At 42.8% G+C, this 72089-nt stretch overlaps 1 protein-coding gene across 1 annotated transcript; it reads right to left on the bottom strand.

Moving 5' to 3' along the window:
- Positions 1-26889: 26889 nt before the first annotated feature.
- On the bottom strand, positions 26890-71614 carry PA2G4 (proliferation-associated 2G4). Its single transcript, XM_073613975.1, has 13 exons — positions 71381-71614; positions 53379-53507; positions 53179-53284; positions 52575-52644; positions 49630-49722; positions 46072-46135; positions 44537-44615; positions 40287-40365; positions 39381-39514; positions 38907-39001; positions 38165-38292; positions 37537-37590; positions 26890-29542 (listed from the first exon to the last, which is right to left on the bottom strand). Exons 1-13 carry the CDS (start codon positions 71466-71468, stop codon positions 29489-29491), a joined length of 1173 nt encoding a protein of 390 aa, XP_073470076.1. The 5' UTR covers positions 71469-71614; the 3' UTR covers positions 26890-29488.
- Positions 71615-72089: the final 475 nt, after the last annotated feature.

Below are 72089 nucleotides of genomic sequence, written 5' to 3'. Positions count from 1 at the left end.
ATACAGTATTAAATTAAATTTAAAAAAAATAACAAAGTAATTAAAAAAAGTAAAGAATAATTAAAATAAAAAAATTATACTGTCTGTATCCTCATTAGATGGATTTAATCTCACTTCCTGACTCTGAGACTGGATTTGCACTTAAAAAAGGTACTGTTCCGACTTACAAACAAATTTGACTTAAGAACAAACCTACAGTCCCTATCTCGTTCGTAACCCGGGGACCCCCTGTACAGTCAATTAAGGTTGGTCTTCTTGCCAGGGAAGCAAAATCAAATATTGGTTTGGTTAGGCAGAATATTTTTTCACCAAGTGCCTCATACCAATATTTGCCCTATGGGGCATTCCAACAGTAGTTCTCAGGGAGACTGAACATGCAGCTTCTGATATTTGCAACAGGATATCAATGCAAAGACTCCGTCATACAAGATAGGTTTACAATGCCATGGAATTTTCTGTTCAATCATTGTTTATGGTCAAATGAAATATTTTATGGCAAGGTCAGTAACAGCACCCCAATCCAATGAGACTACTTTTAATAGCCTGGCTATGGAATAGTCTATACTAGAGGTGCAGGGATTCTAATCTGAGGTTGTTCAGACCTTAGTGACCAGAAGATCATCCATGAACGCTACATATGAAAGGATATGAAAGAAGTTTGTTTTGCTTGCTCAGCAAAAGCTTTCTCTCCTGTCTTCCCTGCTCTAGCCAATATCCTTGATGTGTTACAGTCAGTGCTAGATGTTGGTCTGGCATACAACTCCATTTAAGGTACAGATATACAAGAAAAAAAGAGAGGGGCAAGTGGGACTTTAAATGAAGCATGTCAATTGAAAGTATAATAATGAATACATGTGAGTAGGTAAAATGATTGGATTTAATTAATAGTCAAGTCCATGATTTTGATGCATACAGTACCAATAAAGTAATATAAATACAGACATAATCGCATGAATTGATATAAACGCATATTTAGCAGTAACAATCGAGGAAACTCAGTAGTGTAAACAAATCAATGGACATACATATATGCAATTCATAACAGAAGTACATGAATTAAAATCGCCAATCAAAATCACAAAATCGCATGAAATGAGAAAACTCAATAAAAAATTGATAAATGTCAGGGATATGATTTAGGCTTGATAGGGCATCCTTAGTTTGCGAACCCGACGCGTTTCTTGGCTTCTTGCCAGTCATCAGGGGTGGGATGCATAATTTAACTAAGGAAAACAAAAGAATATCATAAATATTGATACATGTGGAACCTCCGGCCAATAGAGAAAATCGTATCAGAAATGTCCAAATTGTCTACTTTGAATGGAAAAGCTACTTACAAAAATAGCCCAAAAGTCAAGAGGGGTCACCAGCAATGGGATCTGTTAGGGTGTGAGATATAACCGTCTCAACCGGGGTTGAGGCAGGGCACCGACCATCCTTCCAAAGTAATTGGAGGGTGGGCCAGGAGAGACCACAGCCGACTGATTCCTGAGCCCTCAGTATATTGGTCAATGAGTTGTAAATGGGAAAATCTGCAGAAAATTGAAAAAAATAGGGTGTGTCAAAGGAAGTAAAAACTGGAGTAGAAAGTGTTGGATGAATGAAATGACTGAAAGAAATATGTGCTTGGTGCATATAAAAAAGTAAATGTGTAAAAAATAGGATAATAAGGGGAAATGAAATGGATGCATGAAAGTGCACGTGAAAAAAGATAAGTAAAGAAACCCATAGGGAATGTGTGAAGATAGAGGATGTCCTGCACTGGGTAAATAGGTGAGAGGATGGGAATATGTGTACTGTAAGCAGAAAAGAAGATGTAAAAAATATATATTAATTACCCATGTGTTGAATAGTGGCTGCTTGACAGAGCGGTCCTTTCCCAGTGAAGCACAGTGAGGGAGTGAACCGTCAGTCTGTCGGTCCCAGCTGATATACTCTGGCCCTGGGCGGGTCCCTGCCAGCGTCATGCATGACGTCATTGGTAGCTGAGAGATGAGAGAGCAATCACAGCTGAGAGTAAGGCCCCATTCACACTAGCGCGTTTTTTGATGCATTTTGCAGAAATGCACGGGAATTTTTTAACATGGGTTCCTATGGAACATGTTCACATCAATGCTTTTTTGTATCTCCGCGTTTTTGGAAAGGGTCGGGGACTTTTTCTCATGCAAAATGCAGCGTTTTGCATGTAATGGTTTTCAATGGACAAGCATCAAAAACGCAAGTGCACCTTTTTTGCAGCGTTTTTGATGCGTTTTTGGTGCGTTTTTGGTGCGTTTTTGCCGTTTATTTTTTTTTTTTTTTTGTAATTTTTTTGTAAGACTGTAAAAAAAAAAGAAAAAAAAAACGCAAAACGCAAATCGCGGCAAAAACGCCGCTAAAACGCGGCAAAAACGCGGCTCAAAAACGCGGCAAGCATGAAAAAAAAACCTCCAAAAACGCTCAAAAGCAACATGCATAGGTGTGAATCGAGCCTTACTCAGTGGATGTCTACTCATCACAGCTGTAGGCGTCAGATGGAGAAAAAACCCCTCTCTTTTTTTCTTGTATATATGAACCCGGGATGGAAGCATGCCATTGATATTTAGTTCATGCGACTGGTCACTTTCTTTTGTTTATATATATATATATATTTGGGTGGAAGACACCCGCTCCCTCGGTGACCAAATCGCACTATCATTATTTTTGTTATCCTTAGTTTAAATATATTTTTTTGTATCTTTATCCCAAATCCGTTACTTATTTTCCAACAGAGTAACAGTCTGTGACTACATAACATATTTTTACATGTGTTCCCTGGAGTCTATTGAGAACTATTTTGTACCAACTCCAGGGTCTTTATTCCCTGGAATCCACTTATTGATTTAAATCCAGCACATGGGCTGGAGTGTTTTGATATTTTGCAGTCTCTTTGTCCGGGGTTGCGATGCGCTCAGCTCCCTCCCCACCTCCCCTCATGCATTTCGGGGCGGTTGGGGCCCGATCTCAACGCATCGGCGCCATGCACAAAATGGCCCCCCAAGTGGCATCAATTGACGCCGCAAGGTGTGAGCCGGGTTTTGTTTTTTCTCCATCTGACGCCTACAGCTGTGATGAGTAGACATCCACTGAGTTACTCTCAGCTGTGATTGCTCTCTCATCTCTCAGCTACCAATGACGTCATGCATGACGCTGGCAGGGACCCGCCCAGGGCCAGAGTATATCAGCTGGGACAGACAGACTGACGGTTCACTCCCTCACTGTGCTTCACTGGGAAAGGACCGCTCTGTTAAGCAGCCACTATTCAACACATGGGTAATTAATATATATTTTTTACATCTTCTTTTCTGCTTACAGTACACATATTCCCATCCTCTCACCTATTTACCCAGTGCAGGACATCCTCTATCTTCACACATTCCCTATGGGTTTCTTTACTTATCTTTTTTCACGTGCACTTTCATGCATCCATTTCATTTCCCCTTATTATCCTATTTTTTACACATTTACTTTTTTATATGCACCAAGCACATATTTCTTTCAGTCATTTCATTCATCCAACACTTTCTACTCCAGTTTTTACTTCCTTTGACACACCCTATTTTTTTCAATTTTCTGCAGATTTTCCCATTTACAACTCATTGACCAATATACTGAGGGCTCAGGAATCAGTCGGCTGTGGTCTCTCCTGGCCCACCCTCCAATTACTTTGGAAGGATGGTCGGTGCCCTGCCTCAACCCCGGTTGAGACGGTTATATCTCACACCCTAACAGATCCCATTGCTGGTGACCCCTCTTGACTTTTGGGCTATTTTTGTAAGTAGCTTTTCCATTCAAAGTAGACAATTTGGACATTTCTGATACGATTTTCTCTATTGGCCGGAGGTTCCACATGTATCAATATTTATGATATTCTTTTGTTTTCCTTAGTTAAATTATGCATCCCACCCCTGATGACTGGCAAGAAGCCAAGAAACGCGTCGGGTTCGCAAACTAAGGATGCCCTATCAAGCCTAAATCATATCCCTGACATTTATCAATTTTTTATTGAGTTTTCTCATTTCATGCGATTTTGTGATTTTGATTGGCGATTTTAATTCATGTACTTCTGTTATGAATTGCATATATGTATGTCCATTGATTTGTTTACACTACTGAGTTTCCTCGATTGTTACTGCTAAATATGCGTTTATATCAATTCATGCGATTATGTCTGTATTTATATTACTTTATTGGTACTGTATGCATCAAAATCATGGACTTGACTATTAATTAAATCCAATCATTTTACCTACTCACATGTATTCATTATTATACTTTCAATTGACATGCTTCATTTAAAGTCCCACTTGCCCCTCTCTTTTTTTCTTGTATATATGAACCCGGGATGGAAGCATGCCATTGATATTTAGTTCATGCGACTGGTCACTTTCTTTTGTTTATATATTAAGGTACAGATCTCTACTTTATCTTTTCACAGGCTGCAGATGGGTGCAAAAGCCAGTGACCAGATGCTTCTTCCAGATGACAATATATATATGAGGGAAATCCTTGTTCCCTCTGTGGGACTTGGGCTTGGTTCTGAGAGCACCCTTTACTCCAATCGGTTTCATTTCCATTGAAGTACCTAATGGTGAAACTAGTTCTCCTGACAGCAACTACTTCAGACAGAAGGATGTTGAAGATTGCAACACTTTCCTGCAAGGGCCCTTTGGTGTCTTTTTTCCTTTTTTTTTTTTTTTACCAGAGATGGGGGGTACCACGTCTATCTCCAAAGTTCAATTTTAAAGTGGTATCCAGTTTCCAGAAAAACTGGGAAGTAGTCCCTCTGAGTTTTCACACGAGAGCCACTGAGTGCACAGCAGGAAGATTTCAGTTTTCTTACACATGGTCGAGTTACTAACAGTATACTTGGTCAAAAGAGGAAAGTGTACAATCTTTTCATTTAGCCATCAGGCCCTCATGAGTCATCCACTCTTGGGTTACCAGGGTGAATAGATTGGCATGCAGGAAGTAGGCCTTTCTACTCTGAAACATTTGCAAGCCTATTTGACTAGAGGGTTGGGGTGTTGAATATAATCGCAGCATCGGTGCATCGCGATTCAGATGTTCCTGATGCTGCAGTGCTCTGCCTCTCCGGGAGAAACACAGAGGCAGAGCCGACATGGTGGAGAAAGCCCCCTCCGCCTTCACTGAAGAAGAAAGTCAGCTGATGAGCTGACAGCCAGTACAGTGCAGGGGGGAAGGGCTCGAGGAGACCCGACATGAGGAGAGGAATCACTGGAGGCACCGGAAGCAGGAAGACAGACTCGGCAGCATGGAGGATCCCACCATCCCACAATGCCTCTGATCCCACCACCTCTCTGCCTGATCTCACCATGCCTCTGATCCCACCACCTCTCTCCTGATCCCACCATCCCACCATGCCTCTGATCCCACCATTACTCTGCCTGATCCTACCATCCCACCATGCCTCTGATCCCACCACGCCTCTGATCCCACAATACCTCTGATCCCGCCAACTCTCTGCCTTATCCCACCATGCCTCTGATCCCACCACCTCTCTGCCTGATCCCACCATGCCTCTGATCCCACCACCTCTCTGCCTGATCCCACCATGCCTCTGATCCCATCACCTCTCTGCCTGATCCCACCATGCCTCTGATCCCATCACCTCTCTGCCTGATCCCACCATGCCTCTGATCCCACCACCTCTCTGCCTGATCCCACCATGCCTCTGATCCCACCACCTCTCTGCCTGATCCCACCATGCCTCTGATCCCACCACCTCTCTGCCTGATCCCACCATGCCTCTGCCTGATCCCACCATGCCTCTGATCCCACCACCTCTCTGCCTGAACCCACCATGCCTCTGATCCCACCACCTCTCTGCCTGAACCCACCATGCCTCTGATCCCACCACCACTCTGCCTGATCCCACCGTGCCTCTAATCCCACCACCCCTCTGCCTGATCCCACCATGCCTCTGCCACTGATCCCACCACCCCTCTGCCTGATCCCATCTATCCCTCTGCCACTGATCCCACCACCCCTCTTCCTGATCCCATCTATCCCTCTGCCACTGATTCCACCACCCCTTTGCCTGGTGCCATCTATCCCTCTGCCTGGTGCCATATATCCCTCTGCCTGATCCCATCCATCCATCCCTCTGCCTGATCCCATCCATCCATCCCTCTGCCTGATCCCATCCATCTATCCCTCTGCCTGATCCCATCTATCCCTCTGCCTGATCCCATCCATCCCTCTGCCTGATCCCATCCACCCCTCTGCATGATCCCATCTATCCCTCTGCCACTGATCCCACCACCCCTGTGCCTGGTTCCATCCATCCCTCTGCCTGATCCCACCACCCCTCTGCCTGGTTCCATCCATCCCTCTGCCTGATCCCATCCATCCCTCTGCCACTGATCCCACCACCCCATTGCCCGATCCCATCTATCCCTCTGCCACTGATCCCAGCCATCCCTCTGCCACTGATCCCAGCCATCCCTCTACCCTTGATCCCAGCCATCCCTCTGCCCCTGATCCCAGCCATCCCTCTGCCACTGGAGAAAAATTTAGTTTTTCTGACTGCTTGAAGTTTTGCATAAAAAGTTGTTAACCATGCGCACTTGCGCAGTAATCATGATGCATAGCGGAATCCAATCGAATTGTGGACAGGATAATCGTAATCAAATCAAATCGTGAGACCAGTGAAGATGCGCACCCCTACTAGAGGTGCGGGAGTCTTTGGGGCAGTTATGCCAGGATTGCTTGAAATAAATAATAATATGAAGGAAAGGCAAATTGGCCCCGTCCTGGATACTTACAAAGGGTCCAATGCCGTAAAATACTGCGACCATGCAGCCAAGGTTCCAAACATGGTCTTTCCCGGGAGCTGAGGTAATTAAAGCCGTGCGCGGCAGGACACATACAACCAATCCTCCCTGATGACACAAAAACGTGCTGCTGCTTTATGGGTGAAAAACCATGGTGAGCTTGTGATGGCTACCTAGGGTGATCTGAAAAATAGCATAAACTGTGTGTGAATAAGGAGATAAGTGTGAAAAAAATAAATGTATGAAAGTGATTCCTTGCTCTATCCAAAATGAAAAAAAAAATGTTTTGCCTATAGTTCTACTTTAATACTGACATGGAGGATTAAAATGATCAGCTTTTATTTATTCATTCAAAACCATTATCCCAAAAGGAAAACAACTTTTTGCTGTAACTGATTTTAAATTGTGAGCTGGAGTTTGGCTTCAGTTTGTTAGTGTATCTACAACCCCAATTCCAAATAAGTTAGTATGCTGGGTAACATCTACATAAAATCAGAATGCAAGGATTTTCAAATCTAATGAACCAATATTTTATTCACATCAGAAAATAGAAAACATATCAAATGTTTAAACTGAGAAAATGTACCATTTTAAGGAAACAATCAGGTAATTTTGAAATTGATGGTAGCAACACGTCTCAAAAAAGTTGGGACAGGGCAACAAAATGCTGGTAAAGTAAGTGGTACTGACATTTTGCAACTAATTAGGTTAATTAGGAATGGGTCATTAACCACTTAAGTACTGAGCCTCTTTTTTGCTAGAAAATGACTTAGAACCCCCAAACATTATACATTTTTTTTTTAACACCGTATTTGCGCAGCGGTCTTACAAGCGCACTTTTTTTGGAAAAAATACACTTTTTTGAATTAAAGAAATAAGACAACAGTAAAGTTAGCCCATTTTTTTTTTTAATATTGTGAAAGATAATGTTACGCCGTGTAAATTGATACCCAACATGTCACGCTTCAAAATTGCACCTGCTCGTGGAATGAGTGGCAACAAACTTTTACCCTTAAAAATCTCCATAGGCGACGTTTAAAAAATTCTACAGGTTGCATGTTTTTAGTTACAGAGGAGATCTAGGACTAGAATTATTGCTCTCACTCTACCGATCGCGGCGATACCTCACATGTGTGGTTTGAACACCGTTTTTATATGCGGACGCTACTCACGTATGCGTTCCCTTCTGCACGCGAGCTTGGCGGGACGGGGTGCGTTTAAATTTTTTTTTTTCTTATTTATTTTACCTTTTTATCTTTTATTTTTAACACTGTTTTTTTTTTTTTTTAAATTGTGTCACTTTTATTCCTATTACAAGGGATGTTTTCAAAGACCTCAGATCTCATAATTACACTAAAATGCAATAAAAAAAAATATTGTCATTTAAAAAAAGAATTTAAAAAAAAAATGGCCCTTTAAGAGCTATGGGCAGAAGTGACGTTTTGACGTCACTTCTGCCCTGCAATGTCATGGAGACGAGTGGGGGCCATCTTCCCCTCACTCGTCTCCATGCCCAGCTAGTGAAAGCATCCGATCGCCTCTGCCGCTGCCGACGGCTCTGGTAAGCGGCGGAGGGCACCGAAGCCCTCTCCCGCTGCCGATAAAAGTGATCTCGCGCCGAATCTGCCGCAGAGACCACTTTTATCTTGAAGCAGACTGCCGGCCGAACAAGAAGATACTGGGGTTATGGCAGTTAGCTGCTGCCATAACAACGTTATCCTCCTTCAAAGTCAGGATGTGCCTCCTCATGGCTTAGTATCTAGCCTGCTTAGTGCATCCATGTGAGAGCTAACAAACTCATTGACTATTTATACACAGACACTAACTGTGATTTAAAAAGCCACAAATGTGGGAAATTAAACTTTAACTGCTTGCTGACCAGCCGCCGCAGTTTTACTGTGGCAGAATGGCACGGCTGGGCAAAACGATGTTACCTTACGTCGCTTCACCTTTTGGCCACTAGGGGCACGCGCCGCTGGCAGCGTGTACCCGAGGCCGATGCGAGTGTCCGGCAGGCGCGATGACGGCCGGGCACCCGCGATCGCTCGTGACAGAGAGAGAACTGGGATCTATGTGTGTAAATACACAAATCCGGTTCTTTCAGGGGAGTAGAGACAGATCGTGTGTTCATACCAAGTATGAACACCGATCTCTCTCTCTCGTTCTAGACAGTCCCATCTCCCCTACAGTTGGAACACACCTAGGGAACACAGTTAACCCCTTGATCGCCCCCTAGTGTTAAACCCTTCCCTGCCAGTGACATTTATACAATAATCAGTGCAATGTGTTTTTTTGAAAAAAATGTGGGATATTTATTATAGCAAAAAGTAAAAGATATTGGGGTTGATTTACTAAAGGCAAATCCACTTTGCTCTGCAAGTGCACTTGGAAGTGCAGTCTCTGTAGATCTAAGGGGGACATGGAAGAAAAATAAAAAACAGCATTTTTGCTTGTACATGATTGTATGATAAAATCAGCAGAGCTTCCCCCTCATTTCAGATCTTCCCCTCAGATCTAAAGCGACCGCACTTCCAAGTGCATTTGTAGTGCAAAGTGGATTTGCCTTCAGTAAATCAACCCCATTGTGTTTTTTTCAAAATTGACGCTTTTCTTGTATCTCTGGAGGTGCGTGGTCCCTGGCACTAAGCTAGCTGCTGTACCCACCTGTGTAAGTGTAAGCTCTTATTGTTGATTTTGTGCCCCAGTGCTATGAAGGTTATTCTATTCTACCCTCATACATGACAAGGAACTGCCATCTTTCCCTTTGCTCTTTAGCTGGTTCGTGCTCAGAAATATTTACGCTTTTCTTTTGTTTATAGGGCAAAAAATAAAAACCACAGCAATGATCAAATACCACTAAAAGAAAGCTCTATTTGTGGGGAAAAAAAAAGGACGTCAAATTTGTTTGGGTACAACGTCGAACGACCGCGCAATTGTCAGTTAAAGCGACATAGTGCCGTATCGCAAAAAATGGACTGGTCACTGAGCAGCCAAATCTACCGGGGCTGAAGTGGTTAATAGCCTTTTTAACCTGTGTGTGCCACCTTCTGTGTCTGTGCCAAGGCCAAACATTCCAGGGTATGTAAACTTTTGATCAGGGCCATTTGGGTGATTTCTGTTATCATGATTTTAAAAGGAGCCAAAAAACTATGAGATAATAAATGGCTTCATGTGATCACTATCCTTGAATAAAAGACAGTTTTTGGCATGATTGGTCGTATTTTCAATATAAATGCCAAAATCTCACAATTTCTGCCAGGGTGTGTGTATGCATGTGTGTATATTATATGTGTGTGTGTGTGTGTGTGTGTGTGTGTGTCTTCTTTCTTCCATTGAAGCCAACAGGCAGCACAGTCTAACACCAAAGAGAAAATAGGTCAACCACACAGTGCCAGTTATACATCTGTCTCCAATCTCATGGGACTAGTCAGCAGAAGTTGAGGTAACAAAGCACAAGACAGTTTGATGTAGCACAAGCCTATGGAGCCACACGTAGATTACCCATCAATATGTATGAGAGCGGAACCTAATAAAAACGAAGCTATGGAAACTGTGACATGCAGTTTAGAATCAAATCATAGGGTGATCAAAAAGTAGGATTCTTATTATTAACAGTAGATTATATAGAGAAAGACATCTGACAAGGAAAAAAAGGGAAGGAAAGGTTGAGAGATGTGTGCGTATCTGGTATCAAGCAGGCTCTGGGCCACCAATGTGGGAGACCTGTTGATGAGGTTATCTGCAAGCAGTAAGTGTGATGAAGGAAAGAGAAGTCAGCAAACTGCCTCTGCTGTTGCCAGGGATGCATGAATTTTAAAGACTGACTGAACATGTAGATTTACATATATCACTGTAAGGATGACGTTTTTTCCCCCAAATTCATGTTTTTTATCGTGATCTGTTAAATTTAGTCAGCTTAGCTGTGAGCTGGCTAGTAGCATAGAGTGCATTTTGTTAGCTAAATGCGGTGTTGCGCTTTCTTCCAGCAGGGTGGCCATTTGTATTCAGCCCCCGAGTCAATCATTTGTAGAACCCCCTTTCGCTGTAATTAAAGCTGCAAGTCTTTTTGGGGATGTCTCTACCATCTTTGCACATGTAGAGAGTGAAATGTTTGCCCATTCTTCTTTGCAAAATAGCTCAAGCTTTGTCAGATTGGATGGAGAATGTCTGTGAACAGCAATTTTCAAGTCTTGCCACAGATTCTCAATTGGATTTAGGTCTGGAATTTGACTGGGCCATTCTAACACATGAATATGATTTGATCTAAACCATTCCATTGTAGCTCTGGCTGTATGTTTAGGGCCCTTGTCCTGCTGGAAGGTGACTCTAACAGGTTTTCTTCTAATGAAGGAATATTGGGAGTATGGGTTCCACTCCAAAACTCACCATAGAAAAGGGGCAAATGGACTATCGCAGTACATATAGAGGGAGTGTACATACTGTAAGTATTACAAAACATTGATAAAAATATACAAATTTTATTAGTACAAAATGACATGAACAACAGTTTCCACTAAAAAAGGGGCAGATGAGATGGTGTTGCAATATTTCTACTAGTTCTGCGGTTTTACCGCTTCATCAGGAAATACGTCTGCAAAAAAAAGTCATAAAATACAATGATATGGAGATAACGAATCAAACAAAATTTGTAAAAAGAAAAAGGGGAAAAAAATTGAACAGAGAATAGCTACGTGGAACATCTTACCCATGCCTAGGTTAGAGCACAGCGTAAAGTGACCCAGAGAACTCTCCATCTCCTTTTCTTCTAAGATTGCCCTGTATTTGGCTCCATCCATCTTCCCATCAACCCTGACCAGTTTCCCTGTCCCTGCTGAAGAAAAGCATCCCCACAACATGATGCTGCCATCACCATGTTTCACAGTGATGTGCAGTGTTAGTTTTCCGCCACACATAGCGTTTTGCTTTTAGGCCAAAAAGTTCAAATTTTGCCTCATCTGACCACAGCACCTTCTTCCACATTGTGCTGTGACCCCCCCACATGGCTTCTCGCAAACTGCAAACGGGACTTCTTATGGCTTTCTTTCAACAATGGCTTTCTTCTTGCCACTCTTCCATAAAGGCCAGATTTGTGGAGTGCACGACTAATAGTTGTCCTGTGGACAGATTCTCCCACCTGAGCTGTGGATCTCTGCAGCTCCTCCAGAGTTACCATGGGCCTCTTGGCTGCTTCGCTGATTAATGCTCTCCTTGCCCTGCCTGTCATGCCCCGTACACACGGTCGGACTTTGTTCGGACATTCCGACAACAAAATCCTAGGATTTTTTCCGACGGATGTTGGCTCAAACTTGTCTGGCATACACACGGTCACACAAAGTTGTCGGAATATCCGATCGTTTTGAACGCGGTGACGTAAAACACGTACGACGGGACTATAAACGGGGCAGTGGCCAATAGCTTTCATTTCTTTATTTATTCTGAGCATGCGTGGCACTTTGTCCGTCAGATTTGTGTACACACGATCGGAATTTCCGACAACGGATTTTGTTGACGGAAAATTTTATAGCCTGCTCTCAAACTTTGTGTGTCGGAAAATCCGATGGAAAATGTGTGATGGAGCCCACACACGGTCGGAATTTCCGACAACAAGGTCCTATCACACATTTTCCGTCGGAAAATCCGACCGTGTGTACGGGGCATTAGTTTAGGTGGATGGCCATGTTTTGGTAGGTTTGCAGTTGGGCCATACTCTTTCCATTTTCGCATGATAGATTGAACAGTGCTCCATGAGATGTTTAAAGCTTGGGATATTTTTTATGACCTAACCATGCTTTAAACTTCTCCACAACTTTATTCCTGACCTGTCTGGTGTGTTCTTTGGCCTTCATTATGCTGTTTGTTCACTATGGTTCTCTAACAAACCTCTGAGGGCTTCACAGAACAGCCGTATTTATACTGAGAATAAATTACACACAGGTGACTCCATTTACTAAGGCAATTGGTTCCACTAGATTTTAGTTAGGGGTATCAGAGTAAAGAGGGCTGAAAACAAATGCATGCCACACTTTTCAGATATTTATTTGTAAAAAATTTTGAAAAGCAATTATTTTCCTTCCACTTCACAATTATGTGCCACTTTGTGTTGGCCTATCACATAAAATCCCAATAAAATACATTTAAATTTTTGTTTGTAACATGACCAAATGTGGAAAATTTCAAGGGGTATGAATACAACAGTTCACACAGATGATTCCTTTTCAGGGCTTTTTGGTCCACTTTTATTAAAGAAAAACAAAGTTCCAGAAATGAAAACAAAAGTGGTTTCCCCCTCGCAGCGGGTTTTCACCATCAGCTTTAAAAAAAAGGATATTCAGCCTCCTGGCTTACACATGCAGCATTGCAAACAAAAATACCGAGCCACCTGGCTCTCTTCAGCAACAGACGCACCACTGCTCAGGCTCCCACTCGGAGCTCTCCTGACTACTGTCAGCAACCTCAGACTCAGGTCTTTGGCTTGCACGCCCTGGCTACTTCAGTGCACACCTGCACTCTCTGGGTTCTCCCTTGCAAGCCTGGACTCCTCGGGAGGGTGGAGCCCAGAACCATGGTCCTGACTCTACTATCAGGCCAACACACACCTGAACAATCAGTGTGTTGGTGAGTCTCAAATCCCGGACCCAGGACTGGGGATTTAATTTCACCTGGATCTCTAAGAAATCCCTACGCTCCAGGTCCCAATGCGGACTTTACTAAATAATGAGGAAACTGAAAAGCCAGTTTCCTCTCAAACAAGCAAAATACCCTGGAGCCCCTCAACCTGCCTGGTTGAGAATCCTGGACCCATACACTAGCAGGGTACCACACTACCACTATATATATATATATATATATATATATATATATATATATATATATATATATATACACACACATACTATATTGCCAAAAGTATTGGGACGCATGCATGAAATTTAATGGCACCCCAGTCTTAAGCCTCGTACACACAGTACGATTGTTGGCAGGGGATTGTCTGTTGACAGACTGTTGTCCTAAAATCTTACCGTTAGTACGCTCCTTTTGACAATTGTCCAACTTTCGGCCAACAAATGGATGACAGGCTAGTACATTTTCGGCGGACGGTTTGGCGTCAGATTTTCTTATGGTCAATACACAAATCCGTCACACAAAAGTCGAAAGTACAAACACGCATGCTCGGAATCAATGCTCACCAAACACAAAATTAGCAGAAGGGGCCCAAAGGGTGGCGCTCAAGAGCTGAAATTCCTCGTAGTGCGTCACTACGTACGTGTTTGTGGCACGACAATTTTTTAACGTTAGTATGCAAGACAAGATCCTGGAAAATGCCCTTTTGACAAAAATCAGACACTCAATTGGCCAACAATCGTACCGTGTGTACGAGGCTTTAGTCCATAGGGTTCAATATTGAGTTGGCCCACCCTTTGCAGCTATAACAGCTTCAACTCTTCTGGGAAGGCTGTCCACAAGGTTTAGGAGTGTGTCTATGGGAATGTTTGACCATTCTTCCAGAAGCGCATTTGTGAATTTAGGCACTGATGTTCGAAGAGAAAGCCTGCCTCGCAGTCTCCACTCGAATCCATCCCAAGGGTTTCTATTGGGTAGAGGTCAGGACTCTGTGCAGGCAAATCAAGTTCCTCCAACCCAAACTCACTCATCTACACTTAATTGCCAAAAGTATTGGGCCACCACTCCCAATCATTTGGTGGAGGGGAGATTATGGTGAGGGGTTTCCTAACCTCAACCCAATAGAACACATTTGGGATGAATTAGAGCAGAGTGCGAGGCAGTCCTTCTCGTCCACATTAGTACCTGACCTTACAAATGCGCTTCTGGAAGAATGGTTAAACATTCCCATACCAGCCCTTGAGGATGCTTAACACCTTACCAAACAGCAGTCTTGGCAGACTGCTGTGAATTCAGGGAGAGATAAATATCTGAGGCCAGTGCTGTGTCTTGGCCTAGGCCAGTGATGGCGAGCCATCTGGCACTCCAGATGTTTTGGAACTACATTTCCTGTGATGCTCAACTACACTGCAGAGTCCATGAGCATTATGGGAAATCTAGTTTCAAAATATCTGGGGTGCCAAGGTTCGCCATCACTGGCCTAGGCCAACAAGGCCCAGGCCTAGGGTGGCATTCTGCAGGGGGGGCCGCCCCCTCCCTGAACCGTCCTTCCGAGTCCTGACTCCCGCACAAATATAGCCCACGGCGATAGGGTGACCACGCATCCCCTAATGAAAGTGACACTGGGAGCAGTCCCGAATGCAGGGAATAGAGGCGGACTGAGTCGTGGTAGCGCTGGCTCCGGATCCGCCTCCACTCCTGGCCACTGGTTGCTAGAGCCGCCTGGCGTCTAGCAACCAGTGATGTCATGGCCACGACTCCCTCCCTGCCCAGCAATCAAAGCAGAGGAGGATTGCACTTCCTCCTCCAGCACGGAGGAGCTCAAAGCAGATGCGCCCCCCCTTTGTCATGGTCCTGGAGAGTCCGCCGCTGGTGCGGTGAGGTTCAGGGCAGCGGCATTTTCAAACAGCAAGAGGGAGGCCCTGGCAGCTGGGAAGAGGCTGACAGCTTGCCATAACCAGGAGCCCGGGAATGAGAGAGAGAAGACTACGCCTCACCGACACCCTGACCTGAGCAGCATCCCCGGCGCCTCCAAGAGTGGCAGAGCCTGCACACCTTCTCCAACTCCTCTCCCAGCTGTGACTGTCCTGGAACAGGAAGACAGGCTGACTGATGGACGTGAGGTAGGTGCATCACACACGCCTACCAATACAGACAGGGGCTGAGACAGTCACGGGGGGGGGGGGCAGTAGGGACTGCAGGCAGGGCTAGGGAGTTTCTCACACCCACCCCCTCACCCCCTCTCTCCCACCCACTCACCCCTCTTGCATGCAGGCAGAACCAAGTGGATACTGACTGACAGGTGACAGCAAGTGAGAGTTACTGATCCTACCCCCCCCCCCCCCCCCCAGCACTGATACTAAACCCCCACATGGAGGTCGTAAGTTGGAAACTAACACCGAAGTCTTTCCATTCCTGTCTTGCCTTGAATTCTAAACTGAGATACCATTAGAACCTCGCTGTTAGGGAATTATCTTAGTGTCCAATCAGTACAGCCCTGTGGGAGAGGGAGGCAGGTGGTTAGAAAATCATCAATGCATGCTAAGACCAAGGACTGTTTTTTAAATCTACAGGTATCATGAGCTCCCTCCATCCTCCTTCCTACAGGCAATGGTGAGTATTGCACAGCCACATCATTCATTCACATGGATCTGTGAATGAATTGACTACACTGCCACTGTGGCAGTCAGACTTGTAGTTCTCAATGGACTACAAATGTGGTAATAAGCACACTTGTAGTCCATTGAAATTTTTTTCAGCTCTCCAACTGCCCCTACAGAACTACAGCAGCGCGTTTGAGGAAAAGTTTGCAGGCTCTTGGGAAAAAAAAAAAAAATGTATATATACACACACACAGTGGATATATAGAGTCTACACATTCCTGTAAAATGACAGGTTTTTGAGAGAAAAATATCAGACCACGATAAATCACTTCTGAATCTTTTCCATCTTAATGTGACCTATGATATTAGAAAAAAAATTTAAAACTTACAATAACGTGGTTGCACAAATATGCACACCCTTAAATGAATACTTTGTTGAAGCACTTTTTGATTTTTTTTGGCAACATTCAGTCTTTTGATGTAGGAGTCTATCAGCATTACACATCTTGCCTTGGGAATCTTTCCCCACTCATCCTTGGAAAAGTGAGTGGGGAAAGATTGTCAGATTGTGACAGCCCTCTTCGAATCACCCCACAGTTTTTCAATTGATTCAGGTCTGGGCTCTGGGCCATTTGGAGGTACGTTTTGGGTCTTTGTCATGCTGAAAGGAGAAATTCCTCTTCAACTTTTTAACAGAGGCTAGAAGGTTTTGTGCCAAAATTGACTGATATATAGAACTGTTCATAATTTCCGCCACCTTGACTGAAACCCCAAGTCCAGCTGAAGAAAAATAGGCCCAAAGCATAATGCTGCCATCACCCACCATGCTTCACTGTGGGTACAGTGTTTGTTTTTGGTGAAACGCAGTGGTAATTTTGCGCCAAACATACGTTTTGGAATTATGACCAGATAGTTCAACTTTTGGTCTCATCAGACCATAACATGTTTTCCCACATGCTTTGACAGGTGTTTGCAAAATGTACCAGGCTTGGATGTTTTTTTTTAGGCTTTTGTCTAGCACCCTACCCCACATATGTCACATGTAGTACACAACCAGTACTTGCCAGAAATTCCTGCAGCTTCTGTAATATTGCTGTAGGCCTCTTGGCAGACTCCCGGACCAGTTTTCTTATCTTTTTTTTTTTTTTTTAAACAATTTTGGAGGAATGTTCAGTTCTTGCTAATTTTACTGTTGAGCCTTATTTTCTCCTCTTGTTAATGAGTCTTTCATGGTATATCTAATAAGGCTTTGAAAATTTTTTGTACCTTCTCCTGACTGATACCTTTAAACAATGAGATCCCTTTGATGCTTCCTAAAATCTTTGCTGACAACGGCTTTTGCTGGAAGAGGCAACTGAGTAAATGTCAGAAAAATCATACTAGAACAGCTGAACTTTATATGGGAAAACAAATGCCCCGTGAAGCCACACATCAATGCAGACCCGCTGATATTGAAGTGGATGGCAGTCTCAGCCTGGGCTCCCACCAGGCCATGCCCCCAATGCGTATTGCTCCACCCCTCAGAGCTCAATCATGGGAATGTAGACTCCAAGCAGAGGGTGGGGGGGTGTTAGATACATCATTGGCTACCAATCAATGAAAAATAAATGTCAGGTGTGCATGGGGCTGGCCACAAAAATCCACAGATCACAAAAAGAACCATAATAGCCAGATCACTGTCATAGGCCCCTTCATCACAGAGGTCTTTGATGAAACACGTAAGGTGGGGCCCTAAGATGATGTCGTCACACTATTTGGATCGGATTGGTTGGATTTGTGCCCAGAGTGGAGCCCACAGGAACACCATTAATCTCGTATAAATGCTCGCTAAGCCATTTTCATTCTACCAGTCTCATTATTGGTGGTACATGGGCACAGAGTGTTCAGAGAGAGACCTTAATCCCTTAATGTGCTATTTGCCCACCTGTAATCCAGTAGTCAATACCATCTGGTAAGCAGCTCAACACAGTGTTTGGTTGGTGGAGCCCTGCACCCCATCTGTTTTGTCGTTCAGCACCACAGATCCTGCACACAAGTGTCTCTCATCACCGATTATGATGGAACATACCTTATTTGTTTCTGGTGGACTTCTTGATAAGTTCTTTCCTTTTTTTTATTAAATCACTTATGATTGGCACATTTTTTTTGGCATTTAAATTCTCATAATCACTTTTATTCACTGAGATTTTAGCACTGCATTTTATTTGCGCAATTATTTTTCATTGATTGGCAGCTGATGATGTATTTAACCTCCCTGGCGGTATGATTATTTCGGATTTTAGGTGCTGAAAGCGGTACCATTATTTTGCATGGAAATTTGGCGTTTTATATTGTAGGTCTGTAAATCTTAACAATAACACACTTAAATCTGTCCAAACCAGAGTCTAGTAGATATCCCGGGTATGATAAAGTTTGAAACACAAAAACATAAATTATAATATAATAAATAAAAATAAATAATTAAAAAAATTTTTAAAAAATAGTAATAAAATAAATTTCCCCACAATTCACTATCGCTCAATTCTGCAAGTGTTCTAATTTATTATCGCTGTTTTCTAGCTGGTCTAAAGCCACTTTTGACGTAAAGGGACACTTTTTGGTTGCTATGGACAATCTCCAGTTTCCAGGCAGAAAGAACAGTGTATATAACATAAAACTGCATGCAGGGCATGGGCCAGAGCACTGCGGACAAAAGGGATGTGAAATCATTTCATACAGTACTGTAATCTGTAAGATTACAGTACTGTATGTGTTATGATTTGACAGTTTTTTGAATTTGCCCCCAGGCTCCGCCCCCGTGCGTCGCGCCGCTCGCAGGGAACGGAGCCTGGCACGGAGAGGCTTCGGAGGAGGACAGAGCCCGCAGACACAGCGGGGGACATCGCAGGATCCCGGGGACAAGGTAAGTAACGCCACCCCAGGATCCTGCAATGTAATCCGGAGTGTGGCTCGGGGTTACCGCTAATGGTACTGAATTTTAACCCCGAGCCACACTCGGGAAAACCGCCAGGGAGGCTACCCATCCTCCTCACTTGGAGTCTCCTTCCCCATGATTAAGCTTTGATGGCGGGAGCCCAGGCTAAGACTTGCATTCACTTCAATACCAGCGGGTCTGCATTGATGAGGGACATATCTTTTGCCTCATAGTTGCTTGGATCTGAAATGAGCTCCTTCCCTGACCAGCACTCATAGCAGAGAACACAGAATTGTTTTTCCCTTGTAGCCTGTGCGGCACACATTTTTCATTATCACCTAATCAGAGTCAGTTTCATTGATGTACTGACTAATATGTAACAGTTTAAATGTGATTGGTTAATTTTGAACACAGCCACATTCCTAATTATAGGAGGGTGTTCAAACAGATTTTTTTTTTTCCTCCACTAAGCAATAATTCAGTTTGTTTTTAATGAATTTTGCAGATTGTAGTTATAAAAAAAAGTCTATGCACCCCTGTAAAAATGCTTGGGGTTTTTTTTAGATGTAAACAAAAGACCAAGATTACATTAAAAAAAAGTGATTTTTTATGTACTGTATATAATTAAATGCACTTTTTCCCTGCCAAAACATGTGCATTTATTACCTTTTTTTTTAAAAAAAAGGTAAATGCAGGCTGTGAGCAATGGGAGGCTGCCAGCTCCCAAAGCTAATTGCAGCTGCTTACATGTAAGTGCGATGCAGGAATCATCTGCAAGTTATCAGCCCTGGACGCAGACTATGTGAAGTGTCAGGCTGTTTAAACTAAGCCACCATCAAACCCAAGACTTTCATGTAGCAGAGAGTTGGCCAATTCCAATATACAGAGCCTATGACTGAAGTTAAAAAAAAAGTTCTTTCAAAAAGGCAAAAACACCTGGGCTAGAGAAGCATCCAGACAATGGGTTCCCACTAACAACTCAGAATACTGTGTAATTAATGCAGTCTCCTTTTATAAGTGTGCCCTGTTACCACAGAAGAGCCAAGACTGTAGTCAGCAGCAGAGTGCTGAGGAGACAAATGATCACACTTCATGTCTCAAGGTCCAAGGTGGATTGGATATACTATATGGGCTTGGGGATCATTAAGAATTCTGAGTAAAACTTCCTAAAACTATTGATCCAATAGGTCCTGAAGAGCTGTGGGAACATCTGCAAAGCATCAGAAACACCAGAAAATGGCAAGTTAGGTAGGAGAAAGTGAACAATATTTTACTTCGTATTCTTGGGACCTCCTGCTCTAAAGTAATGAAATTAGCTAATTCAAGTAAGTTACAAAGAGATGCTCACCCAAAAAAAAAAAAAACACATGAGGCCAGATGTCAAATGGCCCAAGCAACACTTACAGATCTAGTAGTGGAGAGAAGCTGGAACCCAATCCTAGACAATACCTTCCCCTATGCAGAACCATTCTTTGTCAGTTCAGCACTCATTTCATTGAGGTGATGGCTACAAGAAACATTAACTTATGGGCAGAGAAGAATGTGGAATGTCTCTAATGGGTTCAAACTGAGGTGCAGATAGAACTAGATTCAAGCTCCTATGGAGCCACAGGTAATGGACAGGGGGAGCAGTCTCTACAAAAGGTCTTTTTTCATAATACATTTTTATTGAAAAATAGAAAACATACATTTTCCAGACATATAGAAACCAACCATCTTCAAGACCAAGGAGGTATAATAAGTAAGCATATTGAAGTTATCATTGTACAAAAAGTCTTACTCAAAGAGTGGGAGGCCAACAATATCTTCAAATAGAAAAGGTCCGTAACTTATTCTGATGAATCCAAAGACTTGACTGTTGAAGTCCCTCAGAACCTAGGACTTCAACAGCGACTAAGGCAGGGTGGCAAGTTTGTCCTTGGGACAGAAGATCCTGATGAGCTGGAAGAACAGAGGCCTCAGAGCCACTTTACTCCTGTGTAGTAGAAAGAACGGCTCCTTACAAGGTAAAGCCACAAGTTCAGAAATCATATGAGCAAAAGTAAAGGGCACAAGGAAAGGAACCTTTCAATTAAGGACAGAAGGGGAACATCCCTAATTGGTTCAAAATGGTGATTTTTTTTGAACAGATAAACTGGATTTAGGGCCCATGGTAACAACGGAGCAGGAGGTGCAATATGTGCAACCCCCAGAACAAAACGCTCCCACTAACGAATGAGAGGCAATTGGCTTCTGGAAAAAAAAAAAAAAAAAAAAGATAGCCAAGGCCAAAATCTGACCATACCCGTACTCAAGGCCATGGACTAATTCAGACCTCCCTGGAGAAAGGACAAGTCCTGTTCCACTGAAAACTTTCCATGATGTAACTTCTGTGTCTCTCACCATTCAAAGTCACTTTCCAAGCGAAATGGTAAAAGTTGGACTTCCTAATTTTCACGAGTAGGAATGATTAAATCTGAAACTTCAGGCCATCTCCTTTCAGTCAAAAGCTTCCTTTATCCCATCATCTTCCTCCCAGTGTGGAAGTGGTTAATACAACTAAAAGGCTGTCAGACACTATCACAGGAGCTGGACTATGCCTGCTATTTTCTGCCAATTCCCGATTTATAGAAGTCATGCTGCAGCTTCCATGAATGACACAGGATCTCTGAATGTTGATGGGTGGATGATTGATAGCTCTGCCCCCTCCATTCAAAGATTGTGTCATTCATAGAAGCTGTAGTACTGACTTCAAAGGCAAATCTGGCAGGAAAGGGCCAGCATAGTCAAGCTCTTTTGATGAGAGCTACTGCAAGCCCCTTAGCTGTATTAACCCTCCGCCGCAGTGGAAGATTACAGTGGTGGCAGGACAGAGGAAGTTTTCTACTGAAAAGAGATTAACACAAGGGACATAGTTAGGTCCATATATATTTGGATACAGGCACAATTTTAGCCTTTTCAGGTATTTACCAAAATATATTCAAGCGATAGTTATATAATGGATAGGGGCTGAAAGTGCAGACAGGTTTAATTTGAAAAGGTATATACATCCAAATCAGTGAGGGTTTTTGGAATTATAGCTCTTAAGAATAACCATCCCCCTTTTTCAAGGGACCAAAAATAATTGGACAATTGAATCAAAAGTTGTTTCATGGCCAGGTGTGGGTTACTCTATCAGTTAAGCAGGTAAAAGGTCTGGAGTTGATTTCAAGCATGGTATGTGGAATCTATTTCTGTGCACCTACATCATGCGTTTAAAGGAGCTGTCCATGCAAGTGAAACAGGCCATTGTAAGGCTTCAAAAAAACTAAACAAAGCCATCAATTAGGAGTGGCCAAATCATCAGTTTGGTACATTGAGGAAAGAACGCTCAGCAACATAAAAAAAGCCTGGACATCCACGGAGGATAACAGTGGTGGATGATCGTAGGATCCTCTCTATGGTAAAGAAAAACCCATTCACAACATCCAGACAAGTAGACACTCTCCAGGGAGGTGGGCGTATCATTGTCAAAGTCTACAATCAAGAGAAGACTTCACAAGAGCAAATACAGAGGGCTCACCACAAGGTGCAAACCATTCATAGGCCTGAAGAATTGAAAAGCCAGATTAGACTTTGCCAAAAAAAAAAAAAAAAAATCTAAAAAAGCCAGACCAGTTCTAGAAAAGCATTCTTAGGACGGATGAAACCAAGACAAGAGATGCTTTTTTTTTTTTTTTTTACAGAATCACTTACCTAGGTGGATGCAGCATCGGTCCCCCGCCGCCTCTGCACTGAGAACCGAGCGATCGAACACCGCCAATGGCTCTGTTCTCACAGCTCCCCAAGCAGAGAGCTGCTGACTGTCAAGCAGCAGCTCTGTCCCCACATTCACTGGAGCGCTGAGCCGGGGAAGGGTGGGGAGCAGCAGTCTCAGGCTCTCAATGGCTCGCTGAGAGGCTGAGCAGGGTGTCAGTCCAGGCACCTGGCAGATCCAGACTGTCATGAGGACATGGTGCCTGGACCAATTCCTGTGACGTCAGCAGAGAGTGGACTTCAGTGCACTCTCTGCTGAAAATGGGTCACAGGAGTACTCCTGTGACCCATAGGAGAAGCCCAGCCAAACAAGCTCAGACAGAACTTCTCCTTTAAATTGTACCAGAATGATGGGAAGAAAAAAAAGTGTGGAGAAGGCTTGGAACAGCTCATGATCTAAAGCACACAATGTCATCTGTAAAACATGGTGGAGGCAGTGTGATGGCATGGGCATGCATGTGGGGACCTTGGTTGGAGGAAATGGGTTGCCCCCTATAAGGGGAAGGGGAGCTGGGGGGACCCCACTCCCCACCATATTACCGGCTCCTCCATCTATTTCACCACAATGGTCGTTTTTCTATATTGTTTCTTTCCCCTTGCCTGTTTTTGTTGGATAATAGATAACTAGGTTTGTATAACCAGATTAGTTGGTGTGGGGTGAAGAGGTGGGAGTAGTATGGGGGGGGGGTTAATATTAAATAATTTTTCCTTTTTTGTACCAAGGCGATAATTCATGTCAATTTATGATCTTGTAGGTTTTTAAATTTTGCAATATGAAAATGAATAAAAAAATATTTAAACGGCAATGGGTCATTGGTGTTTATTGATGTGACAGAAGACAGAACCAGCTGGATGAATTCTGCAGTGTTTAGAGATATACTGTCATCCCAGATCCAGCCAAATGCAGCAAAGTTGATCGGACAGCGCTTCACAGTACAGATGGACAATGATCCAAAACACACTGCTAAACCAACACAGAAGCTTTTGAAGGAAAAGTGGAATATTCTGCAATGGACTCATCAATCACCTGATCTCAGCCCAACTGAGCATGCATTTCACTTGCTTAGGGCAAAACTAAATGCAAAAAGACCCACAAACAACTGAAGACAGCTGCAATTAGAGCCTGGCAAAGCATCAGAAAGGAGGAAACCCAGTCTTTGGTCATGTCCATGGGTTCCAGACTTCAGGCAGTCATTGCCAGTAAAGGATTTGCATCAAAATATTAAAAACGAACATTTATGATTATATTAATTTGTCCAATTACATTAGAGCCCCTGAAAATGGGGGGACTGGGTATAAAAATGGTTGCAGTTCCTAAAATTTGTACTTGATATTTATGTTCAACCCCTTGCATTAAAGCTGAAACTTCAAATTCATTTGGATTGTTGGGTTTAAATTTTATTTTGGTGGCATATAGAGCCAAAACGTATGAAAATTGTGCCTGTGTCCAATTATATATGGACCTAACTGTATAATACATGCTTTAACCTCTTCCCGACCAACCGCAGCAGTTGTACTGCAGCAGGTTGGCTCCCCTGGCTGAAACAACGTTACCTAACGTCGGTTCGCATTTTGACCACTAGGGGGATTACCAAAAATATGTAGAATACATATTGATCTAAACTGAGGAAAAAAATTAGCTTTTTTTGAAAAAAATTGGGGATATTATAGCAAAAAATATACAATATTTTTTTATCTTCAAAATTGTCGCTCTTTTGTTTATATCGCAAAAAATAAAAACCGCAGGTGATCAAATACCAAAAGAGCTTTATTTGGGGGGGGGGGGGGGGGGGGGGTGGCAGATGGTCAAGGACATCAATTTTGTTTAGGTACAATGCCGCAGAGCCACACAATTGTCAGTTAAAAGACGCAGTGCTGCATCTCAAAAAATGGCCTGGTCATTGAGCAACCAAATCTTCCGGTGCTGAAGTGGTTAGATTATGTCTTGTGCAGATTTTTATTCGAGCTAAACCTTGGCTTTAAGTGTTGTGATAACACTTCCAAAAACAATCTATCACTGCTCTTTCATCCCCTGCCTGGGCTCTAAATCTTTTTAGCTAAACTGAGGCTTTAAAAAGGCAGAGTACGTCACCAAGGGTAACAGCTGAAAATGTGGCATGAGCAGCAGGTTTACAAGCTTTAAGGGAGTCTTGACAGGCATATAGGATTTGAACCAACTAATCTATGTTGATAAAAGTATCAGCTAAGGTTCAAGGAGAAAGCCCCTGCCAATAATGCACCCTGAGCTTTTCTGACCCAGCTGGCAGCAGACAGTTAAACCCGACCTGCAAAAAATACCCTTGGCAAATTCTTTATAAAGTGTGAGTTGGGATAAGTCGGCAACCTGCCGTTCTGCATTGGGGGGGGCGCAATTGCACTCTACCCTACAGACTGTTGACCCATGAACGCTGCCCTACGTACGAACCTCTGTGCTCTGCTCTAAAAATCACTTACATTGGGCAAGACCTCATTACAGCCAGTCGGGCCAAAACTCAGACCAGAAGCTAGTGCATCATGCAAGCCTGGAGGTACCATTTCTGTTTTCAGGAATGACTCCTGCATCAGACTTGTTGGGGTGAGCAATTACTCTCCAGCCATGAAAACTGACTGAAAAAGTGAACAAGTTTCTCACTGAAGCCTAGTTTAATGTAGAGTAAGTTTATATGTTTACCTTGACATATATATATTTTTTTTTACGTTTTTATTGACTCCAGACCTACTTTTTGTTGGGGCCTTGCTGGTTAATTTTATAAAAAAAAAAAAAAAAACAAAAAAAAAAAACCCACACACAAACACGACAGTTGGAAGCTGGCAACAGCTTGGATTATGGGGTATATTTATATTTTGTATGGCTTCCAGTGGCGATGGGTCATTGGTGAGGAGACTTCTAGCACAGAAATGGACTGTGATGCTTTGGATGGAGACTATTAAATGGTTTGGAGTGAGAGTGGTGTATATCAGACAAAACAATCTCAGGAAGTTTGCGAGATTGTGGGGACCTTGGTTGGTGGAAATGGGTTGCCCCCCATGAAGGGGGGGCAACCCATGGGGGGGGGGGACCCCGCTCCCCACCATATTACCAGCTCCTCCATCTATTTCCCCACAATGGTCGTTTTTCTATATCGTTTCTTTCCCCTTAGAGTGGTTTTCTTCTCTCCCTTTTGTTAATAACTAGGTTTGTTTAACCAAATTAGTTGGGGTGTGGTGAAGAGGTGGGAGTAGTAGGCGGGGAGGGAGTGGTAATATAAAATAATAATAAATCTTTATGCGATAAAAGCACTCGAGACTAAACACTGAGGCCTGACGTGACCCTTCCAGCGAATGCCTAATGTTTCAGCTTGATGGGTTTACTTAATGCCCAGCAAGAAATTGCAGGCAGGCCAGTACTCTGCTTTCCATTTGCAATTCCTTATTTTATACTAGAGCATTCCATGATTGCTTACTGTGTGCCTGAAAAGTGCAGAATTGGTTCCATCCCTTAATTAAAGCCGCCACGTTACATAATGTGATGACAAAGCCAGCCCTACATGGATAGAAATTTGGTCGATTCATCAAGGACTGACCAAATTTCAACCCATATATGGGTACTCTGGTTGCACACAAGCGGATCAATCCACTTGTGAACACAGCCAGCCTTTCGGATATTTCCCCCATTAGTGCTGCCGACCAAACAAAATATTGCTGCAGGAGTGATTCCCCCAACGCAGACTAGGTTGATGGTGGAATCTAGCAATTTTCAGTGGAAGGGGAAAAAAAAATATAAATATAATATAATATAATCTAATATAATATAATATAATATATATATCCATCCCATGGGCTGCTTTTGGCCAAACTTGTAGGCAATGGTGGCGCAATCTGTGTAAGTTGGCCATGAACAGTAAGAGGTCTCCCGACAATGGGTGGGGAAACATCTGCTTGTCAACTAGTGTCAATACCCATAGCCATCCTTATATGCGACCTGTCTTAAAGGGCTAAAGCAACACATGCGTATACTTTCTTTTCCACTCATTGAAGTGAAGCCTGGTCACACAAAACTAGAGCCATTTCTTGAGATGGCAAGTGCTCATTAATTACCTTAGAGTAGCCCTTCATGTCCCAATCCCTGTCCAAGTTTTTTTGTTTTATACCAAAAGAGAAAGAAATCAAGCAATACAGAAGGTTTGCCAAAAATTTACCAGTCAGTTCCAAATTTATTTGGGAAAATATACAGATCGCAAAGGAATTTTAACATAACTTGCAGGCATTTTTCCAAGAAATACATATCTAATAGTAAAATGAGTAGAAAATTAAATATTTCCTTCCTGCAATCACAGTGATATCACCATCCTAGACTGGAATTGCACCACAGGGCAATCACAACCTATGACCTCCATCAGCAAACACGGTACGCGCACCAATAGTCCCTTTCATGTAAAAAGGAAAAACATTGTCCCTTCGAATGACAGACAAGTTAAATAAGTGTTATTACAACTTTAAAATATCCAGCTGCTTAAGAGTCTTGATCTGGACCCTTTCCAGCCAAACTAAACTTAAAGATAAGATGTAACATCACTTTGAAGTCCCTAACGGACATGCCTGTCCCACTAAGAGGACAGAACATGAAGTAGCCAAGGATCAGTTTTAGGAGGAGAGTGGTAACCCCATATTCCTCACAGGTCCAGAACTACACAAATGTGAACTTTAAAAGCTAGTTTATTACATGATATAAAAATATATATTTTCCCCACAATTTGTGGGGGATGGATGGATGCATGGTTTAATATTAAAACAAAAAATAGATGAAAGCAGGGTTTAAATCACAAGTTTGCTAGGCCAATTAAACAGGACCTACAGCAAAAAATGTCAGCCAAATTTTCCAATGGAACAATCTGAAAGCACTGAAAAGGAAAAAGCAACCATACATATTTGAAACATTTTGATGATACACAATCCCAGGGGTATTGCTGTATTTTTAGTGACAGAGAATGCTTAGGAGGTGGTACTGCATTTTCACAGTATAACCATATATATGATCTTCAATGCATGTATATAATCTTTGAAATACACCTGCCACATACACAGTCTGCCACGCTACAGGTCATGCTAGTAATATTTAGATACCACCTACTAGTCAGGGAATAGTACCTGGCATAGCTGCTGGAAAATACATGAAATTTTAAAACTAAACCCTAATCAAATGCCACCATTTGCAGAAAGGAATGACTAGATCAGTTAATGAGAAAAATAAGGACATGATTGCATTTGTTATTACCAATTCATACAAGGATGGGTGAAGTAAATAACAGGACAACAGTTACTATAATAGCAAAATCTGCTTCCTTTTCCCATCCCCCAAAAAAAAAAAAATTTAAACATTTCAATTATTTCTACTTAGAATGACTTTTACATGCAACGTTCTCATACTTTTAAAATATGAATTAGTCTAAGTGCACCCTTGTACCTGCAATTAAAAAAAAATTTAGCTACAATTTCTAACTTGTTTTAAAAAGGTGCAAGCTCCAGGGCTTTAATCCAAGCCCTAACTTTACAGCCACGGGTTATTGATCTAGATAGAACTCTGCGCAATTAAAGTGCAGACTTTTCAGATGGCATGCTTGTTGCAGAATACGAGTTCACTAGTTACTTCATCAAGCTGGACCTTTGAAAACAAGCCTGCAATGGGCAGACCCTGTGTTTGTATTCTCACAGCACTCAATAGCTGAACATCTGTGATCAGGATAAAAAGTTAATTTTAGTGCACATAAGAACCACACAGGAAAACACTGAAGCTCATATACGTTGTATATGCATGTACAGTATTAGGATTTCAACCCTGCAGTTGCAAAAATAATGGACATGGAGGCTGATGACTCTCTGCTCAACAGACTAGATACGTGTGGAATGCGGAGTTGCAGAAGTGAATTTTACTCTAGCCTCTGCAATCCTAAGATCATTCCAGTTGAGTGCATGGAGCAGCATTTTCTAATAAGCTGGGTTGCTATTTGACTTGGCGGGTATAAAAAAAATAAAAAAAAAAATCTTTCAGGAGATGGCCATAAAATGCTCAGTGCACTAGAGGCAGGCGTTATGTGCAAATTGGAAATACACTTTGGTATCAGCAAGAATACACTGGGATGAAACCAGATATGTTAAAAATGCAGTACCAGCTCTAGGACCACCAAGTTAAGGTATATCTGGTAAAGAGCACTGTTCATCGATTTGAACAAAGTATTTCCAATGTTCACAAAATTTGAAGTGTACTGCGTGTCCTGCAAACTGCATACTGGAGGTCCCTATCTCAGTAATAGAAACACGGCTATAGATGACAATCAAGCAATGGTAAGAACAGCAAAGGAATGATAAATAGACTTGTGGTTTAAAGTCAATAACAGACCAAAATGAATGCAAGTTTTGTGACAGCAGTGGTTTTAAACTTAAACAATGGACTGTCCCAATCCTACAAAATATCAAAATTCTTTTAGAAAGAGGGTCTTAAGACTGGTTTATATGCCCGATTTTATTGGTTGTATTTATATAGATTTTCTTTTGGTAAAGTAGTCTGGTGTGAATTCCAAAGAGGTCTTTTCCTCCGCGTCCATGTTTGTATCCAAAGAGGATGGGTGGGGGAGGCCTGGATCCATAGTACTCTGTTAGATCACCAACAAAGCCCTTTTTTCAGTTTCAATTCATTTCGTTGGGAGAGGGGAGAGGCAAAAAAAACGCAGGTACTAAAAATAAACTGGCAGGTCGAAGTCAAACACCTTTGGATCTAGATTTCCTCACTCTGTGCCTTCATTATCTTCAGCAGTGGCTTGCTCTGCATTCTTTGAAGCCTACAAAAATAAAATTAAACACCATCATATGAATGCCCATTCAGAACCAAAGATCCCACTATTAGCAGCTATAGTTCAATGTTCTATGTGTTAGACTGGCCATAGAGGAGGACTGAAAACATTTATGAGTGAACCACTAGAAGGATGGACGCCCACCCCCCCCCCCCCCACCCCCGACTGATCTACGCATGTACATTCAAGTGGATCAAGCATGCATGTGTAACATCAATAGATAACTGGATACAAGCAGTAAACTGACCATCAGTCAATTCTAGAAGAAATAGCAACTAGCCAAAAATATCACACAACTGATCACCATTTACTTCACCTTCAGAACTCTTCCTGGTATTTATTGTTACCCAAGGACATGAGAGGATGGTCAGCCAACCAAACTTCTGCTGATCATATTATTCCAATGAGAGCCCTAAAGAATACATTTGCGGTTGAGCACCACCATGTGTGGCCAAACTCATTCTGTCTACCAATACTGCTGCAAAATAGGATTTTTGTATTTCCTGTGAAATAGTTTTCTTGGAATCCACTGAGGGATGCAGGAAGTTTTAACCCTTGGGGGTTATACTACCACCTACAGAAGGACTGGACACTGGCAAAAAAGATATATAAAAATTTTTTTAAAAAAATGTAGGCAGCGCAGGATAACTCTTAACCACCAGCATGCCACAATTCCACAGCAAAGCAGTGTTGAGAATTGGGAACTGCCTGCAACTCAAAGAGCCGCCTGCCTGGGAGCATAAGACAGGAGGGTGGTCTGGAAGCCACCTAGAGATAGTGGAATAATAATAATAATAATAATAATACATTTTATTTATAGTGCCCTTTTCAGCAAAAGGTCTCAAAGTGCTACAGGTTAAAAACTAAAAGAAAATTGAGCAATTTATACGATAAAACAAACACCTAAAAAGGACAAAAAGCTTTGCTAAAAAAATGTCTTAAGACCTTTTCTAAAACAGTCAGTAGATTGAGGAGCCCTCAAGGTGTCCAGTAGGGCATTCCACAGGCGCGGGGCAACTGCACAAAAGGCCATGTCTCCCATTGTCTTAACTCTAGTTCTGGGTATATGAAGAAGGTTTGAGTGAATGGAGCGGAGGGAAAGTGTTGTGCTTTGTGGTTTTAGAAGTTCATTGAGGTATTTGGGGGGGGGGGCGCATGTCCATGGTTACACTGGTGTGTAAAGAAGGGAAACCTTGTATTCAATCCTGGCGGAGACAGGAAGCCAGTGGAGTGAGTGAAGAATGGGGGTAATGTGCTCATGTTTCCGCACTCTCATCAGGATCCTTGCTGCAGAGTTTTGGACGTACTAAAGCCTCTGCAGGCTAAGAATCCCAACGAAAAGTGCATTACAGTAGTCCAGTCTGGAGGAGACAAAAGCATGAACCAGCTTTTTGGCATATGAAAGGGAGAGAATGGGACAGAGTTTAGAGATGTTACGGAGATTGCATAGGTGATTTATATGGGCTTCAAAAGTGAGTTGAGAGTCAAATTTTTACACCAAGATTTGTGACTGAGAAAGGGATGTTCGAGCCAGAAAAAGCGATGCTGGTTATGGATGATGATTTGGTCTGGTAAGGAGTGCCAATCAGGATGACTTCAGTTTTGGAACTGTTTAGTTGAAGAAAATGGTGCTCCATCCATACCTTTATCTCCTCCAGACCGGTAGTGAGTGCTGATAGGGATGACTGTGAAGGTGGGGTTTCAGCTGTTGCATTTACATATAGCTGTGTGTCATCGGCATAGCAGTGGAATGAAATTTTGTGGCGGCTGAGAATTTGGCCCAGGGGGCCAAGGATTAAAGGGATGGGGCCAAGGACTGACCCCTGGGGGACACCGCAAGTAACTATACGTGGATTTGATTTGAAGTAGCCCAGGGAGATGTATTCTGTCCGGTTTGTGAGGTATGATTTAAACCAACTGAGGGCTGTGTCAGAGTCCAATGGTAAGGTGAAGCAGTTGTAAAAGAATGCCATGATCGACAGTATCAAATGCAGCAGAAAAGTCCAGGAGGATAAGGAGGAAGGGAAAGCCAGCATCGGATGATATGAGGAGGTCATTTGTAACTCCGATGAGAGTCTGTACTGTGAGCAAAGCAGAAACCTGACTGGAATTTTTCAAAGAGGTTATTATGTTTGAAGTGGTCCTGAGGTAGGTGGCAACTGTTTTCTCAAGTACTTTTGATATGAAAGGGAGATTAGAAATGGGCTATAGTTGGATAGGACTTCCGGATCAAGAGTGGGTTTGAACAATGGTCTGATAATGGCATTTTTTAAAACAGGGGGAAAGTAACCAGTTTGGAGGGAATGATTTATAGCAGCAGTAATCAGAGGACTTAGGACAGTAATATGAGTTTTTACCAGGGAGGTTGGGAGAGAGTCCAGGAGACAGGTGGAGGGTGTCATCTTCCTGACGATATTCTGCATCTCTTCTGATGACACCTCAGGAAAGCAGTTTAGGGATTGGGAGACATATGTTGGTGGAACAATTTGGGTGGGAGGACCAGAACAGGGGCATGAAGGTCCAAAAGGCTGCTAAGTTGACTGTTGTAGTAATCCACTGCTTCGTCGGCTGATGAAAAATGTGTGATTTAAATAGACAACGTAGGCCTCTTATGGGTTCAAACAAACTGTGCAGAGAGAACCAGATTCACATCCCAGAGAGTCACAAGGGAACAAATGGGGGAGCCAAATGTGGGACGCTCTGTACAAAAATCTAATCAAAAAGACAAACGGTCACAGAAAAAAATAGAACGGGCAGAAACCTTACCAATGATAATGCTGAGAGCCAGACGCTGGTTTAAACTCAGCTGAAGGAAGGCAAGGATACATCCCATGGAGAAACTTCAGGAGATGGAAGCCAAAAGACTCAAACCAAGTGAAGTATGCCTTTCAAGTCCAATGACTGACCTTGCGAGAAGTAGACCTAGCTTTTAGCATCATATGAATTAGGGGTGCACTGAATAGATTTTTGGTACCGATACCGAAAATGAAAAATACACTAGGCCGAAAACCGAAAATTATTGTTGTTAAAACATTAATAGAAAAATGTATTCTTATATTTGAAATAAAAAGGTATACATTTTTATATAACACATTGCTAATAGTATTAGCAAAATTTCCATGCGGTGCACCTCTAGAAGATATGATAAAGGAGATGGTCAGAGACTGCAGACGTGGTACAGGAGATGGTCAGACTGTAGACGTGGTACAGGAGATCAATGTAGCCTTACCAGTGTCCATCAAATGCAGCCTGCCAGTGCCCATCATTTGTAGCCTACCAGTGCCCATCATTTGTAGCCTACCAGTGCCCAGCAGCTTACCAGTGCCCATCATGCAGCCTACTTGTGCCTCACCAGTGCCCATCATGCAGCCTACCTGTGCCTCACTAGTGCCCATCACGCAGCCTACCTGTGCCTCACTAGTGCCCATCACGCAGCCTACCTGTGCCTCACTAGTGCCCATCACGCAGCCTACCTGTGCCTCACTAGTGCCCATCACGCAGCCTGCCTTAGTATGTCAGACAGGATCAGGACAGGGCAGTGTTAGCAAGGCAAAGCCAAGAACAGTGCTCTATCTATGGAGGAAAGCTGTCAGCACACCCCGATAAGGAGCGGCTTGTCAGTACGATCAGTGGGAGGAGCATTATCAGTGTGCAGCGCCGTGGGGGTTAAGAGTGCAGGACTACTTGTTTGACTTGCTGTTAGAAACAGTGAGCCTGCTCGGTGAAGCCGCTCCTCATCGCGGTGTACTGACAGCTTTCCTCCAAAGAGCACTGTTTTTCTTTCTGCCTTTCAGTCACCTCATCGAGGAGGTAGGGGAAGAGAGAGGAGAGGACTGGACGGGGGCGCTCCAGAACGACACCCCTGTACTGGGCCCGCCCCTGTTTTGGCACCATTATCGGCAAGAATTCTCTTTCGTCAAATTGCCGAAAAGGCCATTTTCAGCCAATATGTTGGTTCATACCTAATATGAATTACAGACTCAGATGCTTTTGTCCAACAGCTATGCCATTAAAAGTCAGCAAGCATAAAGTAAATTGGTCCTTGGGACAGATGGACTTGACCATTTGAAAGTCTACAGAGTCAGTATACCGCAGTCCAGAGTAATAAAGATTACCAGAATGCCCTTCATCTTGATCCTGAAAAGCAAATGAGCTAGAAGTTTCAGGGGGGGAAAGGCAGAAATCAGGCAAGACTGATGCAATGGAGCCACCAGGGCATTTACTATCCACTGCTAGGGGACCACTATACTTGGAAAAAACCTTTACAGTTTGTTTAAACTGGAGGTCCACATCCTGGATCCCCAACCTGCAGGTTTAGGGACCACTCCCCCAGGTCCAGGCGCTGCCGGCTGAGGAGCTCTTCCTGCCAATTCTCTGCAACCAGAATAAACACAGCTGACAAGTATGAAAGTTCCCAGGACAAGATCCAATCTACAGGCAGATTTCTGGTTTCTTCACAATTATTGCAGATCGCCACCCACTGTAGCATTGTCCGGATCAGACGAAAAGGTCCAGTAGAATGGTCCAATGCTGCAGAAAAAACCAAATAATCCAAAGTTCCAGAAAATTGATTGGGAGAAAAGACTCTACAAGGACAGGGACTCTACTCTAGTTAGACTGGCTGGAGGATCCTCCAAAAGACCAACTGGTACATTTTCCTGACTCCAGAGACAGATTCCTGAGCCACCATATCAGAGACAACCTGGTCCTCTGAAAGATGAATTGATCTGTTCAGAGACTGGAACGACTTGCTCCAAGACAACAGAATGTTGCCCATGTAGGGGACCAGAGTGAAACCAGACAAATAGGACTGCCTTGAAAAAAAGGCTACCATCAGACCTAGGATTCCCATGCAGAGAGTCAGACAGCTCCTGGATTGGAGAGCTCGAATTAGACTAGAAGGTCTGAAATTTCTCTAGTGAAAGCCCACTTTGACCTGAAATATATCCAGGACTAAACCCAGATACGTTAAAAAAAGAGTTGATACCAACAGTTAGGTCTGAAGGGTCAGGATTCTTCTGAATCATTGTAGCATCTGGACAGTCAACTGCAAATTGTCTGAGAGTCTGTGTCAACTGTTCCCTAAACAGGAGGTTGTGTAAGTGTCTAAAAATTGGAATGACATGAAAACACAGCAAGACTTGTACCCTGATGAATACCTGAGGTGCAGACAAGGGGCCAAAGGGCAGGGACCTGAACTGGTTGTTCAAGGGCCCCATGGTAATGTTTACAAATGCTGATGCACTGAAATAGCTACATGCAAGTATGTTTGAGTTCCACAGAAGCCAAAAAGAAGATTACAGATTTTGAAGATTCTAGACAGAATTTTTGCAGTTGAAAAACAATTAGACCTTTGACCGAGAATGAGGCAAATGCTTGGGGAAGGGGAAAAAAAAAAACAAAAAAAAAAAAACAAAAAAAAAAAAAAAGTAGCAGAATCTATGGAACCATTCTGCTACAAGAACTGGGGGGGGGTTCATATGTTGAGCCACGAAAAGAGAGGGCTTGCTGGAGATATGCTAATCTGAGAAATGATATAGTAAGAGGTAAGAAACAGAGGATGGAAAAGGGAGCAACATTCCAGTTTGTAGCCCTGAGATACCATCTCCTGAACTCAAGCCTCTGAAATGCAAGTTGTCCAGCTGTCGTTATTCCGTGAGAGCACCCATGGACTTCCTCCTGGAACCACGACTCCTGAGACGTGCATCTGGCATGCTCTGTGATAGCTGCGTCCTTAAGACACAGCAGACTGCGGATCATAGTAAAGGGCCAATCAATGCGGCCCTTTACAACGTGATCAACTGTCTAATCACAGCTGATCAGTATAAACATACTTGCCGGTTGCAGTACTTTCCTCACATGTTGTGACAGCAGAGCTGGTAAACGGCAAGTGTCACAGGGGACATGTACACAGATAATCAGGGCACTGATCATCAGTACCGCCCCTCAGTGAAGGAGAAAAATGACATAGTTGCAAAATGTTGGTTTAGAAAAAAAACCCAGTGGCAATTAAATACCAGCAAAAGAAAGCTCAATTTGTGTGAACAAAACGATAAAAAAATTCATATGGGTACAGTGTTGCATGACCACGCAATTGTTATACAAATTGCAACAGCGCTGAAAACTGAAAATTGGCCTGGTCAGAAAGGGGGTGAAAGTGCCCAGTATGCAAGTGGTTACACATCCAACCGTTCTGGAAAATGGCGGCACGCATTTATGCAAGGAAAGTTTGTCTGAGAATATGGCAGACTCTGAATGACAGGGCTTGACAATGCATAGGGAGCCAAGTTTGTGGAGAAGGTGTCTATGTGGAGGTAAAGGAGTTGAACAAAAAAGGGACCTCTCTCAAAAGACAGCAAGGATGAATACTTTGCAGTCTGCTCCTTTGATTTCTTCAACTGTGGAAAAGATGGGCGCTCATGCCACCAGTAGCATATTTGAGGACGTTGTCAAGAGCTGATCTGAGGAGACACCGTTCGGGAAAGGCCATGCGGAACAAACTCGTTTTACAGATGTGGTTTGCATTTCAGCACTTTTGCTAAAGTTCCTACATACGAAAATATACAAAGACATCCAGCAAATTTAATGCTACAGCCATCAGCTTCACACGCTATAAAAGTGAGGGATTCAAACCATTAGATCTCTAAAGAGATTTTGAGCAGGCTGGCATAGCAAGATCACAAGTGAGACTTGAAGAACAGGGCCTCCCCCCTGGTTGCAAAGACTTTCCATTTGCACCTGCTTTTCCAACTGAAAAGTTGTGTTTCCATTGTGGATCTGACAGTGTCCCGCCTTAACAGGGTGCTTACTTTTCCAGTAGAGGGAAATGTCTGTCTTTAAGGACCAAACCGATAAGTGCTTTGAAGGTCGCATGCAGTGGAAAGCCGGCTGTGAAGCCTTAAGGCTTCACTGCCAGTTTCATTTAGTTAAGATGCTAGCGCCTGGATCCAAAGCCCATTGAAGAATCGGCTCAGGTGAGGACAGTGCTGGATCACTGGACAGCTAACAGTTACATAGTTAGTAAGGTTGCATAAAGACACCAGTCCAACATGAGTGTGGGTGCGTGTCTACAATTGTCCCCATCCCCATTACATTGTGTCTCATTAAGATGCTCATCTAGTATTATTTAACGGTACCCATATAGCACCGTCAATTTACACAGTGCTCCACACATACATAGCACACTCACATCGGTCCCTACCTTCAAGGAGCCCACAATCCAAGGTCCCCAACTCACATTCATATACTAGGGCCAATTTTTTTGGACAGAAGCCAATTAACCTACAAGCATGTCTTTGGAGTGTGGGAGGAAACCCACGCAGGCACAGGGAGAACATGTAAACTCCAGGCAGGTAGTGCCGTGGTTGGCAATCCAACCAGGGACCCTTTTTACTGCTAGGCTAAAGTGGTACCCACTACACCACCGTGCCGCCCTAAAAGTATTTTTACATTAAAAAAGAAGCTCCTCTAACTTGACTGTATATATTTTCTGAAATCAGTATGTGTAGAAAACAAAGTCAGTTTAGATTTTATGTCACTGTTTTTTTGCGCAAGTGCTTACCAACCTCCACACTAAAATTTTAATACACACAATAAAATACCATCTCCAACTGTTTTGTAAAACAGATATTGGTAATACCCAAAATGTTTTACGCAATTGCTGTTTAACATGTGAACCAGCAGCTTCAATGCATATAGGATATATGCATTTATTGGCAATACCCAAAAGATATTGGCAATATCCAAAATGTGTTACATAATTGGCGTCAACACGTGAACCATTGTCCTAGATGCATGTATAAGGCTTTTGAATAAAAGTAATTGGAAATGTAAAATTGGTAAAAAGTCTGCAAGTTTATAATAAAAGATTGAATATTCAGATTCCTACATAAGCCCAATCATGTCTGTCTCATTCTCTAAAAAAAGGAAATTATAGCTGTTGACATTCCAAATAGGCATGAGCATTGCTGAGCAAGAATTACCTTCTTTTTCTTTTTTTTCTGGGTCTTTCGGCTAGCTGAACTTTGCAGAAGTGCCTGAAAAGACAAAATAAAATGGTTACTAAATAAGGTAATGGCATACAACAAATGTACTGGCCAGTAAAAGAAGTTGGTCTATACGGGAACATTATTCCAGGGACATTAAAAAGGATGAACTTTTCAAACTATGCAAACAATTTTACAAAATCAGCCTGAGCTACTTTCAGCCTTTGAGAAACACAAACGTAATGTTGCGAACAGAATTCAATGCACTCCACTGTTACTGTAATTTTTCTGAATGCATCAAGTGGAACACAAAGCCAAAAAAATTGTACTTTACGTATTTATATACAGAAGTATTAAATGCTGTCATATTGGGGCTATCAATGCTGAATTTTTGAAAATCTGGTTTAAATCCAGTGAGTCAAGAAAGGTTAAGACATCAGAAAAGTTTGATGATGTCCTCTGCATTATCTAGGTCAATTATGCAAAGTATTAAAATGAGAGTCGGGCAGCTAACATTTCAGGACAGACCAGCAAATGGAAATGTTTTGCTAATGTCTTTTGTGGCAATTTTGGTAGTTCAAATATTTAAAACTAAAAAAAGTCCAAAGACCAAACGTCCACTTACCTTTAAGTCTGTATCCTGCACCTCAAGCACAGACTTGTACAAATCTGGGTCAAAGGGACCACTTGTTATTCTCATGGGGCCATTAGGCATCAACAGAACTGTAAACTTAAACTGTGCAACATGTTCTCCTGAGAAAAGAAAATGCAATAACTTAATGTACAGACTCCACGGAATTCTCCAAATCTTAAGTCCTCATGCACACGGACGTTTTTACAGCTGCTTTTTTGAGCTTTTTTTGCAGCTTAAAAAGGCCTGTCTATGTTGGTCTATGGCTTCATGCCCACCTAGGCGTTTTTGAGCTGCAAGTGGCATAGGCGTTTTTAAGCTGTAAAAAAAAACCCAGGACCAGTGGGTTCTGAGAGACGTTTCTCAGCTGTAAAAACGCTCTAACGCTGAAAAACGCTGAAAAATGTCATTCACCAACGTTTTTTAGCGTTTTTGATCCATTGAAAAAAAAAAAAAAAAAACGCTCAAAAACGCTAACGCGGAAAAACGCTCAAAAATGATAAAAAAAAAAATCACTGCAAAGATACTGGCGTTTTCATAAAGTTTTTTTTTAACAGCCTGTGTGCATGAGGGCTTAAAATGAAAAGCTGGAATAAAACAGAAAATGCAGGAAGGTTATGTGAGCACAGTCCTACACCATATGACTGCTCAGGTAAACCCATAATTTTTTTCCACAGCAAACCTATTATGCAAGGATACTAAAACATACTACATAAAATGCAGTTTGCAATCTCACCTTCCTTTTCATAGAGTACATTGAAAGGTTGGAGCAATTCATGCTTTGCACATTCCACCACGCCCATCCTTGCCTTCTTTTCATCTTCAAACGCCCTGTAAAAAATTTGAATATTGAAAGCTAAGAATGTACACACACACACTAAACCCAACAGAATACATTTTAGATTTCTTTCCAGTGTTTGAAGGATATTTAAATATTTAAAAAGGCAAATGAATGGTTGCATACAAATATTTCAGCCGTGAATTTACGCGGCTTTCCATAGTAGAATCAATTTCTATCTAAGAACCAGAAAAAGGAACAACTTACAACACATAGTATGAATTTTGCTTTTATAGAGAGCATACAGTAGTCAGCAAAAAGAAAAAAGGAATAAAAAAAAAAAAGCCAAGATCAGTTAGGTGCCAATTATTTTACACATGTAGGTTTATATTTTAGGGCTTGAAATTTAAAAAAAAAAAGAGCATACCATACCTAAGAGTAAATGGCATGGCACCAAAACGTCTCTCAACTTCACTGAAAAAGGCACGAGAGGTTTTCATCTTCAGTCCATACTGCTTAGTTGGATCCCTCTTGTAAATTGTTGTTCTCTGTCCAGCATCCTTTGCCTAATTCAAGGTTTATAAATTATATATTAGCAATAAAATCACACTAATTTGGATTACTGCGATTTAAAATAAAACCTGTGTTGGCCTAAATATTTACTAAGGTGACTGTTCTGATGTGCAAGAGCCTTGTACAAAAGCAACCTAAAAGTAGCGGTCCTTTCTTTGCAAAGAGTCTTGTGTGTGCACATACCTGCATTAATCTTCAAATCCGCCACTGGGGAACCCTTCGGATGCTAGGCCCATGCCACACAAGAGACTAACTTCTGCCCATGTAGACAATAGGTTGTCACTTCCCAAAATTAAGCCTTGCCCCATCAATCAAGTCCTAAATGTCTGAACCTCATGATCAGCTCTGGCTTTTGAGGCCTTGAGGCTTCTCCTAAGGGTCACAGGAGCGCAATTCGTTTCGCACACCTGTGACCAGTTTTCAGCAGAGAGTGGTCTGAAGTCCGCTGACGTTACCAAGTTCAGTCCAGGCAGCACATCATCCCGACTTAGAAAGTCTGGATCCACCAGCTGCCTGGAAGAATGGCAGTCTCAGCGAGCCGCTGAGACAGCCGCTCCCTGCCCCTCCACAGCTCAGCGCTCCAGTGAGCGTGGAGGAGCAGAGCAGGAGAGATGCTGACTGACAGCAGCTCCCCGCTCGGGCAGGTGAGAGAACCGAGCCATCAGCGATGCTCAGTTCTCAGTGAAAAGGCAGCGGGGGACAGAAGCAGCATGCATCCACCTAGGCAAGTATGAATAGGGAAAAGCAAAAAAAAATAAAACTCACCTTTCCCTCCCCAGTACTAATAAGAACATCAATAGCATAAACTTCATGAACTTCAAATTCTGCCTTTTCATGGTCCTTCCTATAAAAATAAATAAAAAAATCCAATTTTATTTAAACAAGTTTTTTTTTTTCTCCCTTTATCCAGCTACAAGCAAACAGACAAACAAGGTGCAGAGGTATACAATGCAATAAATACCAGTCAGTGGAAAAAAGGCAAAGTGCATTCCCATCCACTTATACAGTAGATCTTACAGCAGCGACAGTTATTCATATATCATTTGCCCAGCCGCACCTGTTTTCTTATATAGAGAGATCAGAAACCAAGCATCATAATACCTTCTATCCTCAACTGCAGCATCCACCTACTTACTCAATAGAATAGTGCTTTTGGGTTACACAAACCCCCCCCAACTTGTATGTGACTTTTTTTTTTTTTTTTCCTTCTTGTACAGAAGTTTGAGCTCTGTAACCCATTCTTCCCACTGTGGAGGTCACATTTGAAACTAATTTCAGTACTAGCATCCCGCTAGCCGCAAACTGACTGTCATCACCAATAGTATGCAAATCCAAATCGGAGTTTTAAAAACAGGGCAAAATACAAGTGAGCAGAATATTACTAATAAGCAAGCAAAAAAAATTAAAAAGTTGCTAATCTCAAGAAACCACCATATCCCAGTTTGGAAGTTTAGAACATATCCACGGAAGATTGACCTGAGCTGTATTTGCTGCAAGCATGGGGTATCCCCGACTCCAGTACCATGTAAAAATTTGGGGGGTCCTAAATGCTCTAGAAATTGGAGCACATCCTCCCATGTCTTCTCAGATAGGGTATGCAATATATGGACATATTACAGAGGAGTTGAGCAGCAGGTCGCAAATAAGCCCGAGCTGCAATGCAAAGTTGTAAGGTCTAGACTTGCCTGTCATTGTGAGTGTAATTAGAACCTCCAAACAGATACTTAAAGCTGTTAACCCATATTAGTCTATGCCGGCCCCTCTACTGAGACTGGCATTGCACACTAAGTCTTTTGTAAAAATGAGGCTTGTAAATACCAGTTTAGAGCTGTCTTCAGGCCGGTCACATGACCCGCAGCCGCTGTACAGCTCCGTTGGATGGCTTCTGCAGGAGGGCCCAAGATCTCCCTCCAACGTCAGCTGGGGAGGTCACATGGCCACTCAGCCCCTCCTGCAGTAGCCCTGTAAACTGGCCGAGAGTCATGTAACCGGCCTGAAGATCGTTCTAAACAGGTATTTACAAGCCTCAAACCTACAGTGACACACATAGCCTCCTTCTGGTGCAGGCCGTTATTGCGGCCGACTCCCTACCCTTCATTTACTTTCCTAATGCACCGACATGGGAGAGGAGCCTTTAGGCGGGTGGATTACATCTAGTGGCATCCATACAAAGGTGGATTCTGTGATGATCTTGATGTATTTCCGGGAGCAAGTGAGTGCATTGTGTCATTTTATCTTTGCTTAATAAAAAGACACAAGTTTACTGCACCAATAGGGCATGTGCTTCCCTGGTCTGTTTTTGTTTAGATTATCCACAGTCCTTATTTTGGCAATTCAAGGAATGGCATCAAAGACCCTGATTTAATGAAGGCTGCAACATTGGTTCAGAGCTTTTTTTCACTGGTCACACCTAAGTGCAAGAGTGGGATTAATGGTGAAAGTTAATGAAAAAAAAAAAAAATAGATTTTTGTGATTGAGAGGGGGCATACTGCTACCTAAACATTTTTTTATCTTCATGCAAGTTATTTATCAAGGTAAAAATGTTTAAGCTTTAGAGTCACTAACAATTCCAGTGCCCTAGTAAGAGTGAACTTGGTGTCAGATAGAAATGGGAAGATGCTGATGACACTAGTGCCACTTTTTCTTCATCAGACCCCCTCCTGAATCTCACTACCTAAGGGTCGTTCCACAAAAAACACACCACACACACTATAAACGGTAACATTAGCCCAATTTTTTTGTATAATGTGAAAGATGTTAGCCAAGTAAATAGATACCCAACATGTCATGCTTTGAAATTGCGCACACTCATGGAATGGTGACAAACTGATACCTAAAAATCTCCATAGGCGGAGCTTTAAAAATAAAAAAAAAAATTAATGGTTACCAGGTTAGAGTTACAGAGGTCTAGCGCTAGAATTATAGCTCTTGCTCCGACGATCATGGCGATACCTCACCTGTGCGATTTGAACACCGTTTACATATTGCAAGCGCGACTTACGTGTGCTTTCCTTGCAGCGCGAGCTCGCGGGGGGAGCTTTAAAAAAAATGTTCTTATTTTTAGTTGTCATTTCAAAAAATAAAAAACAAACATTTGATCACTTTTATTGCTGTCACAAGGGATGTAAACATCCCTTGTGACAGTAATGGGCGGTGACAGGTATGGAGGGATCGGGAGTCTAAAAGATCCCAAAACCCTCCTTTGCACTTCAAAGTATTCAGATTGCCAAAAACGGTGATTCTGAATACTGTTGATTTTTTAAAAACCGGTGCCACTGACAGCCAAGTAAACCGGAAGGGACGTCGTTTCCGTGATTACAGAAAGAAGACTGGAACAAAGGAGTTTCCGGCTTCCTTCCAGTTTCACTCTAGCTGGAAGACGGGAGGCCCGGGAACAGCGGTGGAACGTCCCCTCTCACTCCTTCGGGATAACAGCTGAGCGGCTTTTAGCCGCATTGGTTGTTATCCCTGAAGAGCAGACTGCCCGCTCAAAAAAAACAAACAAAAAAAAAAAAAAAACAACATAAAAAACAGTACCAGGGATGATGCACGCAGGTGATATGTGAGTTCATGCTGTTATATCTTTTAATAAACCTGTTGAAACTGTATCACACTACGAGAGAATTCTTCTTTCTTCATACATTCCCACCGGGAGGATATAGAAGAGGACCCTTTAGTGACCAAACTCACATCAGAATCAGATTGCATGGGTGTTCATCCCATGCAATCCGATTCCTGTCCAAACTGTCAGTTAGCAGTACAATATGCGAGCTGAAATATGGGGGGGGTGTCTTTAACATTGTATTGATTGGAGTGTCATTAACATTGTGAACTGCCTTGCGAGTCGGGTGCGATACGGGAACCTGCAGTGGAGTCGCAGGGTTCCCGCATCGCACAAGTGTGAACCGGCACTTAGTGCTCTCAATTGAGACCAAGCCCATACCACTGCAATGACAGGCTGTCAGGAACAGGAGGCAAATGCTGGGTGGGCAAGCAGCTACAACCAACAGCCTGTCATTCATGGGCTCGGCAGCCGCTATCTGCACGTTGCTGCCGATCGTAAAGCAAGAATTAGAACAGGGATATGCAATTAGCAGACCTCCAGCTGTTGCAGAACTACAAATATCATGAGGCATAGCAAGACTTGACAGCCACAAGCATGACACCCAGAGGCAGAGGCATGATGGGACTTGTAGTTTTGCAACAGCTGGAGGTCGGCTAATTGCATATCCCTGCTTTAGGATTATCATAGATCCTGCACTTCCACAATAGAGAGCAGAGCACTGGGAAAACCTACAGAGGACCCCTTGAGGCGATCTAATACCATTACACCATCCTTGAGAGATATTATATGCTGTATTAAAGCAGATATAAGGCGATAGGCCAGAGAGCACAGAAGTGTCACAGGAAGAAAGGGATCAAGTCACCTTATAACATGAACACTCAATGGTGAAGGGATACATCACCTACAGTCATGTCATGTAGATCATATTAAGGAATTTTTGCACTGAGGGCAGTTATATTTGTTTTGCATTTACGGTTATCAATCATCTCTAGAAGTAGCAAAATAAATGCGCAAGCAACTTTCAAGTGTCATTAAAAACACACTGGGATTAAATCTTGATTGAAATAGTCAGCTGTTGGTGGATTCTGGGTCAATGGAGAGTAGAAGGCAAAAAAGAAAGAAAAAAAAAAAAAAAAAGCTTTGGCCATACTTCGCTTAAGTTGGATACTCAGAATTAGCAGAGCAAGTATAAAAACACTAGTTTTTAACTCATCATATCGCTCTTAAAACATGCACAAAAAAAAAAAAAACAAATAAACCCTATGGTGGAGAGTGAAAATGTATATTATATACACACACACACACACACACACACACACCCATCTAAACGCATGCTGAATGGCAAAAACGAAAACAATGTAGCACAAATTTAAAACAGGCCAACAAGCGCATTACAACTTAGACAAACAAACAATGCATAAACTAAACATAACTGATGTCCTAACGTACTTTTGCTGGTCAGTAGGGTTTTGAATGATGGTCTTCTCTCCATCAATAACATGTTGTTTTAACTGATGAGAAAGCATTCCTAGGGTGAAATACACAACATTACTTACACTGAATATATAAGCAAATTAGATATGTTTGTGAAAGCCTCTAAAACTGAAAAGCCAGATCCATTTACTATAGAGGGGTGCAACTTCCACCTCTGTACCTCCTGGCATGCAGTGTCCCACTCTGAGCTGCACGACAGCTTCCAGCTTTGCTCGTTGCCCAAATGGCAAATACATTTCCCCCTAAGGGGACATTCAGGAAAGGTGTTGAGCCACACTGCAAATCCCTGCGACAAGAATTCACCAATTCCTTCTAGATGCATGTTGACAGCAGCAGCTGCTGAGCCTGTATGGTCTAATGAAGGGCTATTGATGGCCGCAGCTATTCATGCCTGTTCACTAGCCAGTAGACTACCTGCTGAGATTGCAGATGCACGCAGCACAAATAAAGCATGAATAGCTTGCAGGCACCGTCAGCCTGTACAGGCTCGGCGGCTGCAGCTATCTGCACACAGCTACTAATCTCAGTCACAAGATTCTGTAGACTCTTGCTTGAGGGGATTTGCAGCATGGCTAAACACCTGCACAAATGGTGCCTAAAGCTGGATATATACTATACAATCCTGTTTAGATTTTTTCCTTTAGATTTACCAAAACCATATAATATGAGGTCAAACCTTAAGAGTTTCAATGTGTATGCAATCAGGCAGGCCCTTGCACTACATGGTTTTGGTAAAGCTAAAGGAAATCAAACAACAAAAGTTGTCTAGTGTGTATCCAGCCTGTCACTGCTTCAGTTTCAAACTCCTAGCTGGTCTACAATCTCTCACCAAGGTAATAGAAGATTGGGATATTGAGAGTGATAAGGATTCATATCCCCAAAGATTCTGCAGTTCAAGAATTACTGAAATGGGAGTATATTAATGAAAACAAATGCACGCATGACAGCTCATGTCTTATTTATAAAAACTTTTATTGGTCCTCCAGCAAAGCATATGGAACAGTTCACAAAACATATTGGAGATAATTAGTGATTGCGTACACAGAAAGAACACTTTATTAGTAATGTCTTAGCAAGAATATAGCCATATGAAAAAGACATCTGATTTCTATTTTTTTCCCTTACGGACAATAGTTTTTTTTTTTTTTTTACACACAAAAAACACATGATGCTCTTGGTAAAGAAGGTGCCTTTAGGTTTTTAGGGTTCTTCTCAGTGCCAATGGAGCCGTCAGGTAAAAAGTTAGTGCTCAGTGCTTGCCCGATGCATGCAACTGCAGCTGACAGTACAGTGTTTGGCCAGTGTATATGCAGTACTCGGTCTAGATTTCGAAGAACAGTATTGTGTATGCCCCAGGCAAAAATAGTGCCCCAGAAAGGTCACTGGACCATTAACCAAATGTGCTGGCAGGGCACAGCACCAGTAACCCCTTTGTGGAGAATTTTATGATTTTCTGTGTTAAGTTGGAAAGTGTAACATGCATTACATACCTTCAATTGGATTACAGTTAAAAGAAGGAGCAATCTTGTTCCATGCTTCGGTTACTTGTGTGTTCTAAAAATAAATAAAAGTTGCATCAATCTTCTGGCATTTTGCATACAACACTTTAGCAACTAGCGTCCATATGTTAAACAGGACTTTAGTCAGTGGTTGGAAGCAAAAGCCTTACACCAATGCCCCATTAGCACTACCTAATTTAATACACCAAACATTTACCCTAGGTTTACACTTCCGCATTTGCGCAGGTAGGGCAGCTCATTCAAATGTGGACTAATAAGTGTAAAGCAGAGACAGTTTTTCTTTTTCACTTTGTTAACCTGAAACCCTTCTCATCTGTTCATGAAGCAGAAAACGACAAAAGGGTGAATTTAAAAGGCTGGAACAAAAATAAGAATGTTTTAAGAGATGTGTAAAATGCAACTTCTAACAGACGGCAAATGAATACTACCACATATACCAGGAGCTGTCCTGTCATAATAGGGCCATTATTTTTCTAGCATTGTGGGCCATTCATTTAAAGCACTCAGTGACAGTAGTGCTGATTGGGGAGACTGGACCATTACTATCCAGGTTGGTGTAATGGATGACATTATGGTTGTCACAGTGTGGAAATTGTAATTTGTTCACTCACTGAAACTTTTGTAGACACATTCTAGTTAACATCACTTACAACTTTTCTGCACGGTTTGTTATTGTATCACATTATTGCTGCAAGGCAGCAATAACATCCACCACTTGAATAGTATGCTGTCCATACTGACCAGGGCTCTCAATTTCATAAGGCTATTTATTGTTACACTGTTTAAAATTTAAAAAGTAACTCCACTTTTGCTGAGGGGAAAAAAAAAAAAAAAAACACAACACACAATCCCCTCGGGGTGATCAATGTACACTGCAAGGATTTTAATAAACTAACTTTAATGTTCGATTCTGTCAATGTGCAGAGTATCTGAATGGCAGTCATATTTTTCATTAAGTATTCTAATAAGGAAAGAAGACGCAGGGTCTGCAAGCATCCCTTTAAAAGCAATTAACCCTTTAGGAGCACTGACCCAAACAAAGATGGGCAGCACGCAACTTCTGGCCTGGCCATCCTGGCAAAGTCACTTTGGCCGTGGCGGCCATCTTGGCCACGAGGGAAAGCAGCTAGGTAGACACCTGAGTGCTGCAATGGCAGGCAGAAAAACCGGGAGCCTCCCGGTTTTCCAGCGCAAGCTTAAGGAAAAGGGACCGCGGGGAAGAGGCGAGCCAACCTCTTCCAAGGCTTGTCCTCCCCCATAAAAGTCCTCCTGCAAAACAGATGGGGAGGTGGGAAGTATTCAAGGACACCTGGCCCAAATAACACAGCAAAAAATTAAAAGGAACTGTGGATGAATTCTCCTAGCTCTGTGCAGGAAACACAACAACTGAGGGGGCAGCCTTTTAAAATATCTGCGCTTGTGTTTTCAGTAGGTCTGTAGGTCAGTGCAGCCCCTCTCTCTCCCTCTCTCGTGTGACCATCCAGGAGGATGACTTTGGAAAATTAAATTTTTTATTGCAGAAAGGAAGTACAAATGCAGAATGCACTTGGCTGAAAACTGAAAAATGACTTTTTTTAAAAAACACTTTATATAAAATTGTATTATATTCGACTTTTTAAATATCATGAACTTAAATATGAATTTGTCAGCCATTATTGGCACCTCTAGCGCAAGAAAAGTTCAAGAAAAAAAAATGTATCCCTTTAAATTATATGCATGTCTTCACACTGGTCGGTTGCGCTTCCATTGTGGTGTTAAAAATCCTGCTCGCTGCATTTTTGGTCAGAAAAAAAAAAAAAAAAGCACCAAAAACTGCCCCATAGAAATGCATCAATAACACACCTGTGTTGTATTTTTTGAGCCACATGACCTATGAAACACACCATAAAGCATAGTAAAATTGCTACAAAATCGGCACCATTATCTGCACCTTTTTCTCTGATAGGCAAAATGCCGATAACACCATTTTCAGCCACCAAAATGTCGATGCATCTCTAGTTGCAGAGAATGCCTAAAATATGACTTCAACCTTAGTGCAGAATTCTGGAAAAACAGTGAGTCAATCCCACAAACTGAAAATAAAAATTTCTAGGGAAATCCTTAAAGTGATACTAAAGTCTTTTTTTCTTTAAAAATAACAAACATGTTATAGTCACCTGCTCTGTGGAAAACCACTGCACAGATCAGCCCAGAGCCTCCTTCTCGGGTCTCTTGCCGGCGCTTCTGCCGAGTGCTCCCACATCAAGAAGCTTGCTATGGGGGCACCTGAGCCTCTGCATGACCATTCAGACACATAGCCGTGACTTGTAACTTTTTAAAATCAGCGCGGGGCTCTGCCCACGTCATTCACACAGCTCTGTGCGTGAATGAACTACAAGCCCTGAAAATCCTTTGCGGTTGTTGGCTTGCAGTTCTGAATGAACTACCATGACTAGGGGTGCAACGGATCGTCACCGATCCGTGATCCGAACGGTTCAGCCTGTTCAGATCGGCACACATGCGCTCCGCAGAGCGCGCCACCGCCTCGGCCCTAGGAAAGGCCGCGGCTTCGGCCTAGGTCAGGAGCGGCGGCCATTTACCACATGATCGCTCCGTCAAATGATGTCATGACGCCGGTTCCTCTCTCCCCTTGTGTACTGATCTGTACAGTGGAGGGGAGAGATCAGATGGCAGCAGTGCCAATACTCTGCAATGCCCTGCCAATACCCTAATATATTATGACCGCGGGGGAGATGGCGCGCCTATGACCGCGGGAGAGATGGCGCGCCTATGACCGCGGGAGAGATGGCGCGCCTATGACCGCGGGAGAGATGGCGCGCCTATTACAGTGGGGGGAGATTTTTTTTTTGTTGATCCGAAAATGATCCGAACCGTGACTCCTGATCCCAGGAACGATCCGAACTGAGTTTTTTTGATCCGTTGCACCCCTAACCATGGCGCTGTCGAAGTTAATTGATTTCTTCCTGTCAGTGCATCTGCCTGCCCATACGGGATGTACGGGTTACTCGGATACACTGAGATCTTAAGGAGACACCAGCGATCTTCTGATTGCTAGTGCAATGCTTTACAGGCTCCAAAAGAAAATAAATACACATTTTTTTTTTTTTTGCAGGTAAAAAAAAAAGGGCATTTAAATTTATTTTTCTCAAAAAACCTGAACTTATCCTTTAAAAAAATCCAGATTTAAAGATTAAAAAGCATTGGTTCCCAAACTACGAGGATTACATAATTTGTTAGACTCAAAAGGTTTTCCCATTCCAAAGTATGTCTCCCCCCCCCTTTCTTTTATTTATTTTTTTTAAGTTTGTTGTTTTCCAACATTTCTGCTAAACATATATACTCCAGAGGTCTTACTGCGTCTCCAAGTGAACTCTATGGAAAGGGAAGGGCTAAAAGGAGAGCTGCCAGAATCGAGCACTAAACAGTTGCATTGAAAAATGAAGGAATTGGTTACTTTTTAGGAGAATTTTAGTTGGCGCATATATAAAAATAGTAAAGTTAAAGATGCCTGAGCAAGAAAATTTATACCTGATTTCCTGGCTTCACCAGGCGGAGAGCAGCTTCTGCACAAAGGTGAGCAGCCTTAACAACATCTGCTTTACGACCAGTCACCACAGACTCCTGAATCACAGGACAGGAAAAACGATCAGCCAACATAACAAGACAAAATAACTTAAAAGCACATAGGTCACGACAATATAAAAAAGCAATATAAGGGGACATGTTGAATTTTTTTTTTTTTTTTTTTGGTGCAGGGATGTCATTCTAAATTTTTAGCCATTTAGAGTAATGGACATAGAAAAATCTTTGTTAGGTGTCCCATACATGCTTGTTCCAGGTCAGTGACATCAATTAACGAAGGACATAAGGATGACATCCCATACACCTTTAACATTAAATTTGAAGCAGCTTTTGCCTATTTAGTATCCATCCTCCTGAAAGAAATGAATTTTAAGCCAACTTATTTTGCTGCGTTGTATATCCATCAAAAGCGGAGTTCCACCCGTTTTTTAGTTTATTAAAAAACAGCAGCTACAAAAAGCATAGCTGCTGACTTGACAGACACTCACCTGTCCCACGGTCCAGCGATGCGGCCACCCAGAGCCTCGTTCCTCTCCCCCTCCTCAGCGCAGTCATAGCAACTGTGGGCACCCGGCCGAGACAGCTTACGGTTTCACGGCCACGCACTGCGCATGCGCAAGTCGTGCTCTGCTATTGGCCAGCCAGTCTTCTGGGACCTGTGTTGTGTCCCAGAAGATCGCTCGCAGGGAGGGGCCGCCAAGGGCTAGAGGAGTCGCCGCCTACGCGGCCAAAAAGAGGAAGTGGGACAGGAAATCCCACTAAAAATAAGGTACCCCCCCCACCAAAAAAAAATGACATGTCAAACATGGCATGTCAGGCGGCGAGGAGTGCTTAAAGCGGAAGTTCCACTTTTGGGTGGAACTCCGCTTTAAGCATACATTTTATTTTACCACAATAAGAAAGGGTTAGTACCTCTGCTGCGGTCTGTGAGTGCAGATAAAAGCAAGCCCACTCCCCTTATTCTGAGCACTTTTATAATAGGATTATACTTCCCTGAAATGCAGTTTCAGGAAATGTACACAGTACAATACAAACTAGCTTTTAAATCTTACCAGGGTGGATAAAAAAAATAAACACATTTAAATCTGATTTTTTTTATTTAAAATCTGATTTTTGGCTTTTAGCAAATTTATTTTAATAAAATGCTTTTGGACAAAAAAAAAAAAAAAAAAAAAAAAAAAAAAAGAGTTTTCTATTTAAGATACATTAATAATTTAGTTTATTCAGCATGAAATGCAGCTTTATGTAGCATGAGGCTGTATATTCTGCAATATTTAAAATTTTGGTAAACTCATTCAATGACTCCAAGCTCTGCAAGCTGAGATAACATGCACTGCATTGATGCATTCACACAATTTCACAGTAACCACGAGATCAAAGTTGAGGAACATTCCTTTTTTTACATTGTGTTGCAAATCTATGTACACTACAAACTGTATGATTGGATCGGTTCTGATATTCCCGTTTTACTAACCTAAGCTTGTTCTAAATGGGAAACCTTCATTTTGTTTGCAAATATTAAAGATTCTAACTACCAGCAAGAATAAGTCCTTACATTTAAAGAGCACCTGTCATTTTAGATCATCATGGCAGCGCCTGTTAGCGGGCATCCACTCGCCTGCTGCCGCCACGTCCCTCAACCTTGTTGTGTCACTGCCGCATCACCAGCCATCCCATTAAAGTAGATGGGACTGTCGGTGAGTCAACAGCGGGACAGAGATGACAGTTGCCCTTTAAAAATTATGATTTAAATCAAATGGATTTAAATCAAGCTTTTTTACTAGCGATTTAAAGCGATTTGATTTAAAATCAAATCCACCGAATCTTACCCATTTTCCTTGGTGGACATCAAACCACTTAAGCCGGCCACAGATTGTTCAAATCTCAGCCAGCAGAGCAGGGTCTGGCTGAGATTCAAACCATGTATGGGCAGGCTATTTATACCTAAAAAAGTCAATCCATTGATCGACTTGGTACAACCCTGCTGGGAGAACACAATAGCTTTGTGGGAGGGATTCCCCCATCACTGACTGTGTTGATGGGGGAATCAAGTGATTTTCGTTTTGAGCAACTCAAAGAAACTTGCATCATATGGCCTGAATTAGGCACCTTTCACACGGACAGCTGTTCTGCCACAGTTAAAAGCATATAATAATATGTTCTGTGAAATTCAAGACTCCAGATACTGCGATCATCTGCATTTGTACAGTGCGATTACCTGCGGCTGCGTTTGGAACATTCTTGCCATTTCTGATGTGCTTCCTGTTGCTTTTCTTTCCTTGTTGCCACTGCTATCCGCAGGAGAAATAGTACACTGCGATTACCTGCAGTTATGTGCAGATAGCTACGCTAAATCGCTCCTGGACGCAGTCAATTCTATTTTTTCTATCCGCACCAAACCGCATGTAACTAAAATCGCAGCTAAACGGAGTGTGTGAATGGGGTCATAGGAAAGCATTGTGTGCTTTTAGCTGCGGTAGAAAACTAGAAAATCCGCTGCTAAAAGCACAATTCTATCCGTCCGTGTGAAAGGGGCCTTAGCCTTTGATGGAAAGGCCAATAACAGATTGTAGACAGGCTTTCCATTAAAGTAAGAGACACTGGACTGTGCATGCACAGCAGAGGACAGGGAAGATTTTGAACCTAAATCATGAATACAAAGTGTTCTCCGATTAGACAAGGTGGAGATTGTGAGGTCTGTCCCACCTCTCCACCCTGCCCAATAACAGAACATTTTGCATTCATTAATAAATACAAGGCAGTTTGTGAATAATGGCAGTGCCGAGCAATCAACTCCCTGTGGTCAGAATACAGAAGGGAAGCGGCTTCTGCATAACACCCAATAACGTATTATACAGTCTTTGACAGAACAGAACAAAACATAAGCTTACCTTGGACGCACCAACCACAAAGCTGTGGGCAACATTAGCAATGAAGCCATCTACATGGACTCCTAAATCACTGAAATACAAAAAGTTACCCATTACTACATTGATTTCATGGTAACTAGTTGCTGTTTACTGCTAGTTCATTATCAAAGGGTATGTTAAAGTTCACCTGTAATTCAAGTGACCTTTATAAACTGGCACTTCAAGCCACCTCTAGGTGCCTGCAGGTAATAGCTACTTTCCAGCACACCTGGGCACCCTAACCCCAGGATATGCAAATATTGACCCCAGCTAGGAAGTCAGCGCTTTGAGCAACTTCCTCTTGTCTTGCTAGTGTGCCATCATGGATGAGCAGTGCCAGATTATTAATGTAAGACTACAGATTTATTTTGCATTAGACATAAAGAACTACTATTACTTAAACTATTAAACACAGGACTAAATTTTAAGTTTAAAATGTCATGCTTCCAAGTGCAAACGTGACATAAAAAGCACAGCAGTGAAGGGATACGTTAAATGTAATTTTAAGAGACATGTCTGGAATATTCAGTTTGTTGAATTAACATCTCTATACTTCTACACATTGTTCTACAAATCTGTCACTCACATCTTCACCAGATCACCATTCTTCAGAAGATAATCTTGATCACTCTTCAGAGGGGAGAAGTGGCACACACAGTTATTAACAGATATACTTGTTGGAAAGGCAATGCCTGAAATAAAAAAAAAATACACTCTATGAGTCTAGACCAAGTGGTATCACACATGGCACAGGTTTGTGCTGTAATCCAAGTAGCTTTTAAGTACCTTTTTTCATTTCCTTCTCCTTTTTGAAAATTTTGCCAGTTTCCTCCATTATCATAGCATCTCCCTTTTCACAGAGGCTTAGGATAGAAGCCTCTGGAGTAGCTGCCTCCACAAGTGTACGCAGGACCCCTAAAAACAGAAAAAAAGCCACAAGGTTAATTAGCTGACAAACCGTCATTTTCAAGGACTGCATTGTTCTCAAAAGAGTGAGCTGAGCACATTCACTAAGCAATTTGCCCTCTTACGTGGGAGATTGCATGCATAGCTTTATTATTCTACCAAAACCAGTAATTTCAGGACAATATATTCAGTATACAATTAACTCCCTGTAGGTCCACTTAAGTCTGTCAAAGTAAGAAACAAGGAAAAAAAACATTCAAAGTTGACAACATGGAGGCCATTCATTTTTTTCTGATAGTAACAGAATAAGTGAAAAGGATCCATGTAACTGTATCTTAGGCAACATGTCAAGAATACCAGCATCTGACTCCTACAGTATCCTATTGCATTACCTCTTCAGCTCTTTAACCACTTCAGCCCCGGAAGGTTTTACCCCCTTCCTGACCAGAGCACTTTTTACAATTCGGCACTGCGTCGCTTTAACTGCTAATTGCGCGGTCATGCAATGCTGTACCCAAACGAAATTTGCGTCCTTTTCTTCCCACAAATAGAGCTTTCTTTTGATAGTATTTGATCACCTCTGCCGTTTTTATTTTTTGCGCTATACACGGAAAAAGACCGAAAATTTTGAAAAAAAATGATATTTTCTACTTTTTGTTCTAAAAAAAATCCAATAAACTCAATTTTAGTCATACATTTAGGCCAAAATGTATTCGGCCACATGTCTTTGGTAAAAAAAATGTCAATAAGTGTATATTTATTGGTTTGCGCAAAAGTTATAGCGTCTACAAACTAGGGTACATTTTCTGGAATTTACACAGCCTTTAATTTATGACTGCCTATGTCGTTTCTTGAGGTGCTAAAATGGCAGGGCAGTACAAAACCCCCACAAATGACCCCATTTTGGAAAGTAGACACCCCAAGGAATTTGCTGAGAGGCATGATGAGCCCATTGAATATTCATTTTTTTTGTCCCAAGTGATTGAACAATGACAAAAAAAAAAAAAAAAAAAAAAAAAAAATTTACAAAAAGTTGTCACTAAATGATATATTGCTCACACAGGCCATGGGCATATGTGGAATTGCACCCCAAAATACATTTAGCTGCTTCTCCTGAGTATGGGGATACCACATGTGTGGGACTTTTTGGGAGCCTAGCCGCGTACGGGGCCCCGAAAACCAATCACTGCCTTTAGGATTTCTAAGGGCGTACATTTTTGATTTTACTCCTCACTACCTATCACAGTTTTGAAGGCCATAAAATGCCCAGATGACATAAAACCCCCCCAAATGACCCCATTTTGGAAAGTAGACACCCCAAGCTATTTGCTTTGAGGCATGTTGAGTCCATGGAATGTTTTATATTTTGACACAAGTTGCGGGAAAGTGACAAATTTTTTTTTTTTTTTTTGCACAAAGTTGTCACTAAATGATATATTGCTCACACAGGCCATGGGCATATGTGGAATTGCACCCCAAAATACATTTAGCTGCTTCTCCTGAGTATGGGGATACCACATGTGTGGGACTTTTTGGGAGCCTAGCCGCGTACGGGACCCCGAAAACCAATCACTGCCTTCAGGATTTCTAAGGGCGTACATTTTTGATTTTACTCCTCACTGCCTATCACAGTTTCGGAGGCCATGGAATGCCCAGGTGGCACAAACCCCCCCCCAAATGACCCCATTTTGGAAAGTAGACACCCCAAGCTATTTGCTGAGAGGCATGGTGAGTATTTTGCAGCTCTCATTTGTTTTTGAAAATAAAGAAAGACGAGAAAAAAAATTTTTTTTTTTCTTTTTTCAATTTTCAAAACTTTGTGACAAAAAGTGAGGTCTGCAAAATACTCACTATACCTCTCATCAAATAGCTTGGGGTGTCTACTTTCCAAAATGGGGTCATTTGGGGGGTTTTTTTGCCACCTGGGCATTCCATGGCCTCCGAAACTGTGATAGGCAGTGAAGAGTGAAATCAAAAATTTACGGCCTTAGAAAGCCTGAAGGCGGTGCTTGGTTTTCGGGGTCCCGTACGCGGCTAGGCTCCCAAAAAGTCCCACACATGTGGTATCCCCGTACTCAGGAGAAGCAGCAGAATGTATTTTGGGGTGTAATTTCACATATTCCCATGGCATGTTTGAGCAATATATCATTTAGTGACAACTTTGCGCAAAAAAAAATAAAAAAAATAAAAAATTGTCTCTTTCCCGCAACTTGTGTCACAATATAAATTATTCCATGGACTCAACATGACTCTCAGCAAATAGCTTGGGGTGTCTACTTTCCAAAATGGGGTCATTTGGGGGGGTTTTGAACTGTCCTGGCATTTTATGCACAACATCTAGAAGCTTATGTCACACATCACCCACACTTCTAACCACTTGAAGACAAAGCCCTTTCTGACACTTATTGTTTACATAAAAAAATAATTTTTTTTTGCAAGAAAATTACTTTGAACCCCCAAACATTATATATTTTTTTTAAAGCAAATGCCCTACAGATTAAAATGGTGGGTGTTTCATTTTTTTTTTTCACACAGTATTTGCGCAGCGATTTTTCAAACGCATTTTTTGGGGAAAAAACACACTTTTTTACATTTTAATGCACTAAAACACACTATATTGCCCAAATGTTTGATGAAATAAAAAAGATGATCTTAGGCCGAGTACATGGATACCAAACATGACATGCTTTAAACTTGCGCACAAACGTGCAGTGGCGACAAACTAAATACATTTTTAAAAGCCTTTAAAAGCCTTTACAGGTTACCACTTTAGATTTACAGAGGAGGTCTACTGCTAAACTTACTGCCCTCGATCTGACCTTCGCGGCGATACCTCACATGCATGGTGCAATTGCTGTTTACATTTGACGCCAGACCGACGCTTGCGTTCGCCTTAGCGCGAGAGCAGGGGGGACAGGGGTGCTTTTTTTTTTTTTTTTTTCTTTATTATTATTATTTTTTTATCTTATTTTTAAACTGTTCCTTTCATTTTTTTTAATCATTTTTATTGTTATCTCAGGGAATGTAAATATCCCCTATCATAGCAATAGGTAGTGACAGGTACTCTTTTTTGCAAAAATTGGGGTCTATTAGACCCTAGATTTCTCCTCTGCCCTCAAAGCATCTGACCACACCAAGATCGGTGTGATAAAATGCTTTCCCAATTTCCCAATGGCGCTGTTTACTTCCGGCGAAATCTAAGTCATAAAATGCTCGTAGCTTCCGGTTTCTTAGGCCATAGAGATGTTTGGAGCCACTCTGGTCTCTGATCAGCTCTATGGTCAGCTGGCTGAATCACCGGCTGCATTTTCAGGTTCCCTGTTGAGACAGGAGAGCCAGAGAAAAACACGGAAGACGTTGGGGGGGGGGGGGAGGGGCATTCCCTCCCACTGCTTGTAAAAGCAGTCTAGAGGCTAATTAGCCGCTAGGATTGCTTTTACATGAAAGCCGACCGCTGGCTGAAAAGAATGATACCAAGATGATACCTAAACCTGCAGGCATCATTCTGGTATAACCACTCAAAGTCGTGAATGGCGTACCTGAAGACAAAAAAATGGTTAACAATAAAGCACAGTAAACGGTAAGGTATAAAAAATTGCATACCTGAAAAGCAAACATGATAAAATATAATAACAATAAAACATTGCAGAATAGAATACAGTAAAAAAGAACAGAACAATAGAGAGAGAGAATAGAGAGAGAAAGAACAATAAAACGACAACTATTTTTTTTTTATTTTATATTTTTGTATGTGTTTTTTTTTTTACACTTTTTTATGTAACTAACTTTTATAACTGTAACCGGTTCCAGGTTCGGGTCTCTCAAAATGCGATGGCATCTTGGGAGACCCTGTGAAAGTGTGCCTAGTCTGTGGAATGCTGTACCCTACGCTAATACTCAACTAGTGCATGGTAGCGTTCAAAATATTCACCAATGCAAAGACCAGGATTGTCAGGACAGGAGGGACAATAATAGCGGGTGTCACGTCTATATCCGCGCTTGCTGCAGACACGACATCTTTTTTGGGGGGGTTCGTTGGGTAGGGGTACTCGGGAGGACATAAAGAAAATGCCTCTCATGCAGCCGACTGCATTTGGTTGGGGATGTGAATGGGGGAAGTACGGGCGCCGCAGAAGCGGTGGGTTCCCAATTAGGATTGGCGAATGCAGCAGGAAGGGCATTATGGGCACGACGGGCCTGTGTTCGTCTTCTTGGTGGCAGCGGGACACTACTTGTGCTTGCCACCTCACCAGCTTGAACTGCACTTATGGGACTCGCCACGTCACCAAGTGTTACTGCAGTGCTGGTTTGACTACGACCGGGGTGTACTAGGCCGCTGGTGCTTGCCAGTTCACCAAAACGCTACCAAAAAAACTGTTAGCGATCGCAAGGATCAGGCCTGACTCTGCGAACGCTGCAGTTATGCGTTTAGTGTTTTGTAAGTGACAGTGATCGATCGATACTGCACTTGGGTGGGCTGGGCTGGGCCGGGCGGAGGGGCAAAACGCAGGTGCTAGCAGGTATCTGGGCTGATCCCGCTAACACTGCGTTTGTGGGAACCCTAAACTGCTGGGGACGATAGTATAGATCTGATCGGATCAGATATTGATCCGATCAGATACTATACCACTAAGGGAGGCGTATGCTGCGTGCGTGGGTGTTAGCGGTACTGGCGCTAACCTGACGCTGCCTGGGGCTGGTGCTTGCCAGTTCACCAAAACGCTACCAGAAAAACTGTTAGCGATCGCAGGGATCAGGCCTGACTCTGCGAACGCTGCAGTTATGTGTTTAGTGTTTTGTAAGTGTCAGTGATCGATCGATACTGCACTTGGGTGGGCTGGGCTGGGCCGGGCGGAGGGGCAAAACGCAGGTGCTAGCAGGTATCTGGGCTGATCCCGCTAACACTGCGTTTGTGGGAACCCTAAACTGCTGGGGACGCTAGTATAGATCTGATCAGATCAGATATTGATCCGATCAGATACTATACCACTAAGGGAGGTGTACGGTGCGTGCGTGGGTGTTAGCGGTACTGGCGCTAATCTGACGCTGCCTGGGGCTGGTGCTTGCCAGTTCACCAAAACGCTACCAAAAAAACTGTTAGCGATCGCAGGGATCAGGCCTGACTATGCGAACGCTGCAGTTATGCGTTTAGTGTTTTGTAAGTGACAGTGATCGATCGATACTGCACTTGGGTGGGCCGGGCAGAGGGGCAAAACGCAGGTGCTAGCGGGTATCTGGGCTGATCCCGCTAACACTGCGTTTTCGGGAACCCTAAACTGCTGGGGACGCTAGTATAGTTCTGATTGGATCAGATATTGATCCGTACAGATACTATACCACTAAGGGAGGCGTATGCTGCGTGCGTGGGTGTTAGCGGTACTGGCGCTAATCTGACGCTGCCTGGGGCGACGCATATCACCGCCGGGCGATCAGGGGACTAAACCTTTATTCGGTAATAAACGGCGGGTGCCCTGACACTATAAAAAATAAACTAACCAGCGTCACTCGTAACAGTTATACGGTGATCAGTGGTGAAAGGGTTAACTAGGGGGCAATCAAGGGGTTAAAACCTTTATTAGATAGTATATGGGGGTCCCTGTCGCTATAAAACGCTGACGGCGAACCTAAATATTTACGTCTCTAACTATCGTCACCAGCGACACTAATACAGCGATCAGAAAAATGATCGCTTAGTGACACTGGTGACAGGGGGTGATCAAGGGGTTAAAACTTTATTAGGGGGGGTTAGGGGGGTATCCTAGACCTAAAGGGGGGTAATACTCACTGCCCTAACACTGTAACTGTCACAAACTGACACTATGCAGTAATCAGAAAAAAAAAAAAAAAAAATACTGCTAATGTCAGTTTGTGACGGGGGGGGGATCGGGGGTGTAAAGTATGCCTGGCATGTTCTACTGTGTGTGTTTGTGTTGTGTGGACTTACATGTCTTCTCTCCTCGGCGCTGGACGGAAACTGCCAGACCGAGGAGAGATGACATCACATCCTCTGCCTGTGTGAAACTATACACAGGCAGAGGAGGATTCCCATTGGCTGGGAGCGATCGCGAGGGGGGGGCCACGATCGGATGGTCTCCCCCTCGCCTCCCGACGCTCCCAGTCAGATGCCGACCGCCGATGGCACCGGGGGGGGGGGGGGGTCCGATCGGACCCCCCGCCCGCGGGAGGCAGATCACGTACAGGTACGTGATTCTGCCTGCCCGTGCCATTCTGCCGACGTACATATACGTTAGGCGGTCGGCAAGTGGTTAAATGTGTTGGCCCACTGAGGCTCCCAAATTGATGAAGGGCAGACAAATTTCCACTTCAAAGCAACTACTCCTCTATAGGTTAAGGATGCAAAGACGATGAGCATGTACCACTTCCAAAGTGAAGGTAAGGGGAAGAGCAAGAAAAGTTGCACGTGTAATAATTCTGCATCCATTACAATTTTTACCTTCAGGTGGTAGCCATTCGATTTTTTGTGATGGTAAATATTTAAAAAAATTTTTCTTCTAAAACATTATACTTACCTGCTCTGTGCAATGGCTTTGCACAAAGCAGCGCTGATCCTTCTCCTCTGGGGCTCCCCTACCAATGCTCTTGGCTCCTCCTCTTTTCTGAGTACCCCCATAGCAAGCTGCTTGGGGGCACTCATGCAGGCTTGATCCCAAGTCATACTGTGCGCATCTATTGGCACATGCAGTGTAGCTCAGACCAGCCCCCTGCTGACAGGAATTGACTGACAGCAAGAGCTACTGCTGATCCTCCATTGAGAAGAGGAGAAAAGAGCAGCTCAACCGCAGACATGCACAGCACTGGATCAAGATCAGGCAAGCATTTCAGACCCGCTCAGGTAAAGGTTTTAAAAAAGAAAAAAAAAAAACCCACATTCACCTTTAAAACCAACCACTTTACATTTTTCATTACATATCCATGACAAAATACTGAGCATTTCAATATGAATCAAAAATGTATGAAGTGTTTACTTTTAGAACACATCCCCATATGAATGGTCTATCAACATCCAACAACAAATTCCATGAATAATGACCCATTCAATCAAAGTTTGACCAGCAAAAAAACTGTTTTTGCCAAGTTTTGGATAAAGTAGGGAATGGTCAACTCCTTTGTCAGGTTTTTGCTGTCCTGCTAGGGAGATTAGCCCTCGCTTTGTTCTTCAGATGTTTTACCAGACTAAAAATGAAGGGAACTCTCCAACAGCAACAGGGGGGGGGGGGGGGGGTCTGGTAGTACAACTTTACAATGTGCTGATGGATACAACAGTCATTACTACAACAGCTGAGGGTAGAACTGTTGGTTTGACGTCTATGATAAACCACCACACCCAGTTATCAAGCACTCACACCAACAGCTGAAAGCTTTGTTGGCCTTTGACGACATATTCAGACACGTTTAACTGAGCAGAGGTCAAAAACAAAGCTCATGCACAAAAGGATTGACAAGAAAAGAATGTATATGGTATAGAGCAGGACAGGTGACTCAAGTACACAAAAAGATTAAAGTGGTTGTAAACCCTCACACAGGTCCCTCTCCTGTCACCTTTTTTCTCTGGTGCGAGATCGCATGTGATTTGCATCACAGTGCAAATCACATGCGATGTCCGTGCGATGCGATTTCAGCCACATAGCATGGCAGAATTCACATTGCATTCGGACCAAACTCGCATCAGAATCGGATTGCATGGGTGTTTATCCCATGCAATCCGATTCCTGTCCAAACTGTCAGTTGGCAGTACAATATGCGAGCTGAAATATGGGGGAGGGGGGTGCCTTTAACATTAAATTGATTGGGGTGTCATTAACATTGTGAACTGCCTTGCGAGTTTGGTGTGATGCGGGAACCTGCAGTGGAGTCGCAGGGTTCCCGGATCGCACAAGTGTGAACTGGCACTTAGTGCTCTCAATTGAGACCAAGCCCATACCACTGCAGTGACAGGCTGTCAGGAACAGGAGGCAATTGCTAGGTGTGCAAGCAGCTGCGAATGCCAACAGCCTGTCATTCATGGGCTCTATCTGCACGCACCTGCCGACCCCAAAGCAGGAATTAGAACAGGGATATGCAATTAGCAGACCTCCAGTTGTTGCAGAACTACAATTCCCATGAGGCATAGCAAGACTGACAGCCACAAGCATGACACCCAGAGGCACGATGGGACTTGTAGTTTTGCAACAGCTGGAGGTCTGCTAATTGCATTTCCCTAAATTAGAAGATTCCTGCTGCTGAGATTTGCAGTGTGGCAACACACTAATGCAAAACCTTGACTAAAGGAATAAGCTATATTTACCTTACTCCGCCCTCCATCTTGTGCAACTGGTCCTCTGCAGCCTCTTCTCTAAAGCATTCCCAGGCACATTTCCTTCCTCACATACAACGCAGGAGTAATAGCCCTGCATTGTACCCGATGACACTGTGGGGCAGCCCACAGAGAGGAGCAAGGGGTACTCTAAGTATTACAGCCTCTTCTGCTAACCCCTAGAGTTAAGGGGTCGACTCAGGTACGGCGTCCACTGCATAGGGTCCGCCCCCCCCCCCCCCCCCCCCGTCCATCCGGGGAATGGGCATTAACCCTTTTGCTGCCAGAGCAGTTTTGGGTTTTTTTTTGCACATTTAAAAAAAATAATTTTAGGTCTGAAGATTACATAATACCCCCAAACATTATATACTTTATGAAAGCAGACACCCTAGAGAATAAAATTAGTGGTAGATCCAATTATTTATGTCACACGATATTACCGCAAAGGTCTCGGAAACATAACATTTCAGTAACACACTAAAGTGAATTTTAGGGAAAAAACAAGCGCAATAAACTACCCAAATCTTTGGTAAAATATAAGAGACAAGGTTGCGCCGAGTAAATAGATACCCAACACGTCAACCTTAAAATTTGTGCCCACCCCTGAAATAAACTTCAGTACCCTATATTTTTTTTTATAGACAATGCTTCAAAAGCCCTCTATAGGTCATCGGTTCGGTGTTACGGAGATCTTGCGCTAGAATTATCGCTCTCACTTTGGCGTGCGCTGCAATACGAAACATGTAGGGCGGAGTTACGAACGTCTTTGCGTCACTTCCGGTCTGAGGGCATCCATCTGTTATTTTCATGCTTTAAAAGGTTACACTAAATGTGAGTATATCTCCTATTTTTTAATGAAATAAAAATATTTTAAATACGGATTTACACTATGGGCATCCCTACTCTCCTCCATATGGCAAACGAGTGAAACACCACCAACACAGCACCACTAAAGCATGGACCAAGGGTTCTAAAGATTGCTACACAGTGACATATACTGTGACTGCGCAGTACCCCTAGGGGGGGGTGAGGCTATTTGGTGAGTGCATTTACAATAGGAGCACGGATAAGAATCACCAACACCAGCTGTCACTCAAATGAGAAGATTCTGAGAAATTATTTAAATATTACTTTTTCAGCAAACACTGGACACTTTTTGAGCACAAGTCACTTTGGTTTTTATATTGGTTTATTTTGCCATATTTAAATTTGTATGTTTATCCTATCAATGGTATCTAGGTTATCAAGTCAATAATAGTCACTATATCACAGGGTATCTAACCCCTCTGGGTTAAATATTTCGTAGATTGTTGATCAAACATGTAAACATCAATTTTGTGAATGCACCTGCCAGGGGGCATAACACATCAAACAACAATTCTTAAGTCCATATATTTTAATATTGCACCAGCACTTATTTAAAACATCTCACTTCGGCACCATTCATTTATAAGAGGGTGTAACACACTTATAGAAATGTTTTGCTGGCAGCATTATTGAAGAAGTGTTTCATTATCACAGCGTACCCCACATTGGCTGAGAGTATAACGCTAATATAATTTGATAAGGTTTAGTTTACACTTCCTTTTTGGTTTCTTACCAGCAATTTGTGGGGTGTAACACCAAAGGCAACCATACTGGTTCACAGACGTATTGTGCAGAGGGTGTAACACAGTAGCATATTTCTATTATAGGTGCTATATTTTCTACATCTCTTGTTTTCAATCAACCTGGTTCAATATAAATACATTGAGTTAGATTTATTCTCTCAAAGGCTTCTTTCCCATTTTTGTTGCATCTTGCAGAGGGTGCAACACATTGAATATTAGTATAATAATCACAAGGTATTGCACCTTGCAGAGGGTGTATATACTGAATATCAACATATAAATACAGCATATTTTTCTTGTTTCTTCTGAGGTCTTATAGTATTGCACTCTGCAGAGGGTGCAACACAGAAGTATTACTATATCAGGTTTAAAATCTAACACTTAAGCATTTTCTAATTAGAACAGTGCCACACCTACACTCTCCTTTAACTAATCTATTGTGCTGCAATATGTAACATGTATCGTAATAGACGTTTTCATGCGTGTCTGTATACAGTCTTACACTCTGCTCAGACAGGAATTAAATACAACTAAGGCACAGGTCTCAAAACTTTCTAAACAAACAGCCAAATTTACGGTTCTTCAGACTTTAGGTGGGCTGGAGTGTGGCCAGTGGGAGTAGAAAATGTCCCACCATTGTTCGGATCAGAGAAATAGTACCCCATTATTGGTGTCAGTGGGAGGAATAGTGTGATAGGACCAGAGATAAAGGCATGCAAAGGGCCACATCTGTCCCCTGGGCCACAGTTCGGAGACCACTGGTCTAAGGGATCACACTGGCAGTGTTAAAACCTGTGTTTACAGGACATTCCTGCATATAATGATTTTTCAATGGTATCAAATATTAGGGTTTACCTGAGTTTAGGTGCATTCAGTTCAATTGCAATTAGAAAAAATAGAATTCTGTGCATCCGGATTTCAATGAGATAATAAATTCTGCTAAACACGTGTGAATCCTGCCAAACCTGCTTTAAAGTAGGAACATCAGCAAAAAGTCATCTGGGAAGCATACAATTATTTGTACTTCCCAGACAACTTCTCCTGCCTTTAGAAAAGCTAAATTGCAGGAGTGCCATATGAATGAGGTCCAAAAAATAAAAACACAAAATTAATCCCTAGGTGGTCAGGCTGCACTTAGATTACTATTGGTTACTTAAAAAATCATTAGCCACACAACTAGAGTTATGTTACAGATAAGCTGTCAAGGAAGGACTTCAGCTCAAGTACTAAAAATTGTGCCCTTGTACCTGCTAACAGGAAATCATGAACGACATGTGACTAAAGAGTGACTTTGACACCGTCACCATAGAAAAGGAAGCAGACAGTTTGTACTTTTCTGAAGGGAGAAAAATCTGCAGATAAGCAAAATATTTTAAGACAAACTGACCGGGAACCTGATTTTAAACATTTTGGCAATGGTGTCCAGATAGACAATGCACATCTTTGCATAGCTTCGTTTTCCAGCTCCACCTTTGGTTATGGCCACTTCCTTCAACTAAGATCTTTCCATCACGATGAGAAAAAAAAAAAACCCACACACGATAAGAATCTCAGTGGGATGCCCTGCCAATAGATTGTAAAACTGTGCTCCAAAAGGTGTGTATAATGCCAAAGCAGCTTCCAGAATGTATAGCTGCAGCGTGTTCACTACACTCTGCTTACCAAGCAGTCATTATGTGCTTCCACAAAGAACTGGATTACACGTTACTAGAGCTGAACACTCAACCACAGTTCTGCATGAAATACCCCCCACAGATTCAAGAGCACATATTTCTAACTGGTCACAGGGGTGACTCATTAACATATTGGCAACAAGAGGCATCTACTTGCAGCCAACTTTGTCAGCTACCTGCTAATGCAGAAGGTTTTTAAAAATTAATTTCTGGACAGATTAAATTTTAAAATAAAAAAAAAAGTGTGAACTATTTTCAGCACAGAAATGGCAAACAAAGGACTCTATGGTGCCACAACTCCTGGTAGTGCCTACCTGCCACGCCAATCCTTTACTAGCAACTAGGGATGCACCAATACCATTTATTTTTTTTACAATGACTACAAGTACTGATACTTTTTTTTAGTACTCGCCGATACCAATTACCGAAACTTACCGCAACTGTTTTGTTTTAAACTTCAGCCGTCAGCAATGGTACAAAGTATTGAAAAGTTATTTACAAATGAAATGATTTTTTTAAATTTAGCGCGTCTTCAATGTGAAATGTGTAAACATATGTTAATATATATGGGTAAAAATATTCACTAACAAAGCAAACAAAAAAAAGTTTTAATTGTTTATAAAATAGACGTGAAAAAAAAAAAAGAAAAAAAAAGCAGGAAAATAATAATTAAATGGAGGAGAATAGGGAGTTAAAGGCTGATTAGAGTAAATTAAGGGTTATTAAGGGGTTAAACAGAGGAACATGTGTTCAACCCTTTGATCTGCAGATGAAGAAACAGAAAATGTTTGTTTTTATTTTAGTGTTTCAGGGCTGAACAATGTTGTTAATTAACATTGCAGGCTGCTTTTTTTGACAGCTCCAATTACCGGACTTCTTTAACACTGGGGAGGACCCACTGACCGTTCAAAGAACCAAGCCTGAAAGTATTGGTGCATTTGCACAAGTACCTGATACTTGTGCAAATACTCGGTATCGGCAACCCCTGAAGATCCTATATCAATATTACAATGATTGCCTGACCCCCCCCCCATTCTTACCGTACTAGGACCTATTGTTAGATCACCTAGGCACTGAGCACTGCATCGTGGGTTGGAAAGGGAGTGTTTCTTCAGAGGGCTACAATGGTGCATTGTGGTTTCAGGTGGGCACTGAAAAAGTTATGACTGGCACTGCTGGCTACCCTTTACACCAGGTTAAAGAACATGTTTAAAAAAAAAAAAAAAAAAAAAGCCCTGTGTGTGATTCCCCCCAAAGTATCACTAGCATTAGAGTTAAGGCCAATTGAAGCGTCTGGAGACAAGGCTTGGCAGCATGTCAACACTACCCAGAATCAGAATGGCCCTGGATTGGGCTGTAAAGAGGTTTGTAAGGCTCCTGCCATGTACAGGCACCTCCAGTACCCGCAACAGTCTTGTCATATTTTAAAGTTCTCTTCTGGACTACAAAACACAGCCCCATCTCCATAGGATAAGGGGTAGATATTCTATAGTCCATAAAAGATTCCAGGCAGGGTTATGCAGACACTGATGACAGCTCAAAGAGGAAGTTGGGAGCTCACTGAATTTCTGGCAGGATCAACTGGTATTTTTTTGTACTTTTTTTTTTTTTTTTTTTTAGGCAAAACAAGGGTAAATGTGCATGTAATGTAGAGATGTTGTGAATGTTTTCCCCTCAGTAATACACTTTAATGAGTCTTTTTAAACATCAGATGCAAAATACATATGCCAAACTATTGGTCCATTGATCGGCTCCATTAACTTATTTGTGCACAGTTTAGGTCACATTGACTTATTAGCAGACTATCAAGGACAACTTTGGTACAAGTTGGTGTTAATTCACCTCTACATTTTTAATGAAAAGGTGAACACTTTAAAGTGGTAATGAAAGTTAAAAAACAAAAAACGAAACCACACTGCAAAGTAAAGGCATAATGTGCATCACATACTAGCACATTATGAAAGACTTACCTTGAAACAAAGCCCTCCAGTGGCATGCTGTCACCACTGCAGAGGTTTCCATCTTCACCCGGTTTTCCTTCCGGGTATGCGAGCTGCGGCCATGTGAATGGCTGAGCTGCGAAGACGTTACGGCCACAGCACAAAGCTTTGAAGGAACGGCACAGGTATGCCGTTCCTTCAGAGAGCATGCGCTGGTGACGTCACCGGCTTCTGCTCCCTAGAATATCTCCTAAACATTGCACATTTAGGAAATATTCATTTAACCTACAAGCAAGCTTTATTATATGCTTACCTGTAGGTAAAAATCAAAATACTGTTTTCTACCACTTTAACGTGGTTGCAAATGCAGGAGGTTTTTTTACCTTAATGCGTTCTATGCATTAAGGTAAAAAACCTGTGTACAGCTCTCCCCCCCCCCCCCCCCCCTCTTATACTTACCCAAGCCCAATCTTAATCCAGCAATGTGCTCACAGGGCAGACTGATTGGACCACGCTGCTGCTAATCTAATCAAATACTGTGACAAGGGAGGGGTGCCGAGCCGTGCCGTCTGTGTCAATAGATGCAGCCAGCACAGCTGGGGATTGAGCTGGCAGGTGTGCCACCATAGGAAGCAGCGTCCCATGATGGGACATCAAGATAAGAAGGAGACGAGAGCGCCACTTATGGACATGAGAAGAGTTTTGGGGCAGCTCTGTGCAAAACCACTGCACAGAGCAGGTATGACGTGTATGTTATATAGGATTTACAATCCCTTTAAAGCGGAGTTCCAGTCTTAATTGTGTTTAATAAAAAAAGACTTAATAAAAACATACATTCACCTGTCAAAGGATCCAGGGATGTGGTCACCCGAACCCTCGATTCCCTCCCTCTCCCTGGATTTACAACTGTGGGCACCCGGCTGTGACAGCTTGTGGCTTAATGGCCAGGCAATCTTCTGGGACCTGTGACATGTCCAGAAGATTGCAGGGGAGGGGGAAAGAAGAACGTCCGGTCTGATTGTCTAGACCACTGGTCTCCAAACTGTGGCCCCGGGGCCAGATTCAGCCCTGTGCTTGCTTTTATCTGGCCCATGGGGAACTATTTTCATCCGATACCAACAATGGGGCATAAACCCCCACCCCCCCCAACGAAGGGGTTAGAATTCCTCCCGATCACACCAACGATAGGGCACATTTCCTCAAAGTGACACCAAAGTTGGGGCATAAATCCTCTTAATGACACCAACAATGGGGCCCCAATGACATCAATGATAGGGCACAATTCCTCCCAATGGTTTATTCCCCCCTGACGTCTGGATATTTTCTACTCCCAATGACCACAACCCAGCTTCCCTTAAGTCTGAAGTAAACTGGCCCTTGGTTTAGAAAGTCTGGACTGGACGTAACTGGTAACTGTCAAAACTAGGTACCCGCTCCCCCCCAAAAAAATGACATGCCAAATGTGGCATAGGAGGGGTGGTTAAGAGGAATACTTAAAGCGGAACTTCCCCTTTTGGGTGGAACTCCGCTTTAAGGCTTCATGTACACTATAGCTCTTAAAATTGAGTAATTGAGTTTTTTTTTCCCCAAAGCTCCTAAACTCAACTCCAGAAAAGACTGTGTACAAGGACAGGTATTCTTTCAGGAGCTGCTGCAGTAAGGGAGAGTTTCAACCTAGGTTGGACTTGTGTCTTTTTTCAGAGTCACCTACTATGTAACCTTCTCCTGAATGCAGAATTGTGTTCAGCATAAGAATGTTTTGACCGCCAGGTGTGATTTTGCCACATTTTGCATTTTTCCGCAGCCAGGGTCATAATAGGCTATGTGTACAAAGTTACATACATAGTTACATAGTAGGTGAGGTCGAAAAAAGACAAGTCCAGCCCATGTGTGTGATTATAAAATGAAGCCTTAGCGGTCCATACACATCTCCTTTAGATCTGCCAAATATGTGACGTAAAGTTCAGTGTGACTGGATATAACTAGATTGGACAAGTTTATCCTCCAATTAGATCGTTTTGGTGATTTTAAATAAGGTTGGACATATGCGCATCAGTTTTCTTTAAAGTGGAAGTCCATGCAAAAACTGAAATCCCTGAATCTATAGACACACGATCACTAACCTATCTGGCCCTGTAAAGAAAAAATGGGTATACATACCTTTTCTGCAGGCGATCCGACCCGATCCCACGCTGAGCTGTCAGCTGAGTCTTTGCTGTGTGGGTGGGAGCAGAGGACACATCCGACAAGCCCCATAGCAAGTCTATGGGTGATGTCACTCCCCATTCACTTCAGCCATTATCGGCCGTGCCCTCTGCAGAGCTTCTGCCGCTGGAGACTAGGTACGTATACCGATTTTCTTTACAGGGATAGATAGCGTTAGATCGTGGATGTCTATAGATACAGGGATTTTCGTTTTTACATGGACTTCCACTATAATCAACCAGCGGGTCTGATCAAAATAAAACTGAACGTTCCCCCATCCACTAGAGCTGCACAATTAACCATTAAAAAATCGTGATCTCGATTCAACTCCCCAACTATCAACTATCTCTATTGCAGAGTTTGCTGATTCTTTCATATAACAAGTGGAGAAACTTATCTGCTCACTCAGCTGTCAAAAAAGAAAACATTGGGGAGTCTGCCAAGTTTTTAACATGAAACATTGTAACTAACTCTTCCTTCTTAGATCAAAGGGATAAACTTCTGTGTGAAGAAAAAAATCCAGGCAGTCTGTCAAGTTTTTAAACAACGTGTAAATACGGGAAGTTCAACCTCTTAGGCTCGGTTCACACATGGGCGGCACGACTTGCAGGTCGCCTCAGCGAGGCGACCTGCAAACGACTGCCGGGGCGACTTGCGAGACGACTTCTGCATAGAAGTCTATGCAAGTCGCCCCCAAAGTAATACAGGAACCTTTTTCTAAGTCGGAGCGACTTGCGTCGCTCCGATTAGAACGGTTCCATAGCACAGAACGGGAGGCGACTTGTCAGGCGACTAGGTCGCCTGACAAGTCGCCCCAGTGTGAACCGAGCCTTAAAGTCTAATCCTTTTTCTGACACTTAAGTTAAAATCAATATTTTTTGCTAGAAAATTACTTGGAACCCCCAAACATTATATTATAATAATATATATATATATATATATATATATATACACACACACATATACACACACACACTATAACAGAGACCCTAGGGAATAAAAATGTCAATAGCTGCAATATTTTATGTCACACTATTTGCCCAGCAGTCTTTCAAATGCAATTTTTTGGGAAAAATAAATTTCAATGAATAAAAAAAGAAACAGTAAAGTTAGCCCATTTTTTTGTTTTTTTTGTTTTAATGTGAAAGATTATGTTACGCCGCGAGAATCGTGATCTAGCTTCTAAGCAAAAAAAATTGTGACGATCGTTTAGCCAGAATAGTGCAGCTCTACCATCCACACAATGGAGGAATCCTCCGGTGTTTCATCAGATATGGTGACCCATCACATTTGGCTACCCACTGGAGTGCGCATGCGCGACGCCGCCATATGCGTTCCAAAACTGTTGTAAGACCACTGTGCCACAGGGCCCCTCGTGGGCTCGCTTCGCTCGGCAGAATTATAATCTAACTCTGTCCACTTTGAAGGTGGGGCTTTAACCTGGACTCAGGGGGTGTGGCCTCAAAATTCTGCATAAGCGCAAATTGCCACAGTGTTGGAACGCATATGGCGGCATCGCGCATGCGCAGTCAAATGTTATGGGTCTCCATATGTGACAAAACACTGGCAACCTCTCCTTATGACAATGGGGACTACACTGATCGGTGCCGCTGATGATTGCCCGCAGTGCTGATCAACACACAATCTTCCAAGTCTGTTGGAGAGCGATCAATCAATTCGATGAACTTGTGCGGTGTGGGAATGGCCACAGATGTCCGGATTTCCACCCATCTATGGGCAGATTAGGGTTATACAAGGATTGCACTGTACCGATATCTATATAGGAGTAAAAACCTGACAGGGGCACTAATCCCTCCATATGAAAAGGGGGAACTTTAATGAGGACTTTCCTCCACCCATGATGTGGCCAGTCCCCATTGTATTAGGACGGCCAGGCCGGTGACATGGAGGCCATCAGGCGGGCTCCCGGCAGACACGTGGGTGCCCGCGGATGTACGGATGCCGGGGAGGCACATGGCAGGCGGGACACGTGCGCTCCGCTCTCATCCTCCCCAACCCCCCACAGCACGGAGAGCGGGCCACCGCCGGCCGAGAGAACACGCCTCCAGCCGGGTCCCCTCCGTCACCCCCCAGCCATGCCGGCCACACCGCCACCTTCCCCCCACCTCCGGACACTCACTGTTGGCGATGTCGCCCCCCATCTTGTATTTGGTGACCACCAGGTCCTCGGCGATGGTCTGCTCTTGCTGCTCATCGTCACCCGACATGTCGGCGTTCGGCGGTCTCCCCTCTGCACGGGAATTGCTGGCTGGAGCGCGCGGCGGACACACACAGCGCGAGGAGAGCTCAGGAGGCGGGAGCGCACCGCACGCGTCAGGTCGAGGGTCAGGCGGGTGGGCCGCACAGGATGCCGGGTGTTGTAGTTCGCACGGGTGACAGCTGACGACCTGCGCCACCCACATTTGTGCGCTCGCGGTGTACGCTGGGAGTTGTAGTCAGGAGCAGCCCTACAGGCTGGAGGAGGCCTATAATGAGTCAGGGCGGAGGGATATATAGGGGGTTTGTACGAGGCGTGTGGTGGGAATCCAAGGGGCTGAGAAGGCCTCAAAGTCTGAGGGGAACTCACACCAGTCCGGCCTACCTAACAGCTCTCACATAACAGCCACAAGAAGACTACCTGTGTACATGGAAAGCTCAAAGACATTTATAATGGACTCCAGTGTTATCTATTATATGACATAATGAGGAGGAGGACTAATCCCTGTGCTGTCCGAAGACGTTTATAATTCAAGTACAAGAAAACTGAGGATGTAGATAACGAAGACTAAGATAAACAGAACACAAAAGGGCAATGATAATAATGGTAGCACCCTCCTAGGTAGGTTGGT

Source organism: Aquarana catesbeiana, linkage group LG02, assembly GCF_042186555.1.
Source record: "Aquarana catesbeiana isolate 2022-GZ linkage group LG02, ASM4218655v1, whole genome shotgun sequence".
Classification (NCBI taxonomy): domain Eukaryota; kingdom Metazoa; phylum Chordata; class Amphibia; order Anura; family Ranidae; genus Aquarana; species Aquarana catesbeiana.
Note: the sequence above shows the minus strand (reverse complement) of the source record. Positions and strands in the feature narration are given on the sequence as shown.

Bases quoted from the DNA above. Each gene is read 5' to 3' on its own strand.
- PA2G4 (XM_073613975.1), bottom strand. From the start codon at position 71,468: ATGTCGGGTGACGATGAGCAGCAAGAGCAGACCATCGCCGAGGACCTG. The intron at 53,285-53,378 runs GTACTTAAAAGC...TTTTTATTTCAG, and splicing joins GGAGAAGGAAATGAAAAAAG to GCATTGCCTTTCCAACAAGT. The intron at 44,616-46,071 runs GTATGTAATGCA...ATTTCACCCTAG, and splicing joins TAACTGTAATCCAATTGAAG to GAATGCTTTCTCATCAGTTA.